This window comes from Polistes dominula, unplaced genomic scaffold (assembly GCF_049000335.1).
Source record: "Polistes dominula isolate Pdom_NZ unplaced genomic scaffold, Pdom_raw_medaka contig_75, whole genome shotgun sequence".
Taxonomy (NCBI): Eukaryota; Metazoa; Arthropoda; class Insecta; order Hymenoptera; family Vespidae; genus Polistes; species Polistes dominula.
Window position 1 is genome coordinate 560,508 of NW_028301003.1, and position 72,089 is coordinate 632,596.

General features: G+C 26.9%; 3 protein-coding genes across 5 annotated transcripts; 1 reads left to right on the forward strand and 2 right to left on the reverse strand.

Moving 5' to 3' along the window:
* Positions 1-14,404: 14,404 nt before the first annotated feature.
* LOC149032105 (uncharacterized) lies at positions 14,405-38,899 on the reverse strand. Of its 3 annotated transcripts, none has more exons than XM_089173815.1 (2): positions 38,848-38,899; positions 14,405-18,512 (listed from the first exon to the last, which is right to left on the reverse strand). In XM_089173815.1, the coding sequence occupies exon 2, from the start codon at positions 16,996-16,998 to the stop codon at positions 15,400-15,402; it is 1,599 nt and encodes a 532-aa protein (XP_089029941.1). In that variant the 5' UTR covers positions 16,999-18,512; positions 38,848-38,899; the 3' UTR covers positions 14,405-15,399. The 3 variants fall into 3 exon arrangements, with proteins under 3 accessions (XP_089029941.1, XP_089029940.1, XP_089029942.1); XM_089173814.1 differs by lacking the exon at positions 38,848-38,899 and adding an exon at positions 35,963-36,032; XM_089173816.1 differs by lacking the exon at positions 38,848-38,899 and adding an exon at positions 33,083-33,446.
* LOC149032106 (uncharacterized) lies at positions 21,955-25,055 on the reverse strand. Its single transcript, XM_089173781.1, has 2 exons — positions 24,556-25,055; positions 21,955-23,818 (listed from the first exon to the last, which is right to left on the reverse strand). The coding sequence occupies exon 2, from the start codon at positions 23,630-23,632 to the stop codon at positions 22,220-22,222; it is 1,413 nt and encodes a 470-aa protein (XP_089029907.1). The 5' UTR covers positions 23,633-23,818; positions 24,556-25,055; the 3' UTR covers positions 21,955-22,219.
* Positions 38,900-40,599: 1,700 nt separating the features above from the next.
* Positions 40,600-41,438, forward strand: LOC149032107 (uncharacterized). Its single transcript, XM_089173983.1, has 4 exons — positions 40,600-40,680; positions 40,866-41,011; positions 41,191-41,323; positions 41,388-41,438. Exons 1-4 carry the CDS (start codon positions 40,600-40,602, stop codon positions 41,436-41,438), a joined length of 411 nt encoding a protein of 136 aa, XP_089030109.1.
* Positions 41,439-72,089: the final 30,651 nt, after the last annotated feature.

Here is a 72,089-nt window from a genome sequence, read left to right on the forward strand (position 1 = left end):
TTGTTTATTTTTTGAAATTGTGTTGTCCAGTTCAGTATTATTTTTTGAGTACTTAATTTGTATTAATTGAGATTATTAGTTTAAATGTAAATGTTCTGCTATCATTAGTGCTTCGCTAAATGTTAAATTATCAGAATTAATCAGTACTTGTTTCATGTTTTCATCTATCAATCCACTTCTTAAACGATTTATTAGGACAGCACTTTCTCTTACATACGGACTGCATTTTTCAGCTATTTTCCATAAAGCGTTCATATAATGGAATACTTTTTCCCCCGGATATTGATTTCGAATAAGAAAACGTTGGTTAGCTGCATGCACACCCTTCAGCGTTGAGTACAATTCCTCTAAATGGCATATAATCTGATCGTATGAAAGATCTGTTACGTTTGCTGGTGCTACTCTTTGAACAAGTATCGATTGAACTGACGGTTCTAACAAATCTAGTAAAACTTCAACTTTACTACAATTAGTATTTGTCATAAGATCAAATGTATATTCAAAACTATTCAGCCATAGAAGAAAATGCATACGTTCTGGATCAAATTTCTGCACTAAAAAATGTCCATAATTTCTTGGATCTACTCTTGCATACATTTCACTTTTTATTTGATTGACAAATTAATGATACAAAGTTTTATTAAAAAAAAATCCTATAAAATTTTGAAAATGTTTTTTTAGTCTTCTTTGTTTCACCTTCACTGTGAAACACTGTATACTTCTGTATATAATTTTTAAAAAACCTTTGCTGTTTTAAAAATATTTCAATAATATATGATTAAAATTATTACTATAATTTATAATTGAATAATTGCAGTGGTATATTGAAGATGTAGACAGTGTTCACTAAACTTAACGAATATAAAAATAAGGAAGTTTATGATTACAACCTGACTGAAGGAATTCTGTATTTAAACTCAACTGTTAAATAGAATGAGAAACAGATAACCGATATTTGATATATAAAATGTGCCCTTGATTTTCGTAACAATTTTATTTAAACATTATAAACAGTTTACAGTGTATTCTAGATTTAAGCACTGACATATAACATCATCACAATTTATACGTAAATAATTTAGTAAGGTATTGATATTATTTAATTAAATTGTGAATTCTTCATAGTATTGAGTAGTCTAAAATAACCTGTGATTTTATATATTTTGCAGGACAAAATTCCTTTATTTTGTATTTTGTTTATTTTTTGAAATTGTGTTGTTCAGTTCAGTATTATTTTTTGAGTACTTTATTTGAATTAATTGGGATTTTTTTCTGATTGTAAATGTTCTGCGATCTTTAGTGCATCGCTAAATGTTATATTATCAAAATTAATCAGTACTTGTTTAAAGTTTTCATCCATCAATCCACTTCTTAAACGATTTATTAGGACAGCACTATCTCTTACAGACGGACTGCATTTTTCAGCAATTTTCCATAAAGAGTTCATATAATGGATTACACTTTCCCCCGGAAATTGCTCTCGAATAGAAAAACGTTGATCAGCTGCATGCACACCCTTCAGCGGTGAGTACAATTCCTCTAAAAGGCATATAATCTGATCGTATGAAAAATCTTCTATGTTTGCTGGTGCTACTGTTTCAACAAGTATCGATTGAACCGACGGTTCTAACAAATCTAATAAAACTTCAACTTTACTACAATTAGTATTTGTCATAAGATCAAATGTATATTCAAAACTATTCAGCCATAGAAGAAAATCCATACGTCCTGGATCAAATTTTTGCACTAAAAAATATCCAAAACTTCTTGGATCTACTCTTGCATTCATCGCACTTGTTATTTGATTGACAAATTAATGATACAAAGTTTTATTAAAAATAATCCCATAAAATTTTAAAAATGTTCTTTTAGTCTTCTTTGTTTCACCTTCACTGTGAAACACTGTATACTTTTCTATATAATTTTTAAAAAAACCTTTGCAATTTTAAAATTATTTCAACAATATATAATTAAAATGTTACTAGAATTCATAATTGAATAATTGCAGTGCTATATTGAAGACGCAGACAGTTTGTTCACTAAACTTAACGAATATAGAAATAAGGATGTTTATGATTACAACCTGACTGAAGGATTTCTGTATTTAAACTCAACTGTTAAATAGAATGAGAAACAGATAACCGATATTTGATATATAAAATGTGCCCTTGATTTTCGTAACAATTTTATTTAAACATTATAAACAGTTTACAGTGTATTCTAGATTTAAGCACTGACATATAACATCATCACAATTTATACGTAAATAATTTAGTAAGGTATTGATATTATTTAATTAAATTGTGAATTCTTCATAGTATTGAGTAGTCTAAAATAACCTGTGATTTTATATATTTTGCAGGACAAAATTCCTTTATTTTGTATTTTGTTTATTTTTTGTCACTATGTTGTCTAATTCAGTACTATTTTTTGAGTTCCTAATTTGAATTAATTGGGATTATTTTCTGATTGTAAATATTCTGCGATCATTAGTGCATCGCTAAATGTTATATTATCAGAATTAATCAGTACTTGTTTCATGTTTTCATCCATCAATCCACTTCTTAAACGATTTATTAGGTTAGCACTATTTCTTACAGACGGATTGCATTTTTCAGCAATTTTCCATAAAGCGTTCATATAATGGATTACACTTTCCCCCGGATATTGATTTCGAATAAGAAAACGTTGATTAGCTGCATCTTGATCCCTCAGCGGTGAATACAATTCCTCTAAAAGGCATATAATCTGATCGTATGAAAAATCTTCTACGTTTGCTGGTGCTACTCTTTGAACAAGTATCGATTGAACCGACGGTTCTAAAAATGTTACTAAAACTTCAACTTTACTATAAGGAACTCTTGGCATAAGATCTAGCGTATATTCAAAACTATTTAGCCATAGAAGAAAATCCATCTGTTCTGGATTAAAATTTTGCACTAAAGAATATCCAAAACTTCTTGGATCTACTCTTGCATTCATCGCACTTGTTATTTGATTGACAAATTAATGATACAAAGTTTTATTAAAAAAAATGCCATAAAATTTTGAAAATGTTTTTTTAGTCTTCTTTGTTTCACCTTCACTGTGAATTACTGTTTGCTTTTGTAATTAATTTTAAAAAACCTTTGCAATTTTCAAATTATTTCAACAATATATAATTAAAATGTTACTAGAATTCATAATTGAATAATTGCAGTGCTATATTGAAGACGCAGACAGTTTGTTCACTAAACCAAACGAATATAGAAATAAGGATGTTTATAATTACAACCTGACTGAAGGAATTCTGTATTTAAACTCAACTGTTCAATAGAATGAGAAACAGATAACCGATATTTGTTATATAAAATGTGCCCTTGATTTTCGTAACAATTTTATTTAAACATTATGAACAGTTTACAGTGTATTCTAGATTTAAACACTGACATATAACATCATCACAATTTATACGTTAATAATTTAGTAAGGTATTGATATTATTTAATTAAATTGTGGAAACTTCATAGTATTGAGTAGTCTAAAATTACCGCTGATTTTATATATTTAGCAGGACAAAATTCCTTTATTTTGTATTTTGATTATTTATTGACACTATGTTGTCTAATTCAGTACTATTTTTTGAGTTCCTAATTTGAATTAATTGGGATTATTTTCTGATTGTAAATGTTCTGCGATCAATAGTGCGTCGTTAAATGTTAAATTATCAGAATCAAGCAGTACTTGTTTCATGTTTTCATCTATCAATCCACTTCTTAAACGATTTATTAGGACAGCACTATCTCTTACAGACGGACTGCATTTTTCAGCAATTTTCCATAAAGCGTTCATATAATGGATTACACTTTCCCCCGGAAATTGCTCTCGAATAAGAAAACGTTGATTAGCTGCATCTTCACCCCTCAGCGGTGAATACAATTCCTCTAAAAGGCTTATAATCTGATCGTATGAAAAATCTCCTATGTTTGCTGGTGCTACTGTTTCAACAAGTATCGATTGAACCGACGGTTCTAAAAATGTTACTAAAAGTTCAGCTTTACTATAAGGAACTATTGGCATAAGATCTAGCGTATATTCAAAACTATTTAGCCATAGAAGAAAATCCATCTGTTCTGGATTAAAATTTTGCACTAAAAAATATCCAAAAAATCTTGGATCTACTATTGCATTCATCGCACTTGTTATTTGATTGACAAATTAATGATACAAAGTTTTATTAAAAAAAATCCCATAAAATTTTGAAAATGTTTTTTTAGTCTTCCTTGTTTCACCTTCACTGTGAAACACTGTATTCTTTTGTAAATAATTTTAAAAAACCTTTGTTCAATAATAATTGAAAAAACAGTTTGTTCAATAAACTTATGAGCTTAACGAATATAGAAATAAGGAAGTTTATGATTACAACCTGACTGTATAAATTCTGTATTTAAACTAAACTTTTAAATAGAAAGAGAAGCAGATTAACGATATTTGATATATAAAATATGCCCTTGATAGAAGTAACAATTTTATTTAATCATTATAAATAATTTACAGTATATTGTAGTTCTAAACATTGACAGATGACAAATATGCCCATCTGGTATTTATGTATTTTTGTTTATTGTTTTTCTGAAGATGTCATGTTATTGTAAATCTAATAATATTTTAAAAATTATAATACTACTACATATTTATTTTACATTTAGTCTTTGATAATTTTATACATATATGTTCTTTTACAGGTTTTCACAAACTATCATGGTATCATATAAATGATATCCAATTGTCATTTATTTCTACTATTTTTATATAAGTATTTAAACTTTATTGAAACAATTAAAAATAATATTATCGTTACATTGAATAATAATCTGTTTTTTATTTTATTTACTGCACCTTCATAAATTATAAATGAGGTAATGATTAAATTAAAATGAACATGCGTTATCATATTTTAAGTGAATACTTTTCGTTTTTTTCGTAAACAATTTGGTAATGTATTGATATTATTTCATTAAATTGAGGAAACTTTATACTATTGAGCAGTTTAAAATTACCGTTGATCTCACATCTTTTGTAGGATGAAATTCTTTTATCTATTGTCTTGTGATCTATTGTATCTTTAATCTTGTTATCTTTTATTTTTTGACATTATGTTGTCCAGTTTAGTACATTTTTTTCAGTACTTAATTTTAATTCATTGGGATTATTTTTTCAGTCTAATGATTGTGCAATAATTAGTGCATTGTCAAATGTTAAATCTTCACATTGATGCAATATTTGTTTCATTCTTTCATCTTTTATTCCCAATCTTAAACGTTCCATTAAGACACTATTAGTTCTTATAAAATCACTGCCTCTTTCAGCAATTTTCCATAAAGTGTACATATAATGCAATACAGTTTCCCCTACAAATTGATTTCTAATAACAAAACGTTGATTAGCTGCATGCTCACCCTGCTGCGCTGAGTACAATTCCTCTAAATGGCATACAACATGATCGTATGTAAGATCTTCTACGTTTGCTGGGGCTACTTTTTGAATAAGTATCGATTGAGCCGACGGTTCTAAAAATGTTATTATAAGTTCAGCTTTACTACATTTACTACTTGGCATAAAGTCGAATGCATATTCAAAACTATTTAGCCATAGAAGAAAATCCATACATCCTGGATCAAATTTTTTCAGCAAATGATATCCTAAACTTCCCATATTTATTATTACACTCATCGCATTTGTTATTTTATTGACAAATTAATGATATTAATAAAATGAAAAAATTTCATAAAATTTTTAATAATGTTTTTTTTTTCACTTTTCTTTGTTTCACCTTCACTGATAAACACTGTATACCTTTGTAAATAATTTTAAAAGTCTCTTGCAATTTTAAAAATATTTTAACGATATTTAATTAGAATTATTAATAATCGCAGTGATATATTGAACATATAGACAGTGTTTTCAATAAACTTATGAACTTAGTGAATATTGAAATATGGAAGCTTATGATTTACAACCTGACTGAATAAATCGTGTATTTAAACTAAACTGTTAAATAGAAAGAGAAGCAGATTAACGATATTTAAAATATAAAATATGCCCTTGATTGAAGTAACAGTTTTATTTAATCATTATAAACAATTTACAGTGTATTGTAGATTTAAACACTGACATATGACATCATCACAATTTATACATTCTTGTTTATTGTCTTTCTGAAGGTCTCATGCTAATGTAAAATATTGACTAACGTTAACTGTTACTGCTGTTTGATCTTTCTTATTCATCTTCTTTCATCGTCATACTTTTATAGATTCAAATAAATTCATAATTACGTCATCTTCTTGTATCATGTTGAATAATACTTGTACTGCATTCATCAATATCCTAATAGGAATTTTCTTATGTCAAATATTTCCTGTGTTACATCAATACCTAAATTAATATCAATAATCAATTTTGGTTTCAATTTAAAATGAATTAGTATTATATATACTATGATTAATAACAATTAGTGTTTAACGTTGTAGTTTTAGAAATATTTAACATCTAGATTACAATTTTTGTCATCACTGTTAACACAATATCTGAAACAATTAATATGTAGAAATAGAATAGTTTACTTGAGCATAAAACTTGTGATTTTTTATTTTTGTACTTAAAGAAAATTTTGTTCAGTCACATACTTCTTCAATAATTTCTTCTTTATGATTTAAAACTACGTTGATGAAAATTTAACTTGTTCAGTTTTTTGTATTTTTAGTTTTTGATACGTTCATGTTTAAAAAATGATACTTATATCGTTAAGTTATATTTGTTGTGCAATTGAAATTGCACTTTTAAGTTTTACATCTGGTATAGTTTGTTATTTTTTCAAAGTGAGATAGTTATGTACAGATTTTTATGAATTACCTTCTAAAAGAAATAATATGTACAGATTTACATAAAATTGATCTAGTACAGTTAGACAATTAAGAATTTTCAACTAATTTCCGTATTTTTTTTCTAATATAGATGAAATCATATCATCTGATAAGTCAAAAGGATCGACAGGTGCTATTAGTTGACAAATATACATAAAAACTGAATGATTTAACATTTTTAATAAGAGATAAGTCTTTCTATTTTTTGGTATTTTATATAAGCAAAACCAAGTGTCAAAAAATTTTTTCCATTCTTTAAAACTTCTTTCCTCAGGATTAAATTCCATAAAACATTTCAGATCTTTAATCATACCTTTACTCATTGTAGAGTATTCGGTCATTATTTGCAAATGCATATTAGCTTTTTATTTTTTATTTTACCTATGTAAAAAATATACATCTAATGTTCTTCCTTGTTCACCTCCTATGTTTCACTTTCACCAATTAATACTATGCTCCCATTTTTGTAATGTCTCTAAATTGAATTTTTCTTTTATAAACTGATCAAAATTGTTTTATATTTTCTATTATATTATTTTATATTTATCTCTATATACAAATTGTGAGTGGATTTATATCAGTTTCGTCATGAAGATGAAATATAATATTTTCACAATGTGATGATAAAGTTAAGAAGAATAAAAATACAAAAGTTCAACTGTTCCACTGATATCCTTAATTTCTAAATGATCTTGATCAAATCTACATTTAAATTTAACTGTTAACCGACAAGAAGTGGAAAGAGTAGGATATTTATCCTCTATTATAAGTCCTTGTTGGTAACAATAATATAACTGATGTTTATAAACAGTCTGTAGATTATAAGATATTTGAATTCCTGTTTGTATTACATAAACTGTTTATTGTTCCCATTAGTAAATCTTTATATATATGTATATATATCTTCTTTATATAGAAAAATTCAGTGCAACACTGTTGGCTTTCTATAAACTAAGAAACTACTGTATCAATCTTAATACAAAATTTTTAAGCTACAACTTTTTTTTACAGTCAAGGTGATTTACAGATGAATAAAACGCAAGCAATCTTTGTAACGATGAGAATACCGAAATGTAGCAGAAATGACAAATTGCCAATGTCATTAAAAAAGGAAAATACAGACAAACATATATACTTTTACAGGATTGAGCCTAAGCGGGAATAAGACAGAATATAGTTTTACAGTTTTTCTTATTCTCGGTCTTCTCTTTATGCGCTTCTGCGTTATCCCCACTTCTGGCTACTAAACGTTGTTTATATGTTTGTTTGTGAGCAACTGCATCTACGAAAAGTAAACTCATATTATTTAACAGTGAACCGAGAACTTGTATTTTTAAGACGTTTATGAAACTTTATAAATTTATATGTGTTCGTTATGGTTACAGATCGTTATCTCGTAAACTATTTTTTTTTTTCATTAAATAAGGTACAGTAGCAATATTTTAATCATCTTCCATAAAATGTAATTCATTTGAATATTCATTTGCAATTGCTACCATTACATGGAATGATACTTCTAAATATCTATCTACGTAATTTTTTATACTATCGTCATTTATTCCATAACGGAATTGGTCGCATATTCTTTCATCTTTAGGATCTATATAATCGGATTGATCTATTAAATCTCTTAAATTTTCAGCAAAACTTTTGATCGTTTCTTGTTCATATTGCTTTCGATACACGAAACATCTTTTGTATGAAGAAGATACAGGAGATAAACTTAAGCAACTAAAGTAATGTTCTATTATTGTGAAGTATAAAAGTGAAAAAAGGTTGACATTAGGGTAACATTTTTCAACATAAGCATGAACTTGTTTATCAACCATGTTTTTAAAAAAATCAATGATTTGATGACATGGAATATTGATAACATTTGTTAAGTACATAAATCTATTTAACCAATCATAAAATACACCACCATTTTCTAAACTGTAAGTATGAATCCTTGAAACTGTTGGTTGTAAAACGATTGCTTTTCTTTTGAATTTAGTTAATTCAATGGCAAATTTTTTTGTTTGATCGAATGACAAGCCACGAACATTGTTTACAATTGTTCTTATTTCATCGTCGCGTATTCCTTTGTTAAATTGTTCGCATAATATTTCATCAAATGCACTTGTATAGGAACACTTGTCGTATAATTTTCGTAAATTAATAATATAATTTTCTAAAGTTTCATTTTTATATTGCATTCGACATGTAAAACAATTTCTATGTAAATTACTTTCATTATTAGGGTCAAAATAACGTAGGTAATAATTAATTTTATTGTCGTATGGAAGTTTAGAAAAGTTGGCAGAAGAAAATTTCTCTTTGACACCTTTGTGGACATCAGTGTGCACCATATCATTAAAGAATTTAAGCTTTTCATTGTTTTGTAACATTAGAATATCTGCTACGTATTCAAATTTATTTAACCATTCACAAAACTTGATTTCATTCTCCGGTTTGTAAATATTAATCATTGAAACTTCAGCATAAATATAATGAGCTAATACAATTTTACTTGCATATGATCTGACTAGAATTGCTATTTCTAGCACTGAATATAGAGACGTTGGTTGTAAATATTTGGTTAACTTTATATCGTTGTATCTACTAAGAAATATATCTCCTATTTTTATTATTAATTCACTTTTAGATGCGCACACGTATTGTTGAGAAATAGTCGCACATTTCAATGTAGCTCTCTGTTCATACTGGTCTATATACTTGCAAAGTTCTCTGTGCGAAATAATTTCGTGAGAATAATTAAAATAACTAATGTAATGACTTATTATCTCTACGTATGTCGATTCGGTGAAGTTGACATTAGGATATTCCTTCTCGATTTGTTCGTGCATATTTTTATTCACCATTTCAAGAAATAATTCAGCCTTTTTACAATCTGGTACTTCAAATACATTTGTCAGATATTCGAATTTTTTTAACCACCAGCCAAAAATCTTTTTTTTATTCATTTTATCAGGATATATCATTCGTAGTGCATCATTTACATAACATATTATTTGATTATCTTCTTTTCTATAATCCATGTCTGTTGGTCCTTGCTGTGTATGATGGCATGTATGATCTGCACACATGGTATTCAATTAATCTAATCAACTTACTTACAAACAAATTTTTTTTATTTATAATTTTTTTTTGCTGAACACAATAATTTAAATACACTTTTCATATAGTAATTTAAAACACTTTTATATAAGGAACATGTGTCAAGGTTATTTACTTTCTGTTCTTTTTTTTGTTCACTTTCATTTATAAGTAAAAGATACAGGTGTTGTAATACTTGTTAAAATTTTATTAATAAATAAAAAAGATTACACGCGAATAAACGTTAATAACTTGAACTAATATCTTAACGATATAACGTATGCTTAACGACTAATCGATTTAAATCTTATTGCTTATTGATAAAAGTAGTGAGAGAGATTTATTTCATTGGCCTACATTTGTCATTCGTATAAATAATAACATATAAACTAATCAGCAGAATAAACAGTTCAAACAATTGTGACGTCCCAGAAGGGGATGTTAAGGAACAAGAATAATTCTAAAGATAATTTTCTTTCTACTCGGTCACGCCATCAGCGTTTACTCGGTCGAAAGAAGATGTGCCCTGTTTTGGGTCAATCTGTAAAGCCAAACTTTACCCGGGATCTGGGCTAAGAGAGAGAGAGAGTAACCCACTTGGTTAGTAGAAGATAGTGGTTTACCTGATATTACTATTGCCTTAAGATGTTTAAGAATCTCTGGAAGATGGTTTTTCCTTGGTACTTCTGAAGCTCCCCGAGTCCCGTTGTGTTAGCGCTGTGTAGGTAGGTAACAGGATTTGTGTATGATGAGGAAATTAATTCAGTTTTGCACAAACACTTCTAAATCTATGAAAATAACAGTACATTCCTAAATAAGGTTAAAATTACACAAGATCTTTACAAACAGTATAGTAAAATAAAACGCTAATGTGTCTGAGTTAGTAGTAAGTTTAGTTTAGGAGCGAAGACTAAGTAATCAATAGATTCTGTAGATTACAGACAACAAAGTAAAGACTAAGAATGATTTCTAAGAACTCTATTAATGTAAGTAGTTGACAAAATTTGATGCGAACGCTTTTACATAATGTAGTAGACAAATTTTAATGCAAACTTTATTACGGTATGTGGTAAACTGCCGGTAAGGAAGATCACAGTTTTTCCCGTCGGGCCCAATCCGAAAGGGTAGGAACACCTTCCACTTGCACAAAATGCCTCCCCCACTACCCACTTTCATTCGGTAAATTGCAAATTTTGAGATATTACATGCTGCTAACTAAGATTCCTCAAAATGGGAAAATGTCAGTTACTATCAACTGTGGATTCTGCGAATTTAGAAAAGTATCATTTTTCGTTTAAACAAATATCAGTTACGGTTACCCGTGAATTCTACGAAAAGACACGCGCGTTCTATCTTTAAGGTGTGATCTAAACTATAGTCAGCAAGAAAGTGAGTACTGTAAGACTGCTAAAGTCTACTTATCACTTACTTTTTCACGATCATGAACGACAATGGATCCTTGCTATTATATTTACGTGAGATCAACTAATGCCAATATCAATGGTCGTTCATGAAAGTGGTTACAAAATAAAATGAAGAATACAAATATTACAAAGTACGAATATAGCTAAATAATGATCAACAAACGACTTATAAATAGGACACTAGCACAATTGGCGCAGCAAGATTCGAAATTAATCGTCACTAGGACGTGACGCAATATAATCAATTTAAATGGGTAACAGTGTAAACAGTTAGATTATCCTTTTCCTATATTGTTATGAAATTGTATATTTACAGAAATCTAAAATATCAACGTATTAATATTCTCTTTAAATCTTGATAAGTTTTAATCAATTCAATAATATTCTAAGCGGAACTTTTTCATTCTTAAATAGTTGATAAGTCAAATTGACTGATTTTGAATACTTTTAAAGGATGTTACAGTAATAAGATATTTTGTTTTTAGTTATATAATTTTTAAGAATTTTAGATTTTAATATCTGGTACAACGACAATATCCTCTACATACTTGAATTTTATTGTTGTTCTTAAATAGTTCATAAAACAATTTTACTGACGTAAACCGATGGAAAATCTTTTAATAAGGAGGTCATTTTTATTAGATAATTAGATGAAACTTGATTTTTTTGTGGAATTATTTACGTGAATTGTAATAGTTAAAAAATATCCCTGTATTTGAATAACTTTTTCTTTTTTAATTGTTCACTGTACAAATTCCTGTAGTTAGGTTTTATTCATCTTCCAGAAAACGTAACTCATGTGAATATGCATATGCAATAGATACTATTACATAGAATGATAAGTTAGAATATTTATCTAAATATTTTTTTATTCTATCGTCATTGAGTCCATAACGGAATTGGTCGCATAACATTTCATCCTTACGATCCGTATAATCGCATTTACTTATTAACTTAGTTAAATTTTCAGCAAAACTTTTGATCGTTTCTTGTTCATATTGCTTTCGATGCACGAAACGTCTTTTGTGTGAAGAATGTACACAAGAAAAACTTAAACAACGAAGATAACAACCTATTATATAATAGTATGAACATGAAGCATAGTTGATTTCTGGATAAAACTTTTTAACATTAGCATGAACATTATTATCAACCATTTTATTAAAAAATTCAATGAATTCTTCCTTTGGGACTTTGATTGTATATGCTACGTACTCAAATCTATTTAACCAAACATAAAATTCACCTTCACTTTCTGGATTGTAAGTATGAATCTTTGAATTAGCTGGTTGTAGATTAGTAGCTGCTTCTTTAAATATATTTAAATTGATAGCAAATTCTGCAGTTTCATCGAACGATAAGCCATGAGCCTTGTTTATAATTGTTCTTATTTCATCGTCGCGTATTCCTTTAATAAATTGTTTGCATAATATTTCATCAAATGCACTTGTATAAGAACACTTGTCGTATAATTTTCGTAAATTAATAATATAATTTTTTAAAGTTTCATTTTTATATTGCATTCGGCATGTAAAACGATATCTATGTAAATTACTTTCATTACTAGGGTCAAAATAACGTAGGTAATAATTAATTTTATTGTCGTATGAAAGTTCAGAAAAGTTGGCAGAAGGAAAATTCTTGTTGACACAATTATGGACATCAGTGTGCACCATATCATTAAAGAACTTAAGTATTTCATCGTTAGGTAACTTTAAAATACCTGCTACGTATTCAAATTTATTTAACCATTCACAAAACTTGACTTCATTCTCTGGTTTGTAAATATTAATCATTGAAAGTGTTGCAGAAATAAAATAAGCAAATACAATTTTGTTTGTATATATACTGACGTAAAATGTTTTGTCTAGCACTGAATATAGGGAACTTGTTTGTAAATAGTTTGCTAACTTTAAATTTTGGAATCTATCATACAATACGTATTTTATCCTTAATATGAAATCATGTTTATATGGGCCCGAGTATTCAGAAAGAAACATATATTCAGCTTTAAATTTTTGAACAGACTGTTCTAGATATTTGCAAAGTACTCTGTGCGAATGAATTTCGTCGGAATAGTTGAAATATTTAATGTATTTGTTTATTATCTCTTCGTATATCAGTTCGGAGAAGTTGACATTAGGATATTCCTTCTTGATTTCTTCGTGTATATTTTTATTAACCATTTCAAGGAACAATTCAGCCTTTCTATGGTCTGATCCATTGAATACAATTGCGAGATATTCGAATTTTTTTAACCAGAACAAAAAAGTCTTTTTTTCATTCATTTTATCAGTATATATCATTCGTAGTGTATCATTTAGATAATCTACTAATTGATCATCTCCACGTTCAAACTCTATCTCCATTGGTCCTTTAACAGAAAATGTTCTATATTATTTATTATATGTATATCGATAATATTTTAAAAGTTATTCGTTGTGATTTTTTAGAAGTGAAAACTTTTTTAGAATCGGGTTGATTTTAAACCAAAAATAAAAAAAAAGCGTGGTTAATGAATAAAACGTACCCGTTTCATCGAGATGAGAAAAGAAAAAAAAGAGACAAACATATCTACATCTATAGTCTGCAAGAGAATGAATTGGAATATAGTAGACAGTTTTTCCTTTTCCTTGGATTTTCTTTATTTCTACAGTATGTTTTTTGAAGTAGAAACTTCTTTAGAATCGGAGTGATTTGAAAAAAATGAAACGCGGCGATGCAGCGCTGCGATGTAACCGAGCGATTTAGCGTGGCGATGAAAAGGCCACGATACTAAATAAGAAGAGAAAAAGATACAAATATATAGGATTGAGCCTGCAAAAGAATGAGACAGAATATAGCTATACAGTATTTCCTATTCTCCGTCTCCTCTTTATCAATATTTGCTATTATTTTTCAAATAAAAATAGTATACCTTACTATAGAAATATAGAAAAAAGAACTTGTAATAATATTAAAGTAAATAAAATAAATAAATAATACTTCAAATGTTTGTCACTTTCCTCAATCTCTAAAAATCCCTTTTTTGAAGGTTTCACTTCTAACGTGTATGATTTGCATACATCGTATGCAATTAATCTAATCAACTTACTTGCAAATAAATATTTATTTTATAATTTTTTGTTGCTTTGAACAATAATTTCAATATACTTTTCATATAGTAATTCGAAACACTGTTATGTAAGAAAAATGTGTCAAGGTTATTTATTTTCTGTTCTTTTTTTTTCACTTTCATTTATAAGAAAAAGATTCAGGTTTTGCAATACTTGTTAAAATTTTATTCATAAATTATAAAGATTACACGCGAATAAACGTTAATAACTTCATTTAATATCTTAACGAGTTAACGTATGCTTAACGACTAATCGATTTAAATCTTATTTCTCTTGCTTATTGATAAAAGTCGTGAGGGAGATTTATTTCAGTGGCCTACATTTGTCATTCGTACAAATAATAACATATAAACTAATCAGCAGAATAAACAGTTCAAACCATATACTCAATTAAAATGGGTAATAGTGTAGACAATTAGATTATCCCCTTCCTATATTGTTGTAAAATTATATATTTACAGAAATCTAAAATATCGACGTATAAATATTCTCTTTTAATCTTGATAAGTTTTTATCAATCCAATAATAATCTTAGCGTAACTTTTTCATTTTTAAATATTTGATAAGTCAAACTGACTGATTTTGAATACTTTTAAAGGATGTTACAGTAATAAGATATTTTTTTTTAGTTATATAATTTTTAAGAATTAAAAAGAACAATTTTACTGACGTAAACTAATGAAAAATCTTTTAATAAAGAGATCATTTTATTAGATGATCTATTTATTAGATGATTAGATGAAACTTGATTTTTTTGTGGAATTATTTACGTGCATTGTAATAGTTAAAAAATATCCCCGTATTTGAATAACTTTTTCTTTTTTAATTGTTTACTGTACAAATTCCTGTTGTTAGGTTTTATTCATTTTCCAGAAAACGTAATTCATGTGAATATGCATTTGCAATGGATACTATTACATAAAATGATAAGTCAGGATATTTATCTAAATATTTTTTTATTCTATCGTCATTGAGTCCAATACGAAATTGGTTGCATAATCTTTCATCCGTACGATCCGTATAATCGCATTCATTTATTAAATTACTTAAATTTTCAGCAAAACTTTTGATCGTTTCTTGTTCATATTGCTTTCGATGCATGAAACGTCTTTTGCGTGAAGAATGTACACAAGAAAAACTTAAACAACGAAGATAACAACCTATTATATAATAGTATGAACATGAAGCGTAGTTGATTTCTGGATAAAACTTTTTAACATTAGCATGAACATTATTATCAACCATTTTATTAAAAAAATCAATGAACTCTTTCATTGGGACTTTGATTGTATATGCTACGTACTCAAATCTATTTAACCAAACATAAAATTCACCTTCACTTTCTGGATTGTAAGTATGAATCTTTGAATTAGCTGGTTGTAGTTGAGTAGCTACTTCTTTAAATAAAGTTAAAGAGATAGCAAATTCTGCAGTTTCATCGAACGATAAGCCATGAACCTTGTTTATAATTGTTCTTATTTCATCGTCGCGTATTCCTTTAATAAATTGTTTGCATAATATTTCATCAAATGCACTTGTATAGGAACACTTGTCGTATAATTTTCGTAAATTAATAATATAATTTCTTAAAGTTTCATTTGTATATTGCATTCGACATATAAAACGATTTCTATGTAAATTAATTTCATTACTACGGTCAAAATAACGTAGGTAATAATTAATTTTATTGTCGTATAGAAGTTTAGAAAAGTTAGCACAGCAAATATTCTCTTTGACACATTCATGGATATCAGTGTGCACCATATCATTAAAAAATTTTAGCTTTTTATCGTTAGGTAACTTTAAAATATCTGCTACGTATTCAAATTTATTTAACCATTCACAAAACTTGACTTCATTCTCTGATTTGTAAATATTAATCATTGAAAGTGTTGCAGAAACAAAATAAGCAAATATAATTTTAGGTTTATAAATAGTGGCGTTAACTTTTTTGTGTAGCTCTGAATATAGGAAAATCGGTTGTAAAAATTTTGCTAGCTTGAAATCTTGGAATCTGTCATACAATAAGATTTTTATCCTTCTTGTATAATAATATTCATATAGCCCCGTGTATTCAGAATAAAAATTACAGTGAGCTCTATATATTGTTTCAGTCAGTTCTATATACTTGCAAAGTACTCTGTGCGAATGAATTTCGTCAGAACAGTTGAAATATTTAATGTATTTGTTTATTATCTCTTCGTATATCAGTTCGGAGAAGTTGACATTAGGATATTCATTCTCGATCTCTTCATGTATACTTTTATTAACCATTTCAAGGAATAATTCAGCCTTTGTACACTCTGCTGCTTTGAATACAATTGCCAGATATTCGAATTTTTTTAACCAGACCAAAAAGGCTTTTTTTTTATTCATTTTATCAGTATATATCATTCGTACTGCATCATTTAGATAATCTACTAATTGATCATCTCCACGTTCAAACTCTATCTCCATTGGTCCTTTAACAGAAACCGCTCTATATTATTTATTATATGTATATCGATAATATTTTAAAAGTTATTCGTTGTGATTTTTTAGAAGTGAAAACTTTTTTAGAATCGGGTTGATTTTAAACCAAAAAGAAAAAAAAGCGTGGTTAATGAATAAAACGTACCCGTTTCATCGAGATGAGAAAAGAGAAAAAGAGACAAACATATCTACATCTATAGTCTGCAAGAGAATGAATTGGAATATAGTAGACAGTTTTTCCTTTCCCTTGGATTTTCTTTATTTCTACAGTATGTTTTTTGAAGTAGAAACTTTTTTAGAATCAGAGTGATTTGAAAAAAATGAAACGCGGCGATGCAGCGCTGCGATGTGGCGGAGCGATGTAACCGAGCGATTTAGCGTGGCGATGAAACGGCCACGATACTAAATAAGAAGAGAAAAAGATACAAACATATAGGATTGAGCCTGCAAAAAAATGAGACAGAATATAGCTATACAGTATTTTCTATTCTCGGTCTCTTCTTTATCAATATTTGCTATTATTTTTTCAATAAAAATAGTATAACTTACTATAGAAATATAGAAAAAAGAACTTCTAATAATATTAAAGTAAATAAAATAAATAAATAATACTTTAAATGCTTGTCACTTCTCTCATTCTCTAAAAATCCCTTTTTTGAAGGTTTCACTTCTAACGTGTATGATCTGCACACATGGTATTCAATTAATCTAATCAACTTACTTACAAATAAGTTTTTATTTTATAATTTTTTGTTGCTTTGAAAAATAATTTAAGTACACTTTTCATATAGTAATTCGAAACACTTTTATGTAAGAAAAATGTGCCAAGGTTATTTATTTTCTGTTCTTTTTTTCACTTTCATTTCTTAGAAAAAGATCCAGGTTTTGCAATACTTGTTAAAATTTTATTCATTAATTATAAAGATTACGCGAATAAACGTTAATAAACGTTAATAACTTGAACTAATATCTTAATGATTTAACGTATGCTCAACGACTAATCTATTGAAATCTTATTCCTTTTGATAAACATGATTTGGGATATTTATCTCACCGTCCTATATTTCTTCTACAATAACATATCTTCTAAGAAGTACGTAATAAGTAGTTCATCCAATATACTAAATTTAAGCGTGTAATAAATTAAACAATTACATTATCTTATACAGACTTTCTTATAAGTATATATATGAATACACTTAGAAAAGCACCCTACGCGACTGGGCCTAGTACAAGACTCGGTCTGCGGCAGGTGCGGTGAAGGGGAAAATACCCCCCCACCATCGCATAACTCAATGCGTTGGGCTCACGGACGTTAGAAAAGATGTCTTTGGGACCGCCGCCAACAACATTTTCAACCTGGTGGTCTTAGGGGCGGCCGGACTGCTGCGCTTTGCAAGGGAGTCGGGGCTACCCGCGGGACCGCCACGATGATAGGTTTCTCCCCGTAAGGGGCCCGGACACAATGGTCCAGAGACTGAGCGCCTGGGTTAACAAACCTCACGTAAAAAATAAAAAATATATACATTAATAGAAATCTATAATATTGACATATAATTATTATTATTATAATATTTTAATAAGTTTCATAAAATTTCCAGGGGGGTTTTTTCCCTTTCTGCACACTTGAAAGTTCTTATTTGGTTATCCTATACACAGTTCATAGTTCTTTTAGTAATTGCATAAATGTAGAAAATTTCTTCTGTCTAGTTGGTATTCTAAAATAAAATCTAACGAACGAGCAATAGAAATTTTGATAATGTTTGTGATTTTTAAGTAAAAACAAAAAAAAAGGACCTTTCTTTATTGAAATAAAATTTATTCTACAAATAAATTAGAAAAATACACATAATACTAATTAAGTAGCAGTCAGCTTATAATTGCCTATTTATTAATTGTATTCATTTCTGTAAATAGTTTTTATTCATCTTCTAAAAAATGTAATTCATTTGAATATGTAATTGCAATTGCTACCATTGTATGAAATGATAAGTCAGGATATTTATTTATATAATTTTTTATTCTGTCGTCGTAGATTCCGTAACGGAATTGTTCGCATAATCTTGTATCGAAATAATCCGTATAATTGCATTGACTCAGTAGATTCCGTAAGGAATAAGCATAATTTTCTAACATTTCATTTGCATATTGCTTACGATTCACGAAACGTCTATTGTGTGAAGAATATAAAGGAGATAAACTTAAACAACTAAGATAATAGTTTATTGTCTTGTCGTATGAAAATGAAAAAATGTTGACATTAGGGTAACACTGTTGAACATAAGCATGAACTTGTATATCAACCATGTAATAGAAAAATAAAATGATTTTAAAGCTTGGGATATTGATAGTAGCTGCTACGTACTCAAATCTATTTAACCAATCATAAAATACACCTCCATTTACTAGATTGTAACTACAAATCTTTGAAACTGTTGGTTGTAGATAAGTAGCTTTTCTTTTGAATTTAGTTAATTCAATGGCAAAGTTTGCTGTTTTATCGAATGATAAGCCATGAAATGTGTTTAAAATTGTTTTTATTTCCTCGTCGCGCATTCCTTTACAAAATTGTATGCATAATCTTTTATCCAATAAACTTTTATAGGAACACTTGTCGGATAATTTTCGTAAAGTTTTAATATAATTTTCTAATGTTTCATTTTTATATTGCATTCGACACATAAAACGATGTCTATATACATTACTGTTATAACAAGGATCAAAATAACGATAGTAATAATTTATTAAATCTTTGTATGGATATTTAGAAATGTTTATGAAAGGAAAATGCTCTTTGACACATTTATGAATATCAGTGTGCACCATATCATTAAAGAATTGAAGCATTTCATCGTTAGGTAACCTTAAAATATCTGCTACGTATTCAAATTTATTTAACCATTCACAAAACTTGACTTTATTTTCTGAATTGTAAATATCAATTATTGAAAATGCTGGATTAATAAAACGAGCTAGTTCAGTAATTTGTGCCAATTCAATAGCTGCCTTTTTTTTATATGGAGCTGATAAATTTAAAATATATGCCACATAATTCTTTGGTTTTCTATCGTTAAATTTAAATAGAAATATGTTTACTGTTGTTCTTTCTAAAAAATCTTCATAATCGTTTCTATTGTACTTTTTTCGTAAACTATTGGCATATCTTATTATAGCTTTTTTTTCATAATAGTTTCGACGCTTGTAAATTTCTCTGTTTGAAAGAATTTTATTTGAATAATTGAAATATCTAATGTAATAGTTTATTATCTCTTCGTAAGACAGTTCGTTGAAGTTGACATCAGGATATTCCCTTACGATATGTTCGTGTATATTTTTATTCACCATTTCGAGGAATAATTGAACCATTTTATTGGCTGGTACTTTTATCACATTTGCCAGATACTCGAATTTATTTAACCACCACCAAAACATCTTCTTTTTATTTATTTCATTAGGATATATCATTCGAAAAGCATCATTTATATAATGTATCAGTTGATTTTCTTCGCACAACATAGAATTGTCGTCCATTTTTCTTTAAACTTAATGCTGTTTATATTTTTATAATAAGTATATCAATAATATTTTAAAAGTTGTTTGTCATTATTCTTTTTTTTATAAATAACTTCAATGCATTTTTCATATAGCAATTCGAAACATTTTTCATTTAAGTATACGTCTATAAATTACATATATTTTTTGTAATTTTTTATTTTGACGTTAATATATATTTATAAATAAATTATCCAAGTGCTGTAATGTTTCTTTAAATATTGTTTATAAATTATAAATATTATTCGAATAAACGTTAACAACTTTAACTAATATCTTAACGATTTAACGTATGCTTAACGACTGATTGATTTAAATCTTATTGCTTATTGATACAAGTAGTGGGAGAGATTTATTTCAGTGGCCTACATTTGTCATTCGTATAAATAATAACATATTAACTAATTAACACGATAAACAGTTCAAACAATATAATCAATTTAAATGGGTAACAGTGTAAACAGTTAGATTATCCCCTTCGTATACGTGCGACGTGAAGATTCAACCATGCAAGCTTTCGTATCTGAAGTTGTGAGAATCACAAGCCACAAACAAGCACGTACAATCGGGAATCCAAACACAAGCTACTTGAAGCGACCACGTGACAACACCCACTGAGCAGATCTACCACCAACACCTCGGACTTCGTTCAGCGATCAATGTTCAGTTGTGCTATCACAAGCACACACTTTCTTCAATCCAATAATATTTTAAGAAGATTAAAATAATATAAAAGAATTTGTTTAATTTTTTTCACTTACAAATTTTTATTAGGTTTTCCTCATATTAAATTTATAATCAATCCTTGTATGCATGTGTAAAATTTCTTCTGTCTAGTAAGTTTTCTAAAATGGATTTCGCAGAAAAAACTATGAGAATTCTGATAAAGTTTTTCATCGCTTAGTTAAGTACAAGAACCGTTCTTTATTAAAATGAAATATATATATATATATATTCGTAAAATAGAAGAAAAAAACACTCACGCAATATTATTTATGTAAAATTAGTTCGCATTTTGACTGATAAACATACATTTCTTTTTAGATGATTTTTATTTTATTTCATCAATTGCGCTCAATAAAAAATAATATCGTTATTAGACTCGCTCTCGTTCAAATTTTTCACACATACTTGAAATTTATTTCACATGTTTAAAAAGTCATCACATACATTATCATAAATAATTGGTATCTATAATTAGTACAAAATTTAAATAAATAACAATATACATCTTAAAAATTATTATCACTTTTTGTTACATTTTATTTTTACAAAAGTTTAGTTTACAGAGCAAAGTTTTGTTTTAAATATAATTCAAACAAATTTTTCATAATTATGAAAGATCTACAATTTATAATATAAACTTTTGAATAACGTGCAGGATTACTGTTTAAGTATATAAACACAGTTTCTTTTTGGACTATTTTATTTCTGTTCATTATTGATAGTTTAACATTTTGAACTGAAAATTTTTATTTCTAAATAGTTCATAGAATAATTTCACTCTTGTAGGATAATAGAAGATCTTACAATAATGTAATGTCTTTGATATGATCATTATTTGCGTAAATTATAAAAGATAACAAATTTATCAGAATTAAAGAAGACTTTTCCGTTTTAGTTAATTACTGTAAAATTTTCTTCCCACTTCTTTTTATTCATCGTCAAAAAAACGTAATTCATTTGAATATGCAAGTGCAATGGCTACCGTATCATTGAGTGATAGGTCAGGATAATTATCTATATAATTTTTCATTCTATTGTCATTGAGTCCATGACGGAATTGGTCACATAAGTCGTAATGGAAACGACCCGTATATTTGCATTGTTTTATTATAAAAAGTAAACTATAAACAAAACTCTTAATTGTTTCATTTTCATATTGCTTACGACTCACGAAACGTCTATTGTATGAAGAAGATAAAGGAGATAAACTTAAACAAAGAAGATAATAGTGTATTATGTTGAGGTATGAAAGTGAAAAAAGGTTGATATAAGGGCAATACTTTTGAACATGAGCATGAACTTGTATATCAACCATGTAATGAAAAAAACAAACGATATCACCCCTTAAGTTATTGATAGTAGTTGTTGCTACGTATTCAAATCTATTTAACCAATCATAAAATACACCTCCATTTACTAGATTGTAACTACAAATCTTTGAATTAGCTGGTTGTAGTTGAGTAGCTACTTCTTTAAATAAAGTTAAAGAGATAGCAAATTCTGCAGTTTCATCGAACGATAAGCCATGAACATTGTTTATAATTGTTCTTATTTCATCGTCGCGTATTCCTTTATTAAATTGTTCGCATAATTTTTCATCTAATGCACTTGTATAGGAACACTTGTCGTATAATTTTCGTAAACTTTTAATATAATTTTCTAAAGTTTCATTTTTATATTGCATTCGACATGTAAAACAATTTCTATGTAAATTACTTTCATTATTAGGGTCGAAATAACGTAGGTAATAATTAATTTTATCGTCGTATGGAAGTTTAGAAAAGTTGGCAGAAGAAAATTTCTCTTTGACACCTTTGTGGACATCAGTGTGCACCATATCATTAAAGAATTTAAGTTTTTTATTGTTTTGTAACATTAGAATATCTGATACGTATTCGAATTTATTTAACCATTCACAAAACTTGACTTCATTCTCTGATTTGTAAATATTAATCATCGGAAGATTAATATAAATATTATGAGCTAATACAATATTACCTGCACATACCCTGGCTGAAGCTGCTTTGTCTTGCACTGAATAATGAGAAATTGGTTTTAAATATTTTGTTAACTTTAAATTGTGGAAACTATGAATCAATACGCGTGTTATACTGGATATTAAATCGAGTGTATATTGGAACACGCATACAGACTGAGATATATCCATTATTTTTTGTTCATATTGTTTTAGATACTTGCAAAGTACTCTGTACGAATGAATTTCGTCGGGATAATTGAAATATCTAATGTAATGGTTTATTATCTCTTCGTATGTCGATTCGGTGAAGTTGACATTAGAATATTCCTTCTCGATCTCATCGTGTATATTTTTATTCACCATTTCTAGGAATAATTCAGCCTTTTTACGGCGGCGTATTTTCAATACAATTGCCAGATATTCGAATTTTTTTATCCACAACAAAAAAGTCTTTTTTATTCATTTTATCAGTATACATCATTCGTAGTGCATCATCTACATAAGCTACTAATCGATTATCTATTTGTATAAAATCCATGTCCTTTGGTCCTTTAACAGAAAACGCTTTATATTATTTGTTATATGTATATCGATAATATTTTAAAAGTTATTCGTTGTGATTTTTTAGAAGTGAAAACTTTTCTAGAATCGCGTTGATTTTAAACCAAAAAGAACAAAAAATCGTTGTTGATGAATGAAGCGCACCCGTTTCATCGAGATGAGAAAAGAGAAAAAGAGACAAACATATCTACATCTATAGTCTGCAAGAGAATGAATTGGAATATAGTAGACAGTTTTTCCTTTTCCTTGGATTTTCTTTATTTCTACAGTATGTTTTTTGAAGTAGAAACTTCTGTAGAATCGGAGTGATTTGAAAAAAATAAAACGCGGCGATGCAGCGCAGCGATGTGGCGGAGCGATGTAACCGAGCGATTTAGCGTGGCGATGAAACGGCCACGATACTAAGTAAGAAGAGAAAAAGATACAAACATGTAGGATTGAGCCTACAAAAAAATGAGACAGAATATAGCTATACAGTATTTCCTATTCTCGGTCTCCTCTTTATCAATATTTGCTATTATATTTTAAATAAAAATAGTATAACTTACTATAGAAATATAAAAAAAAGAACTTGTAATAATATTAAAGTAAATAAAATAAAATAAATAATACTTTAAATGCTTGTCACTTCCCTCATTCTCTAAAAATCCCTTGTTTGAAGGTTTCACTTCTAACGTGTTTGATTTGCACACATGGTATGCAATTAATCTAATCAACTTACTTACAAATAAATTTTTATTTTATAATTTTTTGTTGCTTTGAATAATAATTTAAATACACTTTTCATATAGTAATTCGAAACACTTTTATGTAAGAAAAATGTGCCAAAGTTATTTATTTTCTGTTTTTTTTTTCACTTTTATTTCTAAGACAAAAAGATCCAGGTTTTGCAATACTTGTTAAAATTTTATTCATAAATTATAAAGATTACGCGAATAAACGTTAATAACTTCAACTAATGTCTTAACGATTTGACGTATGCTTAACGACTAATCGATTTAAATCCTATTGATTTGAAATAAATATAATAAAGGAAATTTATATCAGCTTCCTACATTTGTCATTAGAAATGATAACATATTTTTGTAAATACGTATAAGAAGAATAAACAGTTAATACAATATAACACATTTAAATGGGTAACATCGTAAACAGTTAGATTATCCCCTTCCTATGTTATTGTGAAATTATATATTAATAGAATTCTACAATATCAACGTATAAATATTCTCACTATATCTTGGTAAATTTTAATCAATTCAATAATATTTTAAGAAGTTTTAAATAATGTAAAGATATGTTTTTTTTTACTTAAAACTTCTAATTAGGTTTTTCTCATACTAAATTTATAATCAGTCCTTGCATGCATTTGGAAAATTTTTTCTTTCTAGTTAATTTTCTGAAATGAAATCTGATTAAAAAACAAAAACAAAAAAACAATAAAAATTCTAATAACGTTTACGATTGTTTAGTTAAATAAAAGAACCGTTCTTTATTAAAATGTAATATATTCTTATAAAAAAAAATAAAAAAACACACACACACACAAACATACACAATATTAATTAAGTAAACCCTAATTGTTTTTTTTTTTAGATAATTTTTCTTTTATTTCGTCTATGGCTCGCCATAAAAAAAAAAGCCTATCTTTATTGGACTATTAACTATTACATTTTTTTGATCGATTTCCTACTTGTTTTTGTTCAAGTCTGTCACACATACTTTCAATTTATTTCACACGTTTACACAGTCATCAAGTACATATTATAAATAATTGGTGTCCCTATTTAGTACAAAATTTAAATAAATTACATTATTCTTCTTAATAACAGTTATTATCATTATTTGATTACATTTTATTTTTACAAGACCTTGAGTTTTCAGAACAAATATTTATCTTTTAAATATAAATATTTTTAATTTAAATTATTTAATTGTATGAAATTGAAAATTTCTAATATAATGTGCAGGATTATTGTTTAAAAATGTTAACACAATTTTTTGGAATATTTCATTTTTTTGTAACATTTTTATTCCTAAAAGTGTTCATAGTTTATTGAATAATTTGACTTATGCGAAATGATAGAAGATCTTTTTTTTATTATTAGATAATTATTTACGTGAATTGTAATAGAGAAGAAATTTGTAGAGTAATTTAAGAATTACACACTCAAATCACTTTTATTGTTTATTCATTTAATGTATAAATTTCTATAGTTATTTTTTATTATTCACCTTCCAAAAAACGTAATTCATTTGAATATTCAATTGCAATTGCTACGATTATGTCAAATGATTTGCCTGCATGTTCATCTATATAAGATTTTATTCTGTTGTCATAGATTCCATTACAAAATTGATCGCGTAATCTTTTTTCCAAACGATCCGTAAAATTACAACAATGTTGAATTTTCCATAAACTTTCAGCAAACCTTTCGACAGTTTCTTGTTCATATTGTTTACGACACAAGAAACGTACTCTGTGTAAATAAACTTCGTGTCCTAAACCTAAACAACGAAGATAGTACTTTATTATACTTTCGAATCTAAGTATTGCGAAATTCATTTCAGGGTAATATTCTCGAACACGACTATGAGCTCCTTTATCTACCATTTTATAAAAGAATTTAATGTTTTCTTCGGCTGATAGTCCGATAATATCTGTTACATATTCAAATTTATTGTACCAATCAAAAAACACACCTTCAGCCATTGAACTGTATGTACGAATCATTGAAAGTCTTGGTTGTAAATGGAATGCTTTTTTTAAATTGAGTTAATTCAATAGCATAATTTGTAATTTCATGGAACGATAAGCCAGGTAATTTGTTTAAAATTGTTTTTATCTCATGATCGCGTATTCCTTTAAGAAATTGTTCGCACAATTTATCATCTAATAGATTTTTAAAATTACATTTACTAGCTAAAGTTTGTAAACTTTTTATATAATGTTCTATCGTTTCTTTCTCATATTGCATGCGACAACTTAAACGATTTCTATATACGTTACTGTTATAACAAGTTTCATAATGATATAGATAATATTTTATTATATCCTCGTATAAACCTTCAGAAATATTGACGGATCCGAAATTTTCTATGACACATTTATGAACATCAATATGCACCATATTATTAAAGAATTCAACCATTTTCTCCTTTGGAGTTTTGATAATATCCAATACGTATTCAAATTTATTTAACCATTCATAAAACTTGCCCTCATTTGTTGGATCGTAAACATTAATTATTGAAAGTGATGGATTAATATAATGAGATAGTTCAAAAAATTTAGCATATTTCAAGGCGGAGTGTGACGTTTGCTCAATTGTTAATGCAGGAAATGTTTTTAGATGTGTCGCTATATTTGAATTGTTGTTTTTATAAAAAAATATATTGGCCATTTGTTTAAATAAACATTTTTTATAAATGCCCTTGTTAAACCTTTCTTGTAAACTATATGCATATTTTCTTAGAATTTCTCGTTCGTGTTGGTTTCGATGAATGAAAGAATTTCTCTGCGAAAGCATTTCGTAAGAATAATTGAAATAATTAAAATAATAATTTATTATCTCTTCGTATGACGCACTGTCGAAGTTGACATTGGGATATCTTTTTTTAATACGTTTGTGTATATTTGCGTTCACCATTTCCAGAAATAATTCAACCATTTTATCATCTGGTACTTTAATTAGATGTGCTAAATATTCAAATTTATTTAACCACCACAAAAAAATCTTTTTTTTTTTATTCCATCAGGACATGTCATTCGAAGTGCATTATTTAAATAATCTATTATTTGATCAGTTTCGCTTAAATAAATATCAGTTTCCATTGTTTTTTTTTTTTTTTTTTTTTTTTTTTTTTTAAATAGAAAACCACTATATTTTTCTTATTATACGTATATCGTTAATATTTCAAAGTTTTTTTTTGTTTGCTTTTATCAATACATGTAATACACTTTGCATCAATTTATTTCAATCACTTTCTTCTTAAGAACACATATATTTTTTTTTTAACATTTATTTATATATAAGTAAAAGATTCAAGTGTTATAATGTTTCTTTAAATATTGTTTATAAATTGTAAATATTATTCGAATAAACGTTAACAACTTTAACTGATATCTTAACGATTCAACGTATGCTTAACGACTGATCGATTTAAATCTTATTGCTTATTGATAAAAGTAGTGGGAGAGATTTATTTCAGTGGCCTACATTTGTCATTAGTATAAATAATAACATATTAACTAATGAGCACGATAAACAGTTCGAACAATATAATCAATTTAAATGGGTAACAGTGTAAACAGTTAGATTATTCCCTTCCAATGTTATTGTAAAATTATATATAATAATGGAATTCTATAATATCGACGTATAAATATTCTAATAATATTTCGATAAATATTAATTAATTAAATAATATTTTTATAAATTTTAAATGATGACCAAATCTGTCTATTATTGTTATACTTAAAAATTCTTATTAGGTTTTCCTCACACACACATATATACACACACATTCATAATTTATAATTAATATTTACATGAATTTTTAATTTTATTGTACTATCGACTGCGTGAAGAAGAAAGTAAACAACGTGTGGCCTATCGATTCCCCACCATACGCCTTCCTAATCTCAAGAAGCAGTGACAGGAGCGCTTTGTATGTTACGTTGTGTAGTAGTCTATTGTAGTATATTGCGCATTTTTGTTCTAATTAAATATAATTTTAAGTAACTAAGTTTGCCTATTATTTTATCAAACATCTCGGTACTTACGTATTAACGCCACCGCAGCAAAAATTCCGCTAATGCGCCAATAAAGAGCAATCTTATTGTTCGCACACAACAAGCTTGTTGTTTGCACACAGCAACTGTCAGTGTTGCGTCAGGGTTTCATCAGAGTTTCCACCGAAATCCGATTGACTACTTCTTATTAATAAATTGTTTTGAATTTTGAAAGTGTTTTGATTATAATTATTCTATGATTTGTCGCAACAATTGAAGGTGTAGATTGGCGCATTAGCGAAATTTTGCTGCGGTTGCGTTAATACGTAAGTACTCACCACCTCTAATCTCAACAATCAATTTTTAGAAATGAATTTTGACGATCAAAAAATAGAAATTCTGATAATGTTTGTGATAATTTAGTTAAGTAAAAGAACCATTCTTTATTTAAAACTCTGTATATTTTGATAAATAAAATACAAAGATAATACTCGTACAATAAGATGAGTTTGTCGTTTGATTATTGAATGCTAATTGCATTCTTAAATCTTTTTTTCTTTTTAATTTGTTTTATGGCTCGCTATAATGAATTTTATGTTGATTGTTTAGATTTTTGGACCGATGTCCTAACCGGGTTTGCATTCAATACTTCCACACTATATTTCTCACACATACTGACAATTTGTGTTCTCGTCTAATTATTCACTTCGTAAAATCATAAATAAATTATCTGCCTATTTAGTAAAAAAAAAAGAATTGAAATAAATAACAAGTATAATTATTTGTTTAAATCTCATTCTTACAAAAGTTTACACATTTATAACAAATTTTGAAGTCTTAAACATTAATATATTTTGTTTAATTGTGTAAAATATATAAAATAGCATTTATAATTTCTCGATAACGTTTAGGAATATTGTTTAATGATAGAAACACTGGTTTATTGTTTAATTCATTTTGTTTTAACCTTTTTGTAGTGTAATGTTTTCTAAGCCAGGGGTTGACAACCTTTTTAGTCGAAATTAACAAAATTTCAAAGATTTAAAGAGCTACAAAATTTGTTCTTGCCAACATAATAAATTTTTTTACTAAACTCTTTTAACTCAAGAACCGCAGCTTGTTTCACATCCAAAGAGTCAAAGAGCTGTGGCTCGCGAGCCACAGATTGCCGACCCCTGTTCTAAGCGGAACTTCTTTATGCTTAAATAGTTAATAAACTAACTTCATTTGAGGATTTTAAATACCTCAAAAGATATTACAATAATAAGATAATTCTGTTTAGTTAAATAATTTTTGTGAATTGTAAAATATACAAAATTGCACTAATTTACGCTCTCTTTGTTCCGTTTTAATTTTGTTTATAATTGTAGTATCTGTAATTTTTGAAGTTATTTTTTTCTTTATTCACCTCGTAAAGAATTAATTTCTTTTGTAAATAAAATGGCAAATGATACAGTCTCATCATACGATAAATTACGCATATTACTTAAGTAAGTTCTTACAATATCTTCTTTTATTCCATTAATAAATTGTATGCATAATTCTTCTTCCCAATTACTCAAGCCAACACATTTATTATGTATTTTGCGTAAATTTTCAGCATATGTTTCTATCGATTCATTTTCATATTGCGTACGACATTTAAAACGACCTATATTAAAATCACCTTCGTAAGAAGGTGAAAAATAACGTAAGTAATAATTTATTAACTCCTCGTATGGAAGTTCAGAGAAATTGACAGTTGAGTTAATTTCTTGGACGTACTTATGAACGTCTTTATTAATCATTTTATTAAAGAATTTAATCATTTTCGTTTTTGGTACACCGACGTAATCAGCTACAAATTCAAATTTATTTAACCAAGAACAAAATACAATTTCTTTATCTGGATTGTAAACGCGAATCATTGTACGAGCTGAAATTATATAAGTAGATAAATCATTATCTTTCAAAAATTCAATAGCTACTTTGACTATTTTATCATATGATGTTAAATCAAGGGTCTTATGTAAATGAAATTTTAAATCATCGTCCCGTAGTCCATGGAAGAATTGTTGACATAATTCTTCTTCCAAATCACTTTTATCCTTACATTTGTTATAGATTTTTTTTAAATTATTTGCATACATTTCTATCGATTCTTGAGTATATTGATATCTAGACTGAAAACGATCTTTATGTAAATCAATTTCGTAAGATGGTGCAAAATAACTTAAGTAATAATCTATCATCTGATCGTATGTAAGTTTAGAAAAATTGACAGTTGAGTTAACTTCTTTGACGTACTTATGAACGTCTTTATTAACCATTTTATTAAAGAATTTAATCATTTTACTATCTGGTACCTCGACAGCATTTGCTACAAACTCGAATTTATTTAACCATTTATAAAATAAATGCTCCGCATTATATTCATAAATCATTGAAGTAGCTTTTTCTAAGTATTGACTTATATCATTGACTTTTTCAAAATCAATGGCAATTTTGACGATTTCATCGAATGTTAAGCCACTATAATTGCGCAAATATGTTTTCATTTCATCGTCTTGAATTCCTTTACAAAATTTTTCACATAATTCTTCTTCCAATCGTTGTGTATTATCGCACTTGTCATATAATTTTCGTAAATTGTAAGCATATTTTTCTACACTTTCTGTATCATATTGATCTCGAAACAAGAAACGACTTCTGTATATATCATTTTCATGTAAAGGTGCGAAATAACGTAAGTAATGATTTATCAACTGTTCGTACGAAAGTGTAGACAAATTGACTGAATTTAATTCTCTTTTAAAATAACTATAAAAATCATTATCTACCATTTTTTCGAAAAATTGAATCATTTTACTGTCTGGTACCTTCATCTTATCTGCTACAAACTCAAATTGATTTATCCACTTGTAAAACAACACATTTCCATTTAATTTGAAAATATCCATCATTGAAAGTGCCTTATCTTGATAATAATTTAAACGCATTTTTTCGTATAATAATTCAATGTCACTCATTATTTTCTAAGTTCAAATTTTTATTTCGCTTTTGACAATAACAGCAATACACTTTTCCTAATGTAATTTCAATGAATTTTGTTTTTCTTTTTCTTTTTTTTTCTTAGCAACACGTATAAATTTGATATTTTTCTCCCTCTATGATATTTTTAACATTTATACATAAGTATTCGATTTTAGTTGTAAGTTTTTCTTTTTTTGATAAAAAAGAATTGTTTTAGAAAAGTATATTAAGTTATCGAGATTAAAACTTGTAATTTTTCTCAACAAATATCGTAACGGTTTAACGTATACTTAACGACTCACAATTTAATCTTCATTGATTTCAAATAACAGATGAAAGGTGAATATATTCAGCCCTCTACATTTGTCCTCAGTATAAATAATAGTATATCTAACATTATACTTAATAAACAATTCATTTTATATTTCAAATTCGAAATTGGCATACGAAATTATTTCTCTTGCCAATGATATGGCTTTAATGATAAATTATGAATTTGAATTAAACGTATTCTTATTAAATTGTCGCGTATTCCTTTAACGAATTGTTTGCTTGCATAATTCTTTTTCTAAGCTACTTGTACAATTTTCTATTTTCTATTATTTTCTTCACATTTATGTAAAAGTAAAAATCTATTAATTGTAATGATTAGTAACAATTCCCAAAGAGCACGGCATGGCTCAGTCGATAGAGGACTCGACTCCCACCCGGAGTTCGCGGGTTCGAGTGAGTCCCCGCTCTTCTCCGACATCGAACGAGAAGAACATGCCTGCTCGTCGTCATGGCTTTGGGCTCCACGGGCATCAGAAATAATGTCTTTGGGACCACCGCCCAACATTCGACGTTGGGGACTCGGGGGGCCCCGGACTGCTGCGCTACGCACGGAGGACGGAGTTGCTCGCGGGACCATCACAATGATAGGTGCCCCCCGCAAGGGGCCCCGGACACAATGGTCAAAGGACTGAGCGAGCGCCCGTGATAACAAACCACACGAAAAAAAAAAAAAAAACAATTTCCAAAAATAAGAATATAATTAATGTGTATAAATGTACGAAAATTTAATAATGTTCAACGACTCACTATTTAAACATTAATACCTTTGAATTTTAAAGCAGTGGGGAATTTATTAAGGATGTTCATTTAAAATATACATCGATGTTTTCGATGCATCGATGTATATCCGAGCAGTCCTAAATTGCAACCTTTCCGATCGATGCCATCAATGTATATCCGAGCAATCCTAAATTGCAACCTTTCCGATCGATGCATCGAAAAAAATATCGAAGTATATGTTAAATAAACATTCCTACAATTTATTGAGCGTATTTATTAGTCTTTTGCAAACGTAATAATAAACATTAGTTTATTAAACGTGCATATAATAGCTACTTAAAATTTATATGTTAGTTTGAAAAGAATTCGCGTCAGCATAACACATAAAGCGCACAAACACTGACAGATTATTCTTTTTTTAAACACAAGTTATTTGTTGATATATTACTTACTGTAACAAAAACAGTTTTCTTATTTCTGAACTAGTGTCCAGCACCGTTGTCGAAGTGCAACTGACTAAGATTGGAAATCAAACAACGTTTCTGCGCATGTCCTTGGACATTGAAAGTAAAAGGTATTTTTTTCTCCCCTCATTTAATTATGGGAATCACCATCTGTTTCAATACGTGTGAGCAAGTATTTCTTAATAAAAAACCTTCTACAGTAAAATGATAAAAAGTATGGGGAAATTTTTACTAGTATAATGTTATTGAACAATTTATAGTACTATAATAATTACGTTTATTGATTGAAATTTATTTTTTCTTTAGTAGGTAGCAATTTGTATAAGTTAGCTGGAAGCACGAGATAAACTTTTGTTCAGTTTGCTGGACGACTTCGTGAGATATTTTACTATGATTTTAACAGATCGTCATTTCGATATACATCATTTTTTTTTCTAAACGTTTATTTCAGTTTTTAACGAATCATCGTCCACATCGAAATTCGAGGGATCAGTTTTTAATATTTTCATCTGTTATTACCTACCTTTTACCTTCTATTATTGTAGAGGTAATTATTATTTTCTGTAAAGTGTACGTGATCATACCATGTTTTAGTTAATTAATATTAATTTTACATATTTTATCAATTTCAAATTAATAATAATTAGATAACAAAAAAAGAGTTTTACTATAATGCTTGATTTGACAGAATTTTGGCGAAATGTGCTTACACAATTCTACATGCATCGTATAATTTTTATAATTTTGTGTTAACTAATGACTATTTTTTTTAGCTGTACATATTTTTCATAACCGAATTAACCCTGCAGTCAACTGTTAAGCATATTCAAAAATTAGTAGCAGCCTTCATTATGATCTCTGCTTACAGTACATTCTTCTTTCGTTTTGAGACAGTCCGTTGAATTTTTATTGTTAATTCGTGAACAACATTTATGGTTGCTAGTAAAATATAAATATTTTTATTTCATTTTAGTTACATTTACTTATAGCACGTTTAAAATTAGAAAGTGAAGAATTTACTAATATCAAAGAAAAATACATTTTTAAAAAGTATAGTACTCAAAGTAAATTATATGTGTATACTGTAATTGGTAGGTATAAGCAGTTATAAGCAAATAATTGTAATATTAAACTTTTGCAATACAAATAATCAGAAATGTTTACAGTTTTCTTTTACTTTTATTGCTCTTCACTAATATTTCCAAGCATTTTTGATGTGGTTTTGCTATTAATTAGCAAATTGGAAGATAATCAATTAAAGCTACCTCTTATTGAAAAAAAAACCTTTAAATCTGGAGTTATATTTTATAGCATGCTCAGCTATCAAATATTTGTTATTATTATAATAACCACAATTGGATGTTTAAGCTTTTCGACTTTTTTAATTCTTATACAATATGCTTGCTGTCAATATGCAATTATAAAGTACGTTCCATGTTATTATGTAATTATTTATACTTTTGCATAAAGATTATGTATTTAATTATTATGTTGATTTTTTCTCTTTAAATGGCAGATGGAAAATTCGTAAACCATTTGAAAGAAAAAAAAGAACAATATAATGTGTTCATATTTTGTTACACAAACTGAAGAATACAATTGGATAATCGAAATTGTAAATCAACATAAAAAATCTGTAGAGTAAGTCGATTATGTTTTACACACAAACACATAGATTTTTATAATTAAAATAATAAATTTAAATTTTTTAAAATTTTTTACTTCAGGTTTGTAGAAATGCTTAAGTACGTCTCAAATGAAGCATATTTTGTTGTTGTTTTTCTTGCAATGATTCTCATTGTTTTTAATATCTTATGCGTAAGTAATTTGCGCAAAATTGTTAGAAAGTTCTTTTTTCAAGATGTAATTTTTATCATTTCTTTATTACATAATTTTTTTAAGAAAACAAAACTTATTTGCAACTACTTATTTTCAGATTACTTGAACGTAATTCTTGAAATTGTTCTATTTCTTTTAGATACTCCAATATTCTGAATTATCGGAAAATGCAATAGACAAATTTGAGTTCAGCATGTATATAATTGGCTCATTTTTTACAATATATATTAATTTCTACCTCGGACAAAAGCTGTTAAATCATAGTAATGCGGTATTTGTAGAATTGTACGAATAACTTTTTTTATTTTACAAGCAAATGTGCTATACTTTTACAAATTGTAAATGCTATTATGAATTTAACTACTGTTACATTTAATAATATTTAAAACTCTGAAGAGAGACATAATTTTAAATTCTTTTATCCTGACTTCTTTTTTTTAATAGCTAATACACTTTTTTTACAGATGTAACGTTCCGTTTTATACTCTTTCTATAAATACACAAAAATTACTTTTATTTATGATAATGAGAAGTGGAAAACCGTCTTTTCTATCAATTGGAAATATGTTTGTATCATCGCACGAAGTTTTTGCCGGGGTAAGTATTACATTATTATTGAATATCAGGTTAACTATACTAATAATAAATAAATTTTTTTTAGTTACTACAAAAAGCATTTTCTTTTGCTATGGTCTACTACACTGCACAATAATTATTCGAAGCAGCGTGATACAATAATGAAAAAATATTAAAATAATCTGTATTTAGCAAAATAAATTATTAATAATTTATTATTGTTTAATAAACTCTGTAAAAATCTTCTTGTTTTTTGTTTTTATGGATTTTGCAAATCAACTGATGTTAAAACCTTCCATTATTATTTCTTTAACGAACTCAAAAACTTGCTCATAAATTTATCCTAATTTGTATTTTTATCACTTATATTAATCTTTCATTAATACACAGACGAATCATAATTTTTTTAACCCAAATTATTTGTTGATTTTAATGAAATTATATTTTACTTACTGTAACAAGAAATCGTTGTCTTATTTTTAAACTAGTGTCCTGCACCGATGTCGGAGTGCAACTGACTAAGATTGGAAATCAAACAACGTTTCTGCGCATGTCCTTGGACATTGAAAGTAAAAGGTATTTTTTTCTCCCTCATTTAATTATGGGAACCACCATCTGTTTCAATACGTGTGAGCAAGTATTTCCTAATAAAAAACCTTCTACATTAAAATGATAAAAATTATGAGGAACATTTTACTAGTATAATGTTATTGAACAAATTATAGTACTATAATAATTACGTTTATTGATTGAAATTTATTTTTTCATTAGTAGGTAGCAATTTGTATAAGTTAGCTGGAAGCACGAAATAAACTTTTGTTCAGTTTGCTGGACGATTTCGTGAGATATTTTACTATGATTTTAACAGATCGTCATTTCGATATACATCATTTTTTTTTTCTAAACGTTTATTTCAGTTTTTAACGAATCATCGTCCACATCGAAATTCGAGGGATCAGTTTTTGATATTTTCATCTGTTATTACCTACCTTTTACCCTATTTTATTGTAGAGGTAATTATTATTTCCTGTAAAGCGTGCGTGATCATAAAATGTTTTAGTTAATTAATATTGATGTTACATACATTATAAATTTCAAATTAAAAATAATTTAATAATAACAAAACTTATTCTGTTTTACTTTAATGCTTGGTTTGACAAAATTTTGGCGAAATGTGTTTACACAATTCTACATGCATCGTTTAGTTTTAATAATTTTGGGTAAACTAATAACTATTTTTTTTAGCTGTATTTATTTTTCATAACGAAATTAACCCTGCAGTCAACTGTTAAGCATATTCAAAAATTAGTAGCAGTCTTCATTATGATCTCTGCCTACAGTACTTCCTTCTTTCGCTTTGAGACAGTCCGTTGAATTTTTATTGTTAATTCGTGAGCAACATTTATTCTTGCTAGTAAAATATATATTTTTATTTCATTTTAGTTACATTTACTTATAGCACGTTTAAAATTAGAAAGTGCAGAATTTACTAATATGAAAGAAAAATACATTTTTAAAAAGTATAGTGTTCAAAGTAAATTATATGTGTATACTGTAATTGGTAGGTATAAGTAGTTGTAAGCAAATAATTGTAATATTAAACTTTTGCAATACAAATAATCAGAAATATTTACAGTTTTTTTTTACTTTTATTGCTCTTCACTAATATTTCCAAGCATTTTTGATGTGTTTTTGCTATGTATTGGCAAATTGGAAGATAATCAGTTAAAGCTACCTCTTTATGAAAAAAAAATATTTAAATCTGGAGTTATATTTTATAGCATGCTCAGCTATCAAATATTTGCTATTATTATAACAGCTACAATTGGATGTTTTAGCTTCTCCACTTTTTTAATTCTTCTACAATATGCTTGTTGTCAATATGCAATAATAAAGTACGTTTCATGTTATTATGTAATTATTTAAACTTTTGCATAAAGATTATGTATTTAATTATTATGTTATTTTTTTGTCTTTAAATACCAGATTGACAATTCGTAAACCATTTGAAAGAAAAAAAACAACAATAAAAAGTGTTTATATTTTGTTACACATACTGAAGAATACAATTGGATAATCGAAATAGTAACTCAACATAAAAAATCTATAGAGTAAGTCGATTATGTTTTACACACAAACATATAAATTTGTATAATTATTATAATAATTATAAATTTTTAAAAATTGTTTTACTTAAGGTTTGTAGAAATGCTTAAGTACGTCTCAAATGAAGCATATTTTGTTGTTGTTTTTCTATCAATGATTCTCATTGTTTTTAATTTTTTATGCGTAAGTAATTTGCGACAAGATTGTTAGAAAGTTCTTTTTTCAAGATGTAATTTTTATCATTTCTTTATTACATAATTTTTTTAAGAAAACAGAATTTATTTGCAACTACTTATTTTCAGATTACTTGAACGTAATTCTTGAAATTGTTCTCTTTCTTTTAGATACTCAAATATTCTGAATTATCGGAAAATGCATTAGACATATTTGAATTCAGCACGTATGTTATTTGCTCTTTTTTTACAATATATATTAATTTCTTCCTCGGACAAAAGCTGTTAAATCATAGTAATGCGGTATTTGTAGAATTGTACGAATAACTTTTGTTTATTTTACAAGAAAATGTGCTATACTTTTACAAATTGTAAATGGTATTATGAATTTAACTACTGTTACATTTAATAATAATTTAAATACTGGACATAAGTTTAAATTCATTAACCTTTAGCCATTGCTATTTAAAAAAAAAAAACGACATTTTTGTTACAGATGTAACGTTCCGTTTTATGATCTTTCTATAAATACACAAAAATTACTTTTATTTATGATAATGAGAAGTGGAAAATTGTCCTTTTTATCAATTGGAAATATGTTTGTATCATCGCACGAAGTTTTTGCTGGGGTAAGTATTACATTATTATTGAATATCAGGTTAACTATACTAATAATAAATAAATTTTTTTTTAGTTACTACAAAAAGCATTTTCTTTTGCTATGGTCTACTACTCTACACAATAATTAAAAGCATCGTGATACAATAATGAAAAAATATTAAAATGATCTGCATTAAGCATAATAAATTATTAATAATTTATTAATGTTTAAAAAATTCTGTAAAAATCTTCTTGTTTTTTGTTTTTATGGATTTTGCAAATCAGCTGATGTTAAAACCTTCCATTATTATTTCTTTAACGAACTCAAAAACTTGCTCATAAATTTATCCTTATTTGTATTTTTATCACTTATATTAATCTTTCATTAATACACAGACTAATCATAATTTTTTTAACCCAAATTATTTGTTGATTTTAATGAAATTATATTTAACTTACTGTAGCAAGAAATCGTTGTCTTATTTTTAAACTAGTATCCTGCACCGATGTCGAAGTGCAACTGACTAAGATTGGAAATCAAACAACGTTTCTGCGCATGTCCTAGGACATTGAAAGTAAAAGGTATATTTTCTCCCCTCATTTAATTATGGGAACCACCATCTGTTTCAATACGTGTGAGCAAGTATTTCTTAATAAAAAACCTTCTACAGTAAAATGATAAAAAGTATGGGGAAATTTTTACTAGTATAATGTTATTGAACAATTTATAGTACTATAATAATTACGTTTATTGATTGAAATTTATTTTTTCTTTAGTAGGTAGCAATTTGTATAAGATAGCTGGAAGCACGAGATAAACTTTTGTTCAGTTTACTGGACGATTTCGTGAGATAATTTACTATGATTTTAACAGATCGTCATTTCGATATACATCACTTTTTTTTTCTAAACGTTTATTTCAATTTTTAATGAATCATCGTCCACATCGAAATTCGAGAGATCAGTTTTTAATATTTTCATCTGTTATTACCTACATTTTACCTTATATTATTGTAGAGGTAATTATTATTTTCTGTAAAGTGTACGTGATCATACCATGTTTTACTTAATTAATATTGATGTTTCATATTTTATCAATTTCAAATAATTAATAATTAGATAATACAAAAAGAGTTTTACTTTAATGCTTGGTTTGACAGATGTTTGGCGAACTGTGTTTACACAATTCTACATGCATCGTATAGTTTTTATAATTTTATGTTAACTAATAACTATTTTTTTTTAGCTGTATATATTTTTCATAACCGAATTAACCTTGCAGTCAACTGTTAAGCATATTCAAAAATTAGTAGCAGCCTTTATTATGATCTCTGCCTACAGTCCTTTCTTCTTTCGCTTTGAGACAGTCCGTTGAATTTTTATTGTTAATTCATGAACAACATTTATAGTTGCTAGTAAAATATAAATATTTTTATTTCCTTTTAGTTACATTTACTTATAGCACGTTTAAAATTAGAAAGTGAAGAATTTACTAATATCAAAGAAAAATACATTTTTAGAAAGTATAGTGTTCAAAGTAAATTATATGTGTATACTGTAATTGGTAGGTGTAAGTAGTTATAAGCTAATAATTGTAATATCAAACTTTTGCAATACAAATAATCAGAAATGTTTACAGTTTTCTTTTACTTTTATTGCTCTTCACTAATATTTCCAAGCATTTTTGATGTGTTTTTGCTATTTATTGGCAAATTGGAAGATAATCAGTTAAAGCTACCTCTTTATGAAAAAAAACATTTAAATCTGGAGTTATATTTTATAGTATGCTCAGCTATCAAATATTTGGTATTATTATAACAACTACAATTGGATGTTTTAGCTTCTCAACTTTTTTAATTCTTCTACAATATGCTTGTTGTCAATATGCAATTATAAAGTACGTTTCATGTTATTATGTAATTATTTATACTTTTGCATAATGATTATGTATTTAATTATTATGTTATTTTTTTGTCTTTAAATGGCAGATGGAAAATTCGTAAACCATTTGAAAGAAAAAAAAACAACAATAAAAAGTGTTTATATTTTGTTACACATACTGAAGAATACAATTGGATAATCGAAATAGTAACTCAACATAAAAAATCTATAGAGTAAGTCGATTATGTTTTACACGCAAACATATAAATTTGTATAATTATTATAATAAATATAAATTTTTAAAAATTGTTCTACTTAAGGTTTGCAGAAATGCTTAAGTACGGTATAAATGAAGCATATTTTGTTGTTGTTTTTCTATCAATGATTCTCATTGTTTTTAATTTTTTATGCGTAAGTAATTTGCGCAAAATTTTTAGAAAGTTCTTTTTTCAAGATGTAATATTTATTATTTCTTTTTTACATAATTTTTATCATTTCTTTTTTACATAATTTTTTTAAGGAAACAGAAAATATTTGTAATTACTTATTATCAAATTACTTGAACGTAATTTTTGAAATTGTTCTATTTCTTTTAGATACTCAAATATTCTGAATTATCGGAAAATGCATTAGACATATTTGAATTCAGCACGTATGTTATTTGCTCTTTTTTTACAATATATATTAATTTCTACCTCGGACAAAAGCTATTAAATCATAGTAATGCGGTATTTGTAGAATTGTACGAATAACTTTTGTTTATTTTACAAGAAAATGTGCTATACTTTAACAAATTGTAAATGCTATTATGAATTTAATTACTGTTACATTTAATAATAATTTAAATACTGGACATAAGTTTAAGTTCATTAACCCTTAGTCTTTGCTATTTAAAAAAAAAAAACGACATTTTTGTTACAGATGTAACGTTCCGTTTTATGATCTTTCTATAAATACACAAAAATTACTTTTATTTATGATAATGAGAAGTGGAAAATTGTCCTTTTTATCAATTGGAAATATGTTTGTATCATCGCACGAAGTTTTTGCTGGGGTAAGTATTACATTATTATTGAATATCAGGTTAACTATACTAATAATAAATAAATTTTTTTTAGTTACTACAAAAAGCATTTTCTTTTGCTATGGTCTACTACTCTACACAATAATTAAAAGCATCGTGATACAATAATGAAAAAATATTAAAATGATCTGCATTAAGCATAATAAATTATTAATAATTTATTAATGTTTAAAAAATTCTGTAAAAATCTTCTTGTTTTTTGTTTTTATGGATTTTGCAAATCAGCTGATGTTAAAACCTTCCATTATTATTTCTTTAACGAACTCAAAAACTTGCTCATAAATTTATCCTAATTTGTATTTTTATCACTTATATTAATCTTTCATTAATACACAGACTAATCATAATTTTTTTAACCCAAATTATTTGTTGATTTTAATGAAATTATATTTTACTTACTGTAGCAAGAAATCGTTGTCTTATTTTTAAACTAGTATCCTGCACCGATGTCGGAGTGCAACTGACTAAGATTGGAAATCAAACAACGTTTCTGCGCATGTCCTAGGACATTGAAAGTAAAAGGTATTTTTTTCTCCCCTCATTTAATTATGGGAACCACCATCTGTTTCAATACGTGTGAGCAAGTATTTCCTAATAAAAAACCTTCTACATTAAAATGATAAAAATTATGAGGAACATTTTACTAGTATAATGTTATTGAACAAATTATAGTACTATAATAATTACGTTTATTGATTGAAATTTATTTTTTCATTAGTAAGTAGCAATTTGTATAAGTTAGCTGCAAGTACGAGATAAACATTTGTTCAGTTTGCTGGACGATTCCGTGAGATATTTTACTATGATTTTAACAGATCGTCATTTAAAAATACATCACTTTCTATTTTCTAAACGTTTATTTCAATTTTTAATGAATCATCGTCCCCATCGAAATTCGAGAAATCAGTTTTTAATATTTTTATCTGTTATTACCTACATTTTACCTTCTATTATTGTAGAGGTAATTATTATTTTCTGTAAAGTGTACGTGATTATACAATGTTTTAGTTAATTAATATTGATGTTACATATTTTATTAATTTCAAATTATTAATAATATTTAATAATAAAAAAACTTATTCTGTTTTACTTTAATGCACGGTTTGACAGAATTTTGGCGAACTGTGTTTACACAATTTTACATGCATCGTTTAGTTTAAATAATTTTGGGTAAACTAATAACTATTTTTTTTAGCTGTATATATTTTTCATAGCCGAGTTAACCCTGCAGTCAACTGTTAAGCATACTCAAAAATTTCTAGCAGAATTAATTATGATCTCTGCATACAGTACTTTCTTCTTTCGCTTTGAGACAGTCCGTTGAATTTTTATTGTTATTTCGGAATAACCTTAATCATTGCAAGTAAAATATATATTTTTATTTTCTTTAGTTCCAGCTACTTATGGCACGTTTAAAATTAGAAACTGAAGAATTTACTAATATCAAAGAAAAATACATTTTTAAAAAGTATAGTATTCAAAGTAAATTATATGTGTATACTGTAATTGGTAGGTATAAGTAGTTATAAGCAAATAATTGTAATATCAAACTTTTGCAATACAAATAATCAGAAATATTTACAGTTCTTTTTTACTTTTATTGCTCTTTAATAATATTTCCAAGCATTTTTAATGTCTTTTTGCTATTTACTGACAAATTGGAAGATATTCATTTAAAGCTACCTCTTTTTGAAGAAAAAACCTATAAATCTGGAGTTATATTTTATAGCATGCTAAGCTATCAAATATTTGTTATTATTATAACAGCTACGATTGGATGTTTTAGCATCTCAACTTTTTTTAATTCTTCTACAATATGCTTGTTGTCAACATGCAATTATAAAGTACGTTTCATGTTATTATGTAATTATTTATACTTTTGCATAATGATTATGCATTCAATTATTTTGTTAAATTTTTCTCTTTAAGTGGCAGATGGAAAATTCGTAAACCATTTGAAAGAAAAAAAACAACAATAAAATGTGTTCATATTTTGTTACACAAACTGAAGAACACAATTGGATAATTCAAATTGTAAATCAACATAAAAAATCTATAGAGTAAGTCGATTATGTTTTACATGCAAACACATAAATTTTTACAATTAATATAATAAATATAAATTTTAAAAAATTTTTTACTTAAGGTTTGTAGAAATGCTTAAGTACATCTCAAATGAAGCATATTCTGTTGTTATTTTTCTTGCTATGATTCTCGTTGTTTTTAATTTTTTATGCGTAAGTAATTTGCGCAAAATTGTTAGAAAGTTCTTTTTTCAAGATGTAATTTTTATCATTTCTTTTTTACATAATTTTTATCATTTCTTTTTTACATAATTTTTTTAAGGAAACAGAAAATATTTGTAATTACTTATTATCAAATTACTTGAACGTAATTTTTGAAATTATTCTATTTCTTTTAGATCTTCCAATATTCTGAATTATCGGAAAATGCAATAGACAGATTTGAGTTCAGCATGTATGTTATTTGCTCATTTTTTACAATATATATTAATTTCTACTTGGGACAGAAGCTGTTAAATCATAGTAATGCGGTATTTGTATCATTGTACGAATAATTTTTTTTTATTTTACAAGCAAATGTGCTAAACTTTAACAAATTGTAAATGCTATTATAAATTTAATTATTGTTACATTTAATAATAAGTTAAATACTGGACATAAGTTTAAATTCATTAATCCTTAGCCATTGCTGTTTAAAAAAAAAAAAAGACTAAATTTTTGTTACAGATGTAACGTTCCGTTTTATGCTCTTTCTATAAATACCCAAAAATTACTTTTAATTATGATAATGAGAAGTGGAAAATTGTCCTTTTTATCAATTGGAAATATGTTTGTATCATCGCACGAAGTTTTTGCCGGGGTAAGTATTACATTATTATTGAATATTAGGTTAACTATACTAATAATAAATAAATATTTTTAGTTACTACGGAAAGCATTTTCTTTTGCTATGGTCTACTACTCTGCACAATAATAATTCGAAGAATCGTGATACAATAATGAAAAAATATTAAAATAATCTGCATTTAGCAAAATAAATTATTAATAATTTATTATTGTTTAATAAACTCTGTAAAAATCTTCTTGTTTTTGTTTTTATGAATTTTGCAAATCAACTGATGTTAAAACCTTCCATTATAATTTCTTTAACGAACTCAAAAACTTGCTCATAAATTTATCATAATTTGTATTTTTATCACTTATATTAATCTTTCATTAATACACAGACGAATCATAATTTTTTTAACCCAAATTATTTGGGAATTTTATTGAAATTATATTTTACTTACTGTAACAAGAAATCGTTGTCTTATTTTTAAACTAGTGTCCTGCACCGATGTCGGAGTGCAACTGACTAAGATTGGAAATCAAACAACGTTTCTGCGCATGTCCTTGGACATTGAAAGTAAAAGGTACATTTTCTCCCCTCATTTAATTATGGGAACCACCATCTGTTTCAATACATGTGAGCAAGTATTTCTTAATAAAAAACCTTCTACAGTAAAATGATAAAAAGTATGGGGAAATTTTTACTAGTATAATGTTATTGAACAATTTATAGTACTATAATGATTACGTTTATTGATTGAAATTTATTTTTTTATTAGTAAATAACAATTTGTATAAGTTAGCTGCAAGTACGACATAAACATTTGTTCAGTTTGCTGGACGATTTCGTGAGATATTTTACTATGATTTTAACAGATCTTAATTTCGATATACATCATTTTTTTTTTCTAAACGTTTATTTCAGTTTTTAACGAATCATCGTCCACATCGAAATTCGAGGGATCAGTTTTTGATATTTTCATCTGTTATTACCTACCTTTTACCCTATTTTATTGTAGAGGTAATTATTATTTCCTGTAAAGTGTGCGTGATCATAAAATGTTTTAGTTAATTAATAATGATGTTACATATTTTATAAATTTCAAATTAAAAAATAATTTAATAATAACACAACTTATTCTGTTTTACTTTAATGCTTGGTTTGACAGAATTTTGGCGAAATGTGTTTACACAATTCTACATGCATCGTATAGTTTTTATAATTTTATGTTAACTAATAACTATTTTTTTTTAGCTGTATATATTTTTCATAACCGAATTAACCTTGCAGTCAACTGTTAAGCATATTCAAAAATTAGTAGCAGCCTTTATTATGATCTCTGCCTACAGTCCTTTCTTCTTTCGCTTTGAGACAGTCCGTTGAATTTTTATTGTTAATTCATGAACAACATTTATAGTTGCTAGTAAAATATAAATATTTTTATTTCCTTTTAGTTACATTTACTTATAGCACGTTTAAAATTAGAAAGTGAAGAATTTACTAATATCAAAGAAAAATACATTTTTAGAAAGTATAGTGTTCAAAGTAAATTATATGTGTATACTGTAATTGGTAGGTGTAAGTAGTTATAAGCTAATAATTGTAATATCAAACTTTTGCAATACAAATAATCAGAAATGTTTACAGTTTTCTTTTACTTTTATTGCTCTTCACTAATATTTCCAAGCATTTTTGATGTGTTTTTGCTATTTATTGGCAAATTGGAAGATAATCAGTTAAAGCTACCTCTTTATGAAAAAAAAACCTTCAAATCTGGAGTTATATTTTATAGTATGCTCAGCTATCAAATATTTGCTATTATTATAACAACTACAATTGGATGTTTGAGCTTTTCAACTTTTTTAATTCTTATACAATATGCTTGTTGTCAATATGCAATTATAAAGTACGTTCCATGTTATTATGTAACTATTCATATTTTTGCCTAATGTTATGTATTTAATTATTTTGTTAAATTTTTCTCTTTAAATGGCAGATGGAAAATTCGTAAACCATTTGAAAGAAAAAAAACAACAATAAAAAGTGTTTATATTTTGTTACACATACTGAAGAATACAATTGGATAATCGAAATTGTAAATCAACATAAAAAATCTATAGAGTAAGTCGATTATGTTTTACACACAAACATATAAATTTGTATAATTAATATAATAAATATAAATTTTTAAAAATTGTTTTACTTAAGGTTTGTAGAAATGCTTAAGTACGTCTCAAATGAAGCATATTTTGTTGTTGTTTTTCTTGCAATGATTCTCATTGTTTCTAATTTTTTATGCGTAAGTAATTTGCGCAAAATTGTTAGAAAGTTCTTTTTTCAAGATGTAATATTTATTATTTCTTTTTTACATAATTTTTTTAAGAAAACAGAATTTATTTGCAACTACTTATTTTCAGATTACTTGAACGTAATTCTTGAAATTGTTCTATTTATTTTAGATCCTCCAATATTCTGAATTATCGGAAAATGCAATAGACAAATTTGAGTTTAGCATGTATGTTATTGGCTCATTTTTTACAATATATATTAATTTCTACCTCGGACAAAAGCTGTTAAATCATAGTAATGCGGTATTTGTAGAATTGTACGAAAAACTTTTTTTATTTAAAAACCAAATGTGCTATACTTTAACAAATTGTAAATGCTATTATGAATTTAACTACTGTTACATTTAATAATATTTAAAACTCTGGAAAGAGAGACATAATTTTAAATTCTTTAATCCTGACTTCTTTTTTTTAATAGCAAATACACTTTTTTTACAGATGTAGCGTTCCGTTTTATGCTCTTTCTATAAATACACAAAAATTACTTTTATTTATGATAATGAGAAGTGGAAAATTTTCCTTTTTATCAATTGGAAATATGTTTGTATCATCGCACCAAGTTTTTGCCGGGGTACGTTTTACATTATTATTGAATATCAGGTTAACTATACTAATAATAAATTAATTGTTTTTTAGTTACTACGGAAAGCATTTTCTTTTGCTATGGTCTACTACTCTGCACAATAATAATTTGAAGCATTCATGATATAAATATTAGCTAATATAAATCTTTTACTTTTGTTATTGCAATTTAACGTTTCTTTCAACCTTCTTTCATGTTCACGAATCCGCGCTTAGGTAAGCTTTGCAAGGAGAACTTACGAATAAAGAACTTCACATTTCTAGATGCAGTCAGCATTTGGAGAAAATGCTTACTGTACTATGAACATATATATGGAGCACCCAAACAAAGTTATGAATTGTTTAAAAATCAAAATATATACATAAATACATCATGGAATTATATTTTATAATATAAAAGTAAATTTAAAGAAAAGATAGAATAACAAATTTTTTGTTTCGTTTGAAAGCCTGCTTCCAAAATAATTAAAAGTGTTTAGTCTTGAGCAATGATTTCTATCATAAATTATATAATGTTCTCTAGTTTAACAAATTATTTGATAAATCTAAGATTCATTTGATTTTTTTTTTTAATAAAATTCATGTGTCAGAAGGACCAAAAGAAAGTTAATAATAATTTAAACATGTAAATAGATTTTACATTGAATCTAGCACAGCCATTCGCCCGATAGTACTTGCGTTACATAATTTACAATTAGATTTGTAATAGATCACAAGTAATATCGACCCAGGTCTCACCGCGAGAAGGTTGCTGTGTTCGGAGACCCACGGGCTATGACTCTACTTCTATAATTATCTTTCTAACTAGTACATTTCATTAGTCATTTGTTAGAAAGAAATTTCTAAAATTCAACAGCGCGGAAAAACGTGTCACCCAATTTTTTATCCAACTTATTATTTAAGTTAGATGAAAAATCATGTACATCGTTTTAAATCGACCTACCTACCCGATTTACAATCCTAAATTAACGCAAACATATAAAAGCTGTGACGTAGATTCGATTGGAACTTTAAATAATATAAAACGCAAGTTCCTATTATACAAACGCAAGTTCCTAATACGCAAAACGCAAGTTCCTATTAAACAAACGCAAGTTCCTAATACGCAAACGCAAGTTCCTATTAAACATACGCAAGTTCCTAATACGCAAACGCAAAAATGTAAACTTACAATGTAACACGCAAAGTATTACAATATGAACGCACGCATTTATGTGCACTAAAGTGCATTGACTATTATTTTAATAATAATAAGAATTCGTAATGTTATAAAAAATACTCCTAATATTATTTAAAACCTGATAAAAATATTTAAATTTCTCGTCGAATTAAAATATTTTTTTTATGATTATTAAATTTATATTTTATTCTTTTATAAGATTAAAATAATTCAAAAAATTCTATTTACATTACTCATCTTATTATAACATCATAAATCAATCATTTATTTTATTATCTTATCATTTAATATATAATTCTATTTAAGACTAATCCTCTTCAGATGCTATTAACAATATTTCTACCTGTGAATAGAAACAATTAAGAAAGATTTATAAAAAAAAAAAAATCAATGAAAATTGTTCACACACACACACACAAATAGATTCATTACATTCATACATTCATATATTCAGATACAGAACCCACCACCACACTACTACGACAACACAAACTACAAATACTAGAATCGATCTTGCCAATAATCTTTGTCTTCTGTCTTCTTATTTTTGGATTCCACTTCTGTAACAAAAAACTAGATGAAAAGGGCATGTGTGGAAAAATGAAATTCGATGTAGAATCCCTGACCAAAAATTTCCAATTTAAAAAAAAAAAAAGAAAAGTTCTAAATGACCAAAAGGTGGACATTAAAAAATATCAAATTCTCGATGCATTAAAAAATGTGTTTTTTCTATATTTTAAACACAAGTGAATTTGAAAAAGTGCATGTTTTTTTCAATATGCAAATATATGAATAAAAAAATGTTTCAATTTCATACGAAATTATTAATTGATTAATACAATTACAAATACACATAGAAAATAATTCAAGACACATTATAAAAAGCTTAATCAATTGTGAATATTTCACAATATTTCAAAATTAATTAACACCGCTTTCAAAGGGAAAAAAGAAAACAATATTGCACCTTACGTCGTATTACAAAATGCATACGCAATTATGCATATCACCATAACCATAACCATATCGAGATCAAATATACATTTGATCGATAGATTACATACATTTTTTATTTAATTGAATTTATATTAACACGAAGTATGCAGTTACATCGAGTGTCTGATGTACATATTATTACATCATTTATGTACAAGACACTTTTTGATTTCTAGTAAACTATTAAAAAACAAAAAAATAGTAATACAATTTCACAATTTTCGAAATACATATTTTAAATAAATATGAATTCAAATGAAATATCAATTCAATATGAAATTTTAAAGGAAGACAAAATTGAAATTCAATATAGAAAAATAATAATTGAAACAAAATTTGATAATTAATTAATTGCTATTGCTTGCTTTAACAGATTCTAAGCTAATCAAGTCTCATAGATAATTAATCGGAATAATATGACTAATTTTTCAAGGGAAAGGATGATTGACTCTAACTAATGGGACTAATCCGATTAGCCCATATATAAAAAAAAAAAAAATACACAAATCTAAACAAGGTGATAATGTTCTTCTGCGACCACGTAAGAGGGATATACCCTCGTGGAAGCAATTGTGATTAGGATGAAATTTAGATGAAGCGTACTACTAATCGTCGAAGAGTGCGATTATATATGTAGACGCAATTATGAATGAACATGAATGAAGGGTATGTAAGGCTTACCTTACATTACCCACAGCTCTATGAGCTGTATGAGAGGGGTGTCCCTACACTACGGGAATTATAATACAAATCTACATAAAAAATATAAATAAAATGCCAAGGGAAAATTATTCCAAATTAATATCTACAAGATTGATAATCACCCAGGTGCATTTACAATCCCGTATGCAAAGCCTGGGCTCCCTGTTCTCAACTTATTCGTATAATTCACACTCTCGAGAGTGTGGGACAGCCTTTTAATTAGGTTTCTTTATACATCAAGACTTATGCATTTTTATTCCAATTAAATAATTTTTTCTATTATAAATCTATGTAAAAATAATCAAATGATTTTTATATCATCTCTCTCTGCTTTCATTTCTTTAAAAAACTTATATATATATATCATGGAAATACTTTCTCCTCAAATTCTTTCTTATGCAAATTAGATATTGATTTGTTAATAATTTTAGAATTAAAATGCACACCCTTGATATATTTATATGCACTCGCATGTGCTGGCTGTACTTTTGTGCATTTTCATTTCGCTTAGTAAGATTTATACGTTTCTAATCAGAATGATTCAAAATAGTTTTTCATTAATTTGCACTATGTGTAAATATAAATTAATTATTATATATAGATTTAAATGAAATTTTCTAAATTATTATTAGATAAATTTCTGTAGTTAAAAAAATATTATGAAGATTGAAATATTTTCAATAAATATTTATTAAATACTTTTATCAGTGCATTCATTCATTCACTTTTGATCATTCTGAATAAAAAATGTATATTCTTACTGTATGTTCATCTGCATTTAGCAGGTATGTTCAATTGCATTTAGCAATTATATTCATCTGCATTTAGCAGGTATGTTCGATTGCATTTAGCAATTATATATTCATCTGCATTTAGCAGGTATGTTTGTACTTACTGCGATTTTCATATGCACTTTTTAGTGCAGGCATGTACTTACTGCGATTTTCATATGCACTCTTCAGTGCATTTAATCAGAATGATTCAAATTTTCTTTTTATTTATTTGTTACTATTTAAAATAAAAATCAACGACTATATATTCAATTTAAAAAAAAATGTATATATGAATTAAAAGACTATGTAAAGAAAGAATCTTGTAACTTTTGGATGCATTACATTACACATATTCAATAAATTATTATATCTTAGAAAAAAATTGAAATGAATTTAAATGGTATTAAAAAAGATTGTGAAAATATTTATTTATTGTATACTTTGATTAATGTATTTATTAATTCAATTTGAATCACTCAGAATGATAAAACCTTTTTGTTGACCTTATCTGCATTTTTGAATGCAGAAATATCCTCTTCTTCCATCGTTGTATCCAAATGCACTCTTTTGTGCAAGCTGCAGCAATCCATGGACGTCCACACAATTTAAACGATCGTGTCTCTAATTTAATGAAAAATATCTAAAAAAAAATACTCTAATTTATATACTTCAAAAATGCAATGACTCGACTATTAATTTATTTTAATAAAAACAACTGCAATGACTCGACTTTTAATTTAATTTATAAAAAAACTGCTATGTGTTTGTGTATGGTGGGGTGTGTAAGACTCGAATATTAATCTAACAAGAAAACTGCAATGACTCGACTTTGAATTAAATAAGAAAAAATGCAATGATTCTATTAATTAAATAAAAATAGCAAAATCTAGATTCTAGTATTTAAAAGACTCTAATTTTTCACGAACGCGAGTGTGGAACAGCGTAGCAGGGAGATGGAATGGTCCATCATCTCCATTCAGGAACAACTTATAACTAATACTACTACGAGCATAAGTGACAACGTGATAAAAGGTAAAAAAGGGATTTTGGTAAGACCACGAATCATCGATCAAAGGATTATTAAAAAATCCTTTGAAAAATAACTCGTAGTCGAATAGTTGCCCTCTTGAGCCACAATTAGTGGGGGCCTCTTCGGCATTTTGCCTCTTCTTTGCTTCGTGCCCTGACCACTGCAATGGAGCATTCCCTACGTGCGACGCAAGAAAAAAATTACGTGTCAAAAAACGCCCTACCGTTTGAAACAATACATCGCAAAAATGGGCATATTTCAGTGGATTATATCAAAAGAATGAAATCGTCCCTGAGCTAAACCGACCTAATCCCGACCTGTTCTCACCATACGCGACAAGACTCAAACCCTCGTGTTTAATAAAACGCATTTTATTATACGAGACGCAATTGGATCTAAGCTGAAAGAAAATTGGGGAAGGAATAAACACAGGTATTAATAATTGTTATTTCCGCAGGTTTTTACGCTGGTATTTTTTTTTATTCTTATTCTTACTTAACCTAACGAGAGGTAAGAGCTTGCAACGTATAGTATCGATTTATTCTAAATAATATAACCACTGAAATATGACAAAGTTTGCAAATGCATCATCCCAAACGCCACTGACGAGTCCCAACACGCAATCTCAACTGCGTTCCTACCTAAGTGCGTCTCGATTTTTTTCTAACACAATTCTTACTTACTTATTTATGTGTAAAAAAAAAATATAAAAAAAATAAATGTGTACAATAGTAAAAAAATATTTAATTAATCCCGTAAAGTAATCAGGCTAGCCTGTGGACGATCAATGGACTCAAAAGAATTCACCGATCGTGCGCAACTACACAGGCACATTTAATCGAATGCTCCAGCAGATATATTTTTTTCTAAATGATGAACCTATTACAAACTAGGATTAACACGTTGCACATTAAAAGTGAATAATGTTTCGATAAAAAGAAAAAATTACAACAACTGTAATATTCTCATTTTATTCAAGGTATAGGTGTATGTTATTTCTAATATTAAGAAATATATTATATATAATAAAGATCGCGAAGTGCAAGTGTTAATATACTTAAAAAACTAAGTATCAAAACTAATTCAAAATCCTTTGCTAAGTTCAAAAGATATTGGGTGATCTATCTAATGTTCTCATTGGTTGCAAAGTATTTTTGAACTGTTTGATACAATTATCTTAACATAATGCATAGTATCAGCAAAAAAGAATAGAGAAAAAAGATATGGTAAAAGGTGTAAAAATTTGCTGATACTTAGCTAAAAACCCCGGAGGCAGGAATGTCCACCCTGAATGGAAGCAAACCTTTTGCCGTACCCGGTCCTTACCTACTTAAAATTAAAGTATTCACATACACTCAGAAAAGTATGCTACCTGCCTACCTATCAACCTATATTTAAAAAGTGCAAACAGACACACCAACACATACACTCCACGGTTCTCACACACTCCACCAGGGTGCAAAAGCCTACACTAGAGAGCATGCCCCGGGGCACCTCCGACACCCTAGTTCAACCACGTTTTCTAAACTTATATTCTAAAAGGTTACGTACCAAATGCTGTAATCGACTGCCAAGGCTAATGATTATTGCAATAATGACTAAAGCAAAAATACTGGTACATACTAGTATATATTAGCATACTAGTATAATACAAGTATTGTTAAATTTCCACAAATAAATGTGGGAACTCTACTATTCAAAACGATTAGGAAAAATAAAATGAGAAAAATTGAATATAAGTATAAAAATACAAGTACATATCACACACGTGACTGTACAAGTATTTATCTGAATATTGAATGATGTATTAATTAAAAAGTACCACGAAACGATGTACAATGCACCACCTATAACGCACACACAGGTGCAATGTACACCGTGCAATCACTAACACAATGACAGTCGCCAAAGGAAAACTTAATAACTAAAACCCGTGCAAACTTTTTCTCACCCATACGTGTAACACCTGGGTAACACGCATCGATGAGAACGAAGAAAGCACAGGGGGGAGAAAAGGGGGAATTAGTATATTAGAAGCTGAAAAGCCTGATCTAAAAAAACATAATTAACACATATATAAATATATCAGAAAAGATTTTCATAAAAATTCATCTAAACGGGCTAAGGACTCTACAAGTCATTTGGTGAATAATGACTTAAACAAGCGAATGAAAAAAAAAGTTACCCCATAGGAAACAATAATAGTTTCGAGGTAAGGATGTATTAAAAGACTCTACGGTGATGATGGATATTTTTTGCAAACCTCGGACGATTCTTTCATTAAATGGCTGTTCTAATGAAAGAACTGGGCTTTGAGCCACCACTTAATTGCCAGAATCTATCCGTTCGCGAATTTGGTTTGTCTTCTTGCTCATTTATTAACAATATCGAAGTATCGATATATTGAAATAAATTACGATTGAAAAACTAATTACGATTTAAAAACTAATCACGTTTGAAAAATTAATTATGAAGCAGTGCATGTATAACAATTTATAAATACTTTCTTGGCACGAAATCAAGTAAATTAATGCTTGATTTCATCACTACTAACACGAGTAAATACGTAAAGAGAAAAAATAAGTAAAATAATTAATTAAAGTGTTAATTAAGTGAATTGAAACCGATGAAACAAGAAGACCCTGGCCTAATCTAAATAAATCACATATATATAAAAATCACATATATAAAAATCACATATATTGGGAATCACTCGTGAGCAAAACCATAGATTTTACTCACGGTCGCTTATGCTCGTTTCGGACAAAACACATCTACGAATACAACCAGGAACCCGTGCCGATATTGGATCTTTCATCCTCGGCATGATTGGGCACTGGAGGGACTTTAAATAAAAACTCACGGTTTAAGAAGTTCTGCGATGGCTCCAAAACACTCGTCCCCCTCGCTGTTGGTTGAATGATGTCGTGAAGAGGATTCAAATTGGATGAATTGTTGAATCGATGTATCGTTGAATCGTTGAATTGATGATTGATCTGTAATCAAAAATTCAATATAAAATTAATTATGTTTCATATCATTCTAAACAATCATGATTTAAAAAATAAATGAGAAGTAATAATTCAAATTACAAGATAATACTAACCGTTGATTTATCCAGACGAAGCCCCAGATTCGTTGATAAAGATGATCCAGAAGAAATGAAGATATTAATTCACACTTTCGACCATGACAATATTTTTATCGAAAACGCAAATCCTCTTCTACCGAATTGGCCGAAAGTGTGTTAATGATTCTAATCACGCGTACCGACCAAATTATTTTTCATTTAACAAGAATATTTTTTAAATAAATTCTTGCATTGATTTTAAATGTGATCGAGTTTAGTAATTATTTTTAAAGCAATCTATGCGATTGCATAGAAAAAATGTAACTTCGTTCGAAACAAACACTGACTCTAAGATTGCATTGCACGCAATCACAATTGAAGATCTGAAAATGAAAGTTTAGTTAAAGCAAGTCGTAGCGTACTTCTGTTTATTTATTACGTTACTAATAAAAAATATATTATTCATTTTAAAATTCAATTATTTAAACTACATATTCCAAAAATTCTGGAATTGTACTATTATTTTAATGTTTTAATTATTAATATAAAAAAGAGAATTCAAATGATGTAACCACAACCTTTTTAAAATATATGAAAAATAAGATAAAATACAAACGAACAAATATCACATTGCATTCTATCTTTCAAAAAATATATTTCATCGCGATATGGTTATTTTTACAGAAGTATGCTAATTGCGTGAATACCTATAAGAAAGAATAGATATAGCATTAATGTAAAACTAAGTAAGGTACAATATTTATAAATAATCATTTAAACAATTAATTATAGAATCGATTGAACGTGTCTTGAATTATTTATGTGAATTTAATACCAAGATAAATGAAATGAATTGAAATGAATAAAATTGAAACATCAATTGCATTGTGTAATAAAATAATTAATTCAATGAATCGTTTCATTCACATTACAATTTAATTAATGATGCAAAAAGTTAACATTTTCTAATGCATCGAACGTCAGCCATTGGCCCGACAGTGCTTACGTTGTACCATATAAATTCTATGGACATCATAAGCAATATCGGTTACCGGATCTCACCACTGGGAGGTTGCTGCGTCGGAGATCCATGTAAAAATTGATGCATTTATAAAATGAAAGAAAAGAAAGAAAGAAATATATCTGCATATATGTATGCAGTAGTATATAACACCATTGATTAGTATGATTTCCATGGAACGATAGTGAACGTCTTTCTGAAATCATAAAAAGAATTGCATATTAGTATATTAACACACACATAACAAGTATGTAATGTTAGTAAAAATATTCATTAAAAATCTTTAAAGTTGTTTAAATAAAACAGTAATTGTATCAGAGCAAACTCAATAAAGAATAACATAAAAAATAAACCAGTTCTTATACTATTCTATGCAATGAAAAGCTTTTTAAAGTATTAAAATCGAAATGATAACGTTAGAAATAAAATTATTCAATAATTTAATACGTTTAATTTTCGTTGATGTTGTCTAGTCGAAGGATAGAAGACGAATACGAGATACGTTACTACGTAACCTTAGTAGAGGGGATCTCGGGAATGTCGAACGTTAGACTATTATGTGTATGTTATCGGCTGTTTACGTTTTGTCGTCGGAAATTCGACGAAGAAAATTCCTCGAGAAATTCCTGGAAATGAAACTACACATTTATAATAACCTATATGTCGAGTGTATTGTTTTCTTATTCTTCCTCTCTCTCTCTCTCTCTCACTCACTCCTTCTCTCTCACTCTTTCTGTAGTATTTCTATATGCTTATATGCTTATACTAAAAACAAATAATGCTCACCTCGCCATATATGGAGAAGATAATAAAAGTTGCCACAAGATTAAAATATTAGTGAATTCGTTTTATAATTCTTCCCATGTTAATAAAGCTAAAAGAAAGTAAAATATGAAAACACATATTACAATTATGCATCTAGTATGCATTTGATATATAACATTCGTTATATATCATTTAATATATAACAGGAAGGTGTACATTAAAATAATAATTGAAACAATTACCTGAAATTAACGGGATAACAAAATCCACTGCAACAAGTATACAAATGACAGAATAAACAAATTCGATAGATTCGCCATATTGATGTGCATAAAACAGGCGCGTAAGACTGGCGCGAAAATATTGCATGCGCGACAATGATGCGCAGTAGATCTTCTTTCCACGTATAATAAAGAAAAATTTCGAATGATTAAAAATACGATATAGGACCACAAAAATTATCAAAATATACTCAAAAAATCAAAATTGATCCTTACATCATTTATATATTATAATAGGAAGGTGTAAACTTTACAAAATATCTTTTAATTACCTGATCTTAACGGGACGATGACACTCCGATGTGTTCTCCACGAATGACGCCATGATACTGAAGAATTCGGACGAAAGCTTGGCTGTGATTGGCTAATTCATTTTGTTGAACATGAAAACGGTTATCACAGCTTCTTACATGGACAGAATCTGACCTTCTTCATGACCACGCTGGTCAAACTACATATGATAATTTATTTATTAAATATATTAAAAATCATTTCTATTTTTCTAATAAATGTACACGTAACTTATAAATTTTCTAAAAATAATGAATAGAATAAAGACAATGTAGACATTAAGAGATCTTTGTCGTTTTGCACAAAAGAACAAAATCGTATAGAAGAGAATTGTCAATATAAAAATGTCTAATATGAAATACAGCATATGAAAGAATAAATTCCAAAAATCTGTATCGATAAAGAATCTTTACAATTGAAATACTTTCAGAGATACATAAGATGTACATTGTTTTAAAAATATTTACAATAATAATAAAAAAAGATCATTCTACATGATTTCTATAAGATGACATACTATCTTTAGTCTACATTCTCTTTATTCTATTCATTATTTTGAGAATAATTATAATTAACAAGTAAGTATTTATTTTTTAATCAAAAAAGAAACATAAATTTATAACATGTCCAAATTATTTTCTATTTAATGTACGTTAAAACATATGAAATGTTCAAACAAATGTATATGCATAGATACAATGTGAAATGTAATTAGAGAATATTAGAATGATAAAATAATTGTTAAATAATTAATATAAGTGCATATTGTTATCTAATAACTTATTACATATGATCTATGTACCTTTCTCTTCCAGATTTACCTTTTGATTGAGACATTATCCTCTATGAAAATTCTTATTTTTCAATATTGTCTGAATGATAGTAAAATATACTTACTTTTAATCAACACAATTGCTTGATGAAGTAAGTTTTACTGTATAAATAAACGTTACGTTTTTTACGTTGCTCTAAATATAAGCTCAATTAAATCTTTTACTTTTGTTATTGCAATTTAACGTTTATCTACAACATCACTAACTTATCACAATAACCAAAGAGGATTTCATATTGGAGAATCTGCCTACGTATCACTGGTCATAATGACATAATTTTATCTTCTAACTCATAATAAATCTTCAATTAAATATAATAAATATAAATTATCTTTTTATTAAGTAAAAAATGTAAATATATACATATAACAATAATAAAATACAATTATCATTGGTTTTTCATCTTATATTTACAAAAGTTTAGCATTCAGAATAAACTGTCATGTAATTATTATAAACATTTATATAAATAAGTATCGACGACTTGTGAGACACACACATCGCCGCTATTGTAGATTGCTATACTACTACAGCTGAAGAAATACACATTTCAATTCGCATTTTTTTCGTTAATAGCTGGATATTTACACAATTTGTGCCAAATTTTAAAAAAAATCGAAGGAGGTACGATAGAAAAACAGTAGTTTCTTATACATTTTTTTTTTTTTTGTAAATTGACTAAGACAATATTTTAAAATAAACTTTTTTGTTTACAGATAATGGAATATCACAAGATTTGTAGAAAATGTAATATTAAAGAAATAATCTTCAAATTAGTTCATTATCTCAGCGAATAAATGAAAAGATTAAAAATATAAATGATTTACAATTGGCATATTCTGTTGAAACAATTTTTTTTTTTTTCAATATCAGATAATTTCTTTGATTTAGGCTCTAATTATAAACTTATGTAAATAAATTGGCTGTTTGTACCGCTTGTCTGAATGATACCAAAGGTAATCTACGTAAATAGTTTTTTATTTGACTGTCGCGAATTCCTTCAATGAATTGTCGGCATAACTTTTTTTCCTGAAATTTTATAGAACTGCACATTTCATATATTTTTCGCAAATTTTTAGCATACATTTGTATCGTTTCACGTCTGTATTGTTTTCGACACATAAAACGTTTTATGTGAAGATCTATTCCAGCGTCAGGATTAAAAAATCTAAGATAATAATTAATTGTCCCCATATATGAAAGTATTGACAAATTAACTGTAGGATAACATTGTTTAAATCGCTCGTGAACATTGTCATCTATCATTTTATTAAAAACTACAAGCATTTTGTGACAAGGTACACCGACATAACTTGTTACAAATTCAAATTTATTTAACCACAAGTGAAAACTGTTATCCTTCGATAAATTGTAAGTATCAATCATTAAAAGAATAGGATTTAAATATCTAGAAATTAGATAATCATTGTCATGACTAATAGCAGATAAAACCATTTCATTGAATGATTTGAAAGAAGTTTTTCTCAATTGGCTTTTAACAAATTTATCGTTGATTCCTGTAAGAAATTGTTTGCACAAAATTTGTTCAGAATCATCTGAATTATTGAGCTTTTTATATATTTTTAATAAATTATCAGCATATTTCTGTATCGTTTCTTTTTTATATTGTTTTCGTATTAAAAAACGTTTTCTGTGTATATCATTTTCACATGTTGGAGAAAGATAACCGAGATAATAATTTATTAACTCGTCGTATGAAATAACAGAAAAATTGATAGAAGGATTATTTATTTTTATTTCCAAATGAACATTATTATCAACCATTTTATTGAAAATTTTCATAATTTTATCATCCGGTACACCGATAATATCTATTACAAATTCAAAATTGTTTAACCATTCATGAAAAAGACCTTTCATCGGTGCTGTGTAAATATCTGTTAGTATAAGTGCTTGATTGAAATAATAATTAATTATTTGATAATCATTTTCAAATTCAATAGCCTTTGCTACTATTTCATCGAATGATAAACATGGTGTTTTAATTAAATTAGTTTTAACATCATTATTGTAAATTCCATTAATGAATTGTTCGCATAACAATTGTTCTTCTTTACAATTTGAATTATTTAGTTTATTGTATAATTTTTGTAAATTCAAAGCATAATTCTTAATCGTTTCTTTTTCATATTGTTTTCGACAGGTAAAACGTTTATCGTGTAAATTATCATCACATGAAGCAGAAAAATAAATAAAATAATAATTTATTATCTGTTCGTACGAAAGTTCAGAGAAATTTATGCCAGGGAACGTTTGCATGACAGCCATACGTACATCATTGTCTATCATTTCATTGAAAAATTCAATCATTCTCTCATTAGATACACCAATAATATTTGTTGCATGATCGAATTTATTTAACCATTCGTGAAATAAAACTTCCTTCGTTGGATTGAATATATTTATTATTTTAAGAGCTTCATTTTTATAATGAGTCATTTCATAAGCTTGTTCAAATGCAATGGCTTTTTCAAGTTGCTGGGAGAATGATGAGAATGATGTATTACTTAAATAGTTTTTTAATTCTTCATTTCGTACACCAAATGCAAATTGGTCCAATAACTGTTGCTCTGAGATTTTGGAAAGAAAGCACTTGAAATAAAGTTGTTGTAAATTATCTGCATATTTAGTTAACGTCTCTGTTTCATATTGATTTCGACATTTTAAACGCAACCAATTAAAAATTGTTTCATTTTCATGTCCTAAGTATTGAGCGTAATATTTTACTGTTTCTTCATATGAAATTGTTGGCATGGGGAAAAGTTGAAAAATTGCTTTGATATTATTATGGATATCATTATCTATCATCTTAATAAAGAATTTAGTCATTTTTATACTTGGTACTTTGATATAATCTGCTACATATTCAAATTTATTTAACCATTGATGAAACATACCATTATTTTTCAATGTGTAAATATTAATCATTTTTAGTGCTTCGTTGACATAATCATTCATTTGATTGTTATCTTTAAATTCAATTGCCTTAATTACCATTTCATCGAATGATAAATTAGGCATTTCAATTAAATGTATTCTTATAGAATTATCACGTATTCCTTTAACGAATTGTATGCATAATTCTTCTTCTGAGCTACTTATAAAACAACAATTATTAAATATTTTTCCTAAACTAGTGGCATATTTTTCTATCGTTTCTTCTTCATATTGTATACGACACAAGAGACGTGTTTTGTGCAAATCAATTTCATTCGAAGTAGCAAAATATCGTAAGTAATTGTTTATCATTTGTTGATATTCAAGTTCAGAGAAGTTGTCAGAAGAAAAAGTTTTCTTTACGTTTATATGAACATCATTATCAATCATATTTTGGAAAAATTCAATCATTTTATCATTTGGTACACTAATAATATCTGCTGCAAATTCAAATTTATTTAACCAATTACAAAACTCACCTTCTTTCTTTGGATCGTAAATATTTAAGATTGAAAGAGCTTTATTTGTATAATATGTTATTGAATCAATTGTCTGTATTGAATTACCGTTACTCATTATTTTCGAAATAGAAAAAACTTATTATCACTTAAATAGATAATGTCATGAATGTTCTTTGTTCGGACTTGTGTTTCGTCCTTACCAATATAACTGCAATTCACTTGTGATAAAGTAATTTAAAAGAAGACTTTAATATTTTAGAAACACGTATACATTTTCTATTTTCTATTATTTTCTTCACATTTATGTCAAATTAAAAATCTATTAGTTGTAATGATTAATAACAATTTCCAAATAATAAGAATATAATTAATAAGAATAAACGTTTGAAAATTTAATCAATATCTTAATGATTCAACGAATGTTTAACGACTAACTATTTAAATCTTATTATCTATAAATTTTATGGGAAATGGGAATTTATTCAGTGTTTATTAGTCTTTGGCAGATATAATAATAAACATTAGTCACTTTGGCAAAGGTAATAATAAAACGGACAATGATCATAATAAACAATTATTGAATATCGCAAATTACAACGCTAACAAATTTAACTGTTAAATAATCTCTAACAAGATGACCTAATTTTATATATTTTTATAGGGGTGCCTCGTCCACGCGTTACTGTGGCACACAATTCAGTCCGATACTCACGTCTTTAAGTCAATGACTTTGTTAATAAACAAATAATTTGATTATAAATTGAGATGTAAACTATCCTATCTTTCAAGTTAGATTGAAACTGCACACAGTGTGCAAAATTTGATTAAAATCGGTTCACTAGTTTAGGAGTCAATTGCAGACAAACAACGTGACACGTACTTTAATCGAACATCTCAATATAAAAAGACTAACATTCGTAAAATTAGCCACAGATACATATGTTCTTCTGATTGGATGAATCTGTTGCTTTTATTGCATATAATATTAACAATAGTGAAATAGCAGAATTTGAAATTTTTTTATGTAAACAATAGAAATTGATTTGGTCATAAATGAATAGAAAAAAAACAACAAAAAACAAGATATTAATAGTTACTTAAAAAAATGTGTTTTTTAATTAATTCAAAATTATAAATTGCTTTAAATTTATAAACTTGTAATATCGTCAAGAAGATAATTTAATCTATGTAATGTTCTCTTTGTTCAAGTTTAAATATTCATTATTCAATGAAGTATTTATCATATTTATTGTCAGTTGTACTATCATACCTGACAAGGATTAATATAGGACATTGAAAATATTTACCTTTCTACTTCTAACTAATGGCAATAAAGTTTAAAATTGTTAGTCGACAAATAACCGATACACTGTTAAGATATCAATTGAATATTAATAATCTTATTTTAAATAACATAATAATTATTGTAACAAATTTGTTTACTTTTTAATTAACATAAAAGTAAAAAGAAAAAAAATCATAAGTGTAAAATATATGGTCGTTTAAACAAAACAAAAAAATAAACTCCTATAGAAATATATTTTGGAAAAGTGCAGTGTTTATTTGGTGAAATTTAAACAAAATATTACAAACAAATATCTTATAACCATTTACCTATATTGACGTTTTATATATATATAATATAATAATAAATAAATAAAAATAAACGTGAACAAAATTATTATATTTATATATTAATTTTTCAAAAATGTATATAATGGATCGAGAAATGTATAATTTTACATATCACGCTATTCGAATGATAGATAAATTCAATCCAACTAGGATTCATTTTCTTACTTGGTTAAATAGATTAGAATTTGTAGCAGAATATATCGGTGTACCTAATAGTAAACTTGTACCATTCATATGTTTGATGACAAGATCTCGAACCCTTGGAACACTAGTAAGATTCATATATCCTTTAAACCCTTATTACCTTCCATATCAAGAATTAATATCTGCATTCTGTAAGTATTTTGCTTATATATATCCTTTCAATAGCAGTTATGTTGCTCGATTACGTTTTATACAACGTGTACAATATGAAGAAGAAACTGTTGAAAAATATTCGAAATTTTTACATAAGTTTTATAATGAAAGCAATTATCCATATCTGACAGATCGTAAATTATTGAATCAATTTAAACATGGATTACGCAATAAAGATATAGCTAAAGTTTTGGATGGAATGCCTCACTTAAAATATCGTCAAGCAGTCAATATAGCCACTTGTATAGAAAAGTCTGAAGAAGAAGTGTAAATAAATATAAATTTTAAAAGATTAAAAAACAATTCAAATGGATTATAGACAGCAAAACATGAACAAATAAAAAAGGATAAACAAACGTGAAATTCTACATAATTTGTAATCGTTCAGATTTCTTGAAGACAATTGATTTTACTCAACCAATGACACGTAATTAGAATATTTTTTTAAATCAATTGACAAAATGTTTTTAAAACCAATAAAAATTATTCCATGAACAATGATAAAACAAATTATGGTGTATTGTAAGACATCATATTACTCAATGTTAAAGGAAGAAACAACGAGTATAAAAACTTTGTTGTTTTATTTGTAAAAAGGAATATACTTTACGTTGTTGATAAAATTCAAAATTTTTGTATTGTATCTTATACAATTAGGAAATAGTATTTGACAGGAAATGCATAAAATTTTGATGTACAAACTAAACGTAAAAAAAGGAAAAAGGAGACAACGAAAAATGGTAATTTTTATTCCAACAAGAAAAAATTAATAATATAAAGTTGAAATTTGTTGTCTTAATTAAATAATAATTTATTTTTTTCATATTTATTTAGGGATTTACCGTTTGGAAAATTTGGTTGAAATCTTTTGAATTGACAGAAAAATTATGGTCTTGGTTAATGAAGTAGTACATGTCAAGATATTGATGGATTGTGAAAAACAAAAAATCTTTTTTTAAATATGACAATGTCACATATTATTTATAAATAAGTGGCACCATTGAAAACAATTAAAATGATTCACCGTTTATTTTTAATGTACTTTTCAATTCTTTATAATCTACATATCATTTATAATCATCAGTCACATTAATATATCAAACAAGAATTTATTATTAATGTTAACGACTATGCCATTCGATTATCCTCCTATTTACTGTATACTAATATTTGCAAACCAAATATTAGTTGTTTGAAAAATATTTCAAACGTAAATCTTTTTATTATTTATTGTAATTGTGTTAAGGTATTTATTACTGTAAACCTTTACATTATTGAATTATTAGGTCATTCAGTATTAAATGTCTCATTACTTTAAATATTTATTCATTGAAATGTAACATTTCAAAATTAATGATATAATAGAAAAGAAGAATGCATATATTATTTTTTTCATATTTGTTAAGACGTGATTTAAAATTTGAAACTTATTAACTTACAAAATTTGGTTATTTATTCTGAAAGTTACTTATAAATTAAAACAAAAACAAAAAAATCTCGTTTTACTTCATACAAATGTTACTACTTATAATTCTGAACAATTGTTTAAATTACATTTTTTCTTTTTCTAATAATTCAATGATACTTTCTATAAAATATAAGAAAAATGTTTATTAGAAATAATTTTTTATTGTTTTACTAATAAGATGTTTTTAAATGCATTAACTAGCTAGTTTTATAAGTTCAAGTTTTACATTTCAAGATAATATATTGTAAAATTGTATAACATTATTTTATATTATTTTATAATAAATTTACTTTACAATTATTAACTTGTATTATTTTAGTTTAACGTACACAAATCATATTATATAATCTTATCATATAATAGTTACATAAAATATTATAATAATAATAATAATATATATAATACTTATCGAACTAACAGAGATAATCATGACTCTGTTAATAAACAAATAATTTGATTATAAATTGAGATATAAACTATCTTATCTTTCAAGTTAGATTGAAACTGCACACAGTGTGCAAAATTTTATGAAAATCGGTTCACTAGTTTAGGAGTCAATTGCAGACAAACAACGTGACACGTAATTTATATATATTAAGATATAATATTATATAATAATGCGTTAATCACATAGTTGAAAGAAGAAAAAACGATTGATCAAGTCTGTAAGACAATAAACTAAAGTAATATAGAAATCGGTTATTTTGTTCAACCTTCAAATATCAAATACTCAGAGAATTTGTTTATAATTATCAGTTATACAGTTAACTCAAGAAATTATTAATGTTAAACGTTCAATAATTATACCACGATTCTTGTTTGTATATATAGTTAAGTTTGAATCTTTAACGAATCGGTATCTGGTAAACAATTAAAGTATTAGTTAAATTTCTGTATTCTAATTTTTATTACAATCAAATTATACAGTTGTCTCAACATTGCTGCAACAGTGCTACGATACTGGTGCTTTTATAAATACATTTAAAAAAAAAATTTAACGTATACAGTGTTGTGAATTGGTGAAATTTGTATAAAGATCAAAGAACTTTCAATCACTAATACGTATTTACATGCTAGAAAAATAAACAAATATTTTATTTGTTTTTTCTTTTTTTTTTTTTCAAACAATGAGTGAAACGAATAAAATATCGAACCTAGTAATAAAAGCTACAAAATATCTTAAAAAATTTGATTATAAAACTGTACACATTTTAAAATGGCTAAATGCATTTGAATTTATGTCTGATGTTGTTAAACTTAATAATTTTAGAAAGGTTGAATTTTTATTAGGTATGATAGAGAATTCGACTCTTGAAAAGGTTCAAAAATTATTATCTCCTATCGAACTAATACACGCTTCATACGAAATATTATCTGATGTATTAATTACCATGTTTTCACCTTTTGACACATATGAATCGGCTAAATATCGTTTAAATATTCGAAAACAAATCAATGGTGAATCTGCACGACATTATTCCAAGGCTTTAAGAAAATTAATTGATGAATACAGTTTTGATCCTGAAAAAGATATTCAATTAATTAGAAGATTTGTTTCTGGTTTATTAAATAGTAAAGCTCGTGAAAAATTGTCAAAAATATTGGATTTATCATTTGATACTGCAGTAGAAATTGCCACTCAAATAGAACTTGAAGAAAATGTTCCGATATTTCATACGTTACGTTAAATGAAAAAAAAATCAACATGGTCGACGAATTATCAAAAATTCAATAAAAAGTGGATACAACAAAAACAAAACAGGACACATAAATCTTTCATTCAGCTTAATTTTTATATCTTTGATTTCACGAAAACATACATAATTAATAATAATTATTAAATGAACAATACAATATAATGCTATCATTAAGCTAATTGCTACAACTTAAGACGATAAGTTTATGCACTAAATATTGTTTAACTTTGTTTGATTAAAATTCAACCTATAACGTCATGTAATTTGTAAAAGAAAATTGTGTAATAACAGATAATACGTACACATCGTTAATTTTTAAATAAAAGAAAATAATTTCTTCACCATACATAACAGAAGAAAAATAAATCGTACGGAATATTATTCGAGATCTTTTGGGTCTTGTAAAATTCTATCTGAAAATGTAATAGGAATGCCACCCTACTTATTCCAGTAAGTGAGGGAACTAACAAACGAACAAAACAACTCAGGTAAGAGTTTCTAACATAGGTCCCACTACAACATCTAAGAAAAACCGTTAACCATCTGCATGGATTAGTTATGGGGATAGAATTTCAACTTAGAATAGGACACCAACTTCGAATGCCATGCCGTGCAACAGCATTCATTCAGATTCATTCATCCAATTCAATTCACTTCGTATCACTGCAATAATTAAACATCAAGTAAGAATAACAAGCAAACGTATTATCAAAAAATCAATTCGACGATCATCAAATTTGCAGAATAGATCAGAGTAATAACTAAAATTACAATAAAATAACAAATATAGAACTGATCAAAATTATGGTTGTACAACAACCCTTTTCAATATTCATACGAAGAATTTATATCAAAAGACATGAGCTCTAAATGATCGAAGAAACTGTAAATCACTATAACTTGGTATTAAATATGATAATCTATGACTAAAGTCCCTGGTCTTTAAGACAAGTAATAATTTACTTAAATGATTCATATGTGGATTAATAAGCCCAGAAGCTTCTGTAGCTACAAATCAATTACTGTAAGAATCAAATTTATCATTCGATACGGGACACTAATAATAGGTCAGCTAATAGAATTTAAATCTTTTGAAACTAGATTTATATAAATTTACATATCATCGAAAAGAAGTGAACAAACAGACTGCAAAATGTTTGTCAAATAATAAAAATATACAAACTGAAAAAACGAATATTAATTCAGTTAAATGAAAAATGTCTCAAAATTACGAAATCTTCTATGATTTAAAAAGATTTGTTTCTCTTCTAGTGCGAATTTTTGCATAAACAATGCACATTGACTTTGTTTATATTGTTTATCTTAGTTAAAAAGTAACAAAAAAAATGAGCATGCAATAAAGCTGTATTTTTGTCTGTTAACAGAAATGCTGCATGTAATTGCAACGATTAAAAATTTTAATTCTGATACAATTAATAGAATTATTATTAACTAGAAAAATTCGATAAACGAAAATTATTTAAATTAAGTATAATATTAAAAAAAAAAAAAGTTCGTAAAAAAAAAACAAAATAAATTCAGTTAGAATATTTTGGTAGGAATTGATGTAATACACTGTACTTCTTACATTCGATATTTTAAGTATCGATAAGTTTCTTATTCTAAACAAATATTCAACAAAATATGGGAGGATTTAAATAAACAAAATATATTACACGTTTAAAAAAAAATATTAAATTAATATACAGAGAAGTAATAATAAGAATTTATTATTTATTGAAAATGATAAATGAAAAAGAAAATTATTAGTTATTAAAATAAACAATATTAATTGTAATAGTTATTTAAAATAAATATATTTTTAAAAATAAGAGAGACAGAAAGAGTGAGAGAGTTCCTAGAAAAAAAAAAAAAACTACATTTAGTTAGATTAATTCGGTAAGAATCAACATAGTACACTGTACCGTTTACATTCCATATTTTAAATATTGATAATCCCTTATCATAAACAAATATTCAACCGAATATCCTGTTAACAAAATAAACAAAATATATCACAAGATTAAAATGATTAAATTAATAATAAAAGTAATAGAGAGAGAGAGAGAGAGAGAGAGAGAGAGAGAGAGAATTTGTTATTTATTAGAAACAGTCGTTAAATAAAAATGAAAATTATCAATTGTTAATTAAACAATAATACAACAATAACTATTTATTATATTAAATTTATTATTTATTATAACTTTCGAAAAAAAAGTAAATAAATAAATAAATAAATAAAACACGTGGTAAATAATTTTTTTTTTTATAATTTCATTTTTTTCGAATATATTTTTCCATTAAACCAATCAATCAATCAACCAAAAAGAAGAAAAAATTTATTGCTAAATCGAACATAATCAAAGAGAAATAAATCATTTTTCTGACCTGCGCTTCAGTGTCGTAAGTAAAAGTTTTAGAAAAAGGCTCGAGAGTAGAATTTCGAGAACCCTAGGAGAAATGTCTTCTATTCGTCTTTTCTATCCTACTAGGAAATATAAAACCTATTTGACAAAAGAATATTTCTCTCTGAATGCGATATACGCGCAAGACGTTAACAAAATTCCTGCATTCGTAACACATCTGGAATTTACCCCACAAACCCCCCCCCCACAACCCCCCACACACCCCCACAACCCACCCACAACACCCCCCCTCAACACCACCTCGACACCACCACAATACCCCCCCCCTCAACACCACAGCCACTTCAACACCCCCCCCCCTCACCACCGTCACCTTCTCCTCTCGCCCCTCCCCCTCCCCCACCCCGAAAATACACGTATAGTCAACTAGTCGTTATATTTCTAAACCAATGAGCGTCGAAGGCGTCATTGTGACTGACCAATAAGAAACGAGATATGTATATCCCACAAACAACTAGTTTCGACATGTACGTAACTAACTTGTTTCAGGAAGTGGGGATAAGTATAGGCTGCAAATATGCTAAGGAAACTAACCGCGTCATTTGTTCTTTTTCTTTTGCATCGTCCATTTCTCTATTTTTGTGTATAATAAATACGTGTATAGAGTTTTTAATTAATCAATAATTCGTATTATTGTGTATTTAATAATATCAGTGCAAATTTTAACACACACACATACATAGGACATATACACAGACACACACACATATATATACACACACAATATCGTGTACCTTAACGTGGAGTATTAAATTACGTTAATAAAAGCAATATTTTCATGTAAAATTGATTATTGTTATCAGGAAAGTAGAATTATTTCTTTGTTATTGATCGAAGCTGTGATAGAAACCTACACCCACCAGTTATACAAGCAAAAGGTAAGGAATCTTCTTACTTGAAATTCTTAGCATTTATTCTCTCTCTCTCTCTCTCTCTCTCTCTTTACTCTTATAGAATTGTAAACAAAAGTTTTTTTTATCATGGAATATATATACTATTCCTCTTTAATCTTCGCATTATTAAATTTCATCATTCTACTATATACACTCACAATTGATTAAATTATTCCTTTCGTAAAAGGTTTCACTGTTTGATCACGAACTAACTAAACTTTTGTTTTTTTTTCTTACGCCATAAGATGTAACATTTACCATTTGAAAAGTGTTCTAACAAAGCTCAGTGAATTTGCAACAACATAAAAATTATACATATATGTATATGTTATATTATAATAATAATAATAGAATAATAATAAGATAATTGAAATAAATTTATCTATCAAAGAATCAAACGGTATTATAAAACGAATTATAAAACAGCGTAAATTTCAATTGTTATTAATTATTTATTTATTTATTTATTATCGCATTGTAATATTTGCAAAAGAGTTTACTAAATATATTTAAAATAATATACATCAATTTGTATAAGTTAAAACTAAATTAAATTAGTCGATGTTTAAAAGAAGAAATTATTTTTTGTTTCCTTTTTTTTCTTTTTGTTTATTGTTTATTATTATATTTATTTCCTGTTTTATAATTTTTACATTTTTGTTCAATTGAAATAACATGTGAGTGATAATTTAGTAAATTTTTTTCTTTTTTTTTTTTTTTAACTGAATACATAAAATGTGAATATTCAAACTAATCGTTTGTAAAAGATTAACAAAAGACAAATTGATAATTGCTGTTAAAAAAAAAAAAAAAAAAAAAAAATAGAAAATTAGTTTCTGAATATAAAAATAATTTATTTTTTTTTTTTTTATGTAGGGACTGACGTTAGGAGGAGATTCCAATTGGAACATTTTAATATAAACAATCTATGTGGATCTGGTCGTAAATGAAAATATTCATCAAGTATAATTGGATTGCAAGAAAAAAAAAAAAAGAAAACTATTTGTCAAAATAACAATATCACTGTTTTATTTCAATCTATAAATCCATCAAATGTGGTTAGAAGGATAATATCATTATAAACACATTATTTATCTTCAAATTTGTAATATTCAACGAATTGTTTATTACATTGATTTTCAATGATAGATATTTTTAAAATTAAAGTAATAGGAAATAGGTGAAAAATATTCCCGGTTTTTACATCTTTTTTTTTTTTTTTAAACAAAACAAAAATCAATTTTACACTTTAAATATCAGTTGAATCAGTTTGTTTTTGTTTCTTGTTTTCGTGAATTCAATTAAAAAAAAATTAATATTTATTATTCAAAATGTATCAGGAAGATGATGCAATGAAATATTACGTATCCAAAGCTGACACAATGTTAACAAAGTTTGATGGTGACAATTCCACATTGAATAATTGGGTGAAAAAATTTGAAAGCATAGTTGATTATTTAGGAATACCTGATAGTAAAAAAGTCACATTTTTATGTTCAATGTTGGATACTGAATTATTTCGTACACTAGCGAAAGATTTATGTCCATACAATATTTACAATGTTCCTTACTTAGATTTAATATACGAATTGAATACACTTCACGTTTCGACAAATAGAAAATTAACGAGACAACAATTTAGAGATAAAGTACAACGTAATGAAGAAACTGTTGAAGATTATGCCAAAAATTTATTTCAATTATTCAGTCATACTTTTAACAAAGAATACGCCAATATATTTTTATGCGAACAATTTTTAAAAGGATTGCGCGATCGTGTAATAGCCAATTATTTGAGTAGAAAAAAAAACGTAACATTTAAAATGATTGCAACTAAGGCAATTGAACTTGAAAGAAGATATTATGCTTCGTCATGTGGATAAATGAAATTTCTTCATGAATTACAAATAATCAAACATTATATTAGATCGAGTCATCAATAATTTCCGTTTTTTTTTTTTTTTTTTTTTTTTAATGAGACAAAGAATGGTGTTTCTGTCATTAATAAATGCAGGCCACTTTTCATGGTGTCTTTTTTTTTGTACTATTTATAACTGTTTGACATATTTATTGAATTTTACTTCAATATTACCTTTAAAAGATTCATCAAAGTTGG

Coding starts and splice junctions, on each gene's coding strand:
- LOC149032105 (XM_089173815.1), bottom strand. CDS start 16,998: ATGGAGATAGAGTTTGAACGTGGAGATGATCAATTAGTAGATTATCTA.
- LOC149032106 (XM_089173781.1), bottom strand. CDS start 23,632: ATGGTGAATAAAAATATACACGATGAGATCGAGAAGGAATATTCTAAT.
- LOC149032107 (XM_089173983.1), top strand. CDS start 40,600: ATGCTTAAGTACGGTATAAATGAAGCATATTTTGTTGTTGTTTTTCTA. Junction 40,681..40,865: donor TTGTTTTTAATTTTTTATGC/GTAAGTAATTTG, acceptor TATTTCTTTTAG/ATACTCAAATATTCTGAATT. Junction 41,012..41,190: donor AATGCGGTATTTGTAGAATT/GTACGAATAACT, acceptor TTTTTGTTACAG/ATGTAACGTTCCGTTTTATG.